The sequence below is a fragment of the Glossina fuscipes genome, unplaced genomic scaffold (genome assembly GCF_014805625.2).
Source record: "Glossina fuscipes isolate IAEA_lab_2018 unplaced genomic scaffold, Yale_Gfus_2 110, whole genome shotgun sequence".
NCBI classification, from domain to species: domain Eukaryota; kingdom Metazoa; phylum Arthropoda; class Insecta; order Diptera; family Glossinidae; genus Glossina; species Glossina fuscipes.
This window is the reverse complement of record NW_023998453.1, coordinates 1,002,885-1,074,973: the sequence shown is the minus strand read 5'-3', so window position 1 is coordinate 1,074,973 and position 72,089 is coordinate 1,002,885. Positions and strand designations below refer to the sequence as shown.

At 33.8% G+C, this 72,089-nt stretch overlaps 3 protein-coding genes across 3 annotated transcripts; 1 reads left to right on the top strand and 2 right to left on the bottom strand.

Annotated features, from left to right (window-relative positions):
- Positions 1-10,719: 10,719 nt before the first annotated feature.
- On the top strand, positions 10,720-13,038 carry LOC119638884 (glycine-rich cell wall structural protein 1-like). Its single transcript, XM_038035967.1, has 3 exons — positions 10,720-10,864; positions 10,961-12,699; positions 12,763-13,038. Exons 1-3 carry the CDS (start codon positions 10,850-10,852, stop codon positions 12,776-12,778), a joined length of 1,770 nt encoding a protein of 589 aa, XP_037891895.1. The 5' UTR covers positions 10,720-10,849; the 3' UTR covers positions 12,779-13,038.
- Positions 13,039-26,271: 13,233 nt separating this feature from the next.
- Positions 26,272-27,026, bottom strand: LOC119638885. The gene has a single exon (XM_038035968.1). It carries the CDS (start codon positions 26,972-26,974, stop codon positions 26,423-26,425), a length of 552 nt encoding a protein of 183 aa, XP_037891896.1. The 5' UTR covers positions 26,975-27,026; the 3' UTR covers positions 26,272-26,422.
- Positions 27,027-29,956: 2,930 nt separating this feature from the next.
- LOC119638819 (histidine-rich protein PFHRP-II) lies at positions 29,957-52,572 on the bottom strand. The gene is made up of 3 exons (XM_038035844.1): positions 52,554-52,572; positions 44,774-44,895; positions 29,957-31,664 (listed from the first exon to the last, which is right to left on the bottom strand). Exons 1-3 carry the CDS (start codon positions 52,570-52,572, stop codon positions 30,507-30,509), a joined length of 1,299 nt encoding a protein of 432 aa, XP_037891772.1. The 3' UTR covers positions 29,957-30,506.
- Between the last annotated feature and the right edge of the window lie 19,517 nt (positions 52,573-72,089).

Genomic DNA, 72,089 nt, shown 5'->3' with positions numbered 1-72,089 from the left:
TTTTGATGAAATTTAGTATAACAACGTGTTTTGGGCCAATGATCTACATATTGAAAATTGTTTGTATCGGACCAAAGTTTTCAGCCGTTTTCTATATAACGCCTTATTTTGAACAATCGTTATATGAATGACCATGTAAAGCGTAGTAGTGTAAGGCATTTAACGATGGTCGTAGCGCACTATAACGTTTTTCTTTCTTAGAATTAAATTTTTAACCTTCTACGGCATGTTCATAAAAACGAAATGTTTTATTAACGCTTACATATATGTATACACAATTGACATCACAACGTGTTGTACCAATCTACAGGTACAAGGGTTCCTTCAAACTCATATTAACCGTAGCAGTGACAATAAATTGCAAGAATCACAAAAACCACTTTATCTAAACGACAAAAAAGAAAAGCTTGCGGTTATTTATAAAAGTTGAACGATCCCAAAAAAAGAAGAAGCAAAAAGTTTAAAAGTGCGACTGCATGAATGGCAGAAAAAGTAACATTGAAAGATAACGACGGAGAATAATGCTTATAAAGGCACCGAAACCAAAAATCAACAGTTTATAATATGTTAAGCGTCAGTGTTTGGCAAAAGTGAATAAAAATTTATTCAATTGCCTCAAGCTTCACATTCAAAATCTCTCTAACTAAAGATATTATGAATAACATTCTACTTTAGCATAGTTAAAGAGCTATCTACGATAAAGTAAGTAAAAACGGTAAAGCATTTATATATCTCTGCCAATGAAAAAGCAAAGCCACAAAAACAACGTTCCAGATTACATTAAGTATCGTTATTGTTTAGTTAGCTAGAGAAATAGACTCTAAGACTAAAGCCTTAAAGCACTAGCATCTAAGGCTATCGCACTTGAGATTCGAACCCACGACCATTGAGTTGCTGTTCGAGATTTATTACCTTTGGCCACTCAGGTGAATACCACTTTAAGTAAAATTTATGTCACAGGCGGATCTGTACTACTATCACGTGTCACATGTAGGTTAAAACTAGTATTTTATGTTAATTTCGTTATTGATAAAAATATTAAAAAAAAGTTCTATAATTTTTCGCAGATAAATTTATGCATAATTCTTTGAATGTAATTATAGAAATTAAAGAATTAATCATATCAAATTAACTATGCTTAGTTTAATTATAAAAAGCTTTATTTATCCCCAACACGTAACGTTAATATTATCTTCGACATAAGCGAAAGAGTGGGATTGATATCAATGCTTACTTTCAATGGTTACAGATATTCTATCGTGATTAGTTACTATCTAAATCTATGCCACGTACCTAATGGTAGTGGAGTATAATAAGCTTAGTCGGACTTATCCAAAGGCCCAAACAACTTGAGATTCATCCACTTATTGTAATACCTGTTCAGATCCATTTTCTTCTAATCGACTTAAATCTATCATCTGTAAGTCTAACCGCAGAATATTCTTTTTGCTTCTGGTTCTACAAACCGCAAATTTTGATTAGTTGGAATATACTGATATATTTTAGCCTAAAAACGAACCCTATTTCGAACCGCATGTTCTACACCACTTTAGTTAGTGCAGTTATTCATATACTTTTAAGACATTTAAAGACAAGGCTTTATGTGACGAATGATTAATATGGGGGTCCGATCCCAGCCATTTTCAAAATAGTATCCATTCTTGGGCCAAAACACGACGGTGTACCAAATTTCATCAAAATATTCCAAAAAAACAAGACGGACGAACGGACAGCCGGACAGACAAGCTTAAATCGATGCAAAAAGTTATTCTGAACCGATGAATATAATAAAAGGTGGGTCTATCTCAAGGCCCTCTAAATGTTACATATATCCGCAGAAGCTTAATTTACTCTCGCTCATCAAATGGTGTAGAATATAATGATTTGGGTCGTAGTATTACGTTTACTAAGACGATATGATCTCAAACTTTGAAAAAATCTTTTGCGAAATGGTTCAGGGCATTTAATTAAAGACTTCGTCAAACTGTAACACTGCGATTTTTTTTTAATTTTACTTTACATAGACAATCGAAATGGGAATTGTACCCATGACCAAAGATGAGGGGTATATTCAGTTTGTCAAAACTTTTGCAACGCCCAGAAGGAAATTTCAGAGACCTGACAAGGTACATATATTCTTAATCAGCGTTACATTCCGTATCGATTTAAATGTGTCCGTCTGGTTGTCCGCCCGTCTATGCAATGTCACTTGTAAGCATTCCCCTGTCCGCAAAAATGAAACTATGAATTTTAAGTTTGGCAGAAACATTGGAAGTTCTCGTATACAGTTTGGCGTTGAAAATGGACCAAATCGGTCGAAGGGCACGCTCACAGTATCCCGTAAACTGAGAACACCTCTTATTTTCAAAAGGAATAAAAAACTGCATTTTTCCTCATTACTTATAAACTAAAACAGATGTACAACAATTTGAACGCATATTCAATGGGCGGCGCTGCGGTAGCTGTCCGGAAATGGAAAAATTGACTACGCCTACCCAACATGCAGAAACACGCTTTAAAAATCTCATAAATTGTATAAATTCTTGGCCAGTTTCAAAATTGAAGTACACCTAAACACGTCCGTCTGTACGTCTATCCATATACCCGTTTGCCCAAGGTTGTAGTAGTTACAACAAACATTCTCACATTAGCGAAAATGAAGACATCGCTTAAAAATTTGCAAAAGAATTTGACCTAAGAATTGACCTAAACTTTTCAAAGGACACGCCTATGTGACAAGCACTTTTATTTATATATAAAAAAAAGAAAAATTCGGCCGCGCTATCTCCATTTTATAGAGTAGGATAACAACGATGGGTATAAAAGGTTCGATCACGACCGAATATAATTTTCTTACTCGTTTTTATTTAACTTTATTTGAAATTCATAGTCCAAGTAGAGAGAGACTCATGCACTATTTAGTAATAATTTAATAGAGTTTTAAGAAAATTGAGTTGATAGCGCTTTATTCAAAGTAATATCCGTTGCTAATTATTGCTTATTAAATAAACTTTGCGATATTTCATTAGTATTTGTTTTTTTTTTTTTATTAACCCATTAAAATGTGAAGTATTTTAAATGGCAGTAAGCGCTAAGTAAATAAACAAATAAATTAATTAATTACATTTTTATGCACTCTAGCGGATGATGGGAACTACTTAGACAGAGAACTGCACTTTTTTTTTTTTCGTTTGATGGATGACACACAATCGATTGGGAAATTCTGACTGCTCTGAAAGCTTAATACCTCAATAAGAAGGCGAGAGTATTATTATTTGCATTCTGCAAACAATCGATCTAAGAATTATTTGTGTCTTCTTAATTGGCTGATTAGACAGTATTTGGATATCTTTAATGATAAAAGCATTTTTGATATTAAAAGTTTTAGAAAGAAAACATGAAGAGATTATTACAAGCTTATAGAGTGTACATCATCTGAAAAGTTCCGCAAGAAGTCCTATATCTATATTTAGAGTAGTGCAAGCACAACAGTCCCCCTTACTGACATTGTTACGTATAATGCTGTTGGAGAGCACTTATTAATTATTATACCCTAGACAGCAATAATCGAGTTTAGCTAATTAAACTTTTTCAGTTAAGTGATTAGTATGCAAAATGCGACTAGAAATGGATGTAACCCACACATAATTCATGTTTTTTTCAAATAATTAAATAATTAAATCAATTCTATACTCTATATGTATAAATTTTAAAAATGTATATGTAATTGTGATATATCTGTTAAAAAAAATCACAATGGCATATATATTCTTAAGAAATCGTACAATTCGGTATAATGGGATAGTAAGAGACATGCTCGAGCGACGCGATATACGAGTATTATTATTACAGTATAAAGCGTAAAACTGCTTTTTAGAATAAATCAAAGGTAAAATTCTTTTATCATAAGTCATTGGTACGAAAGTTTGCACACCATTGGATATGAAAGCAAAAATGTCCTCTAATTGACCTTGAGAAGTAGAAAGTCGTTCAAAAAATGCTAATGGTATATTTTCTCGAAAGGAATGAAAGGGTTTTCATTTACTTTACATATGCATACAAAGACCGTAAAAGCCGCTTTGAAGTTTCATTTTAATCTTCTATCTGAACAAAAAATCGTGGCAAACAAGAAATTAGTTTTCTTTAAAGAGAAATGTCAGCCATCGCAAACATGCATAAGCTTGGCAACCGATAATAGTTAATAACAATTAATTTTCGACTCATAATCACTTTTTAAAGTTAAAATTTAGTTCAAGTACGACATAGGTAAATCGCGCGTATTAAGCAATGTTGCTTTAATGGACTTGAAAGAGTCCGTTAATGAGAATAAGTGATAGACGTCGTTTAGGTTCTTGCAAACAACTCTGAGCGGGTTAAACAGTTCATAATTATATTTGCATTGACTACGCCTTATCAAGATAAAGTGCCTAGAGAAGCGGTTAGGGACATTAAAGCCTATCTCACGAAGTAATGTGGGCGAGTCAATTGTACCATTTATTAATTTGATTAAGAAGGAAACCTCAAGAACAAATCTACGTTTCTCCAGTGACGGTAAGGATAACAGAAGCAACCTATTTTCATAGGGTGGAAGAGTGGCAATCGGGACCCAACCCAAATTCCTTTGCAAACGTCTTCCAAACCTATCGCTGTCTGCTGCTGCATTCACAGAAAATGGAACTGAATTTCCACGCCCGTGCACTTTATAGTTCGTACTACGCATAATTAATAATTCAAGGATGCATCGAAAAGTTGACAGAATATCCTTAATAAATTCCGAGAATCTCTTCTTGCAAATATCAAAACTGAAGTCGTGGAGCAATCACTGGTTTTCACAATATTTATATTTCCTGTGTTTCGTCATTTATCACATCTTAAACATAGAAATTGCAATAGGTCTACATGTGTATCGTTAGTAATTTATTGAGTTTAACAAAAAATGCAAAGTAATTCTTTCAATTCTAAACTTGTTTTATCGTTTATGTTCTGGGAACTTTTCATTTACCCTCAAAGCAAGTCTGTGAATGAAAAAAGCATATCTTTCGCTCTCTCTCTCTCTCTCCTATATTTATATATATATACATGTATCACTAACTTACATATATAATTGACGCAAATACAAAGTAATGGTTCGTTTTTTTTATACTAATCACCGAAGGATAAGTGGTATACTCATTTTGTCAAAACGTTGGCAACGCTCAGAATGAAACTTCAGAGCCCCCGCAAAATATATATATATCCTTGATCAGCATCAAATTCTGAATCAGTTTAAGCATGTCCGTCCGTCCATCTTGCCGCCTGTGTAAGGTCTATTGTAAATATTCTCCTAGCCGCGAAAATAAAGCTCTCAGCTTTAAACTTGGCACCAAAAATGGAAGTTTTTGCACGCAGGTTGGTATTGAAGATGGGCCAAGTCGATCGAAGGATACACTTACGGTATAATACGGCTCTCGCACCTCCGTTTTTCAAAAGAAGTAAAAAAATGAGTTTTTGTTCATTACTCACAGACTACAACAAAAAAAAGTATCAACATTTGAAAACACATCCTACGAACAATGCTGTTATATCGGTACAAAAATGGGAAAAGTTTACTAGTTGGCTGAAATGGTCCAAGCAAATCAAAGAACATGCGTATAACGCCCTCAAGCAAAACTGAGAACAGCTTTGCTTAATGTTTCTTGTGTTCATTGCTCATAGACTATTCTATAAGAATATCAAAAATCAGCCACGCCCCCCACACACACACACAATATTCGAAAATATACAAGTTTATATTATTGCTTTTTTGAATATTCTATAGGATGACCAATGGTGGGTATAAAAGGTTCGGTTGCAATCGAATATCAATTTCTTACTTGTTTTCTTTGGTTTTCTATGCTAATAAATTAATTTTTTTTATATACTTTTTTTATGCACTTAATTAGATAAGAAACACTTCTGTTGTACAATTTAGATAAATAAGTTATAATTTCTAAGCAGGTTAAAGTTTGGATATAAAAACAAAAGAAAAAGACAGCGTGCGGTTAAAGTCATTAAATATGATTTTACCGATAGACAAACACATATCGATTGACAGGGGAATGTATTCATAATAACAAGTGGCAAGAAACAAGTGCAATTGCGGTTGCTTTCATAAGCACATTGAAACCACACGCGTACAATTACGTTTATATATCTGTGCATTTACCTACAAATCAAATGTATATAGATAGGACCACATAATTAGAGAAAAAATTATTTCATATAAATCAAACAATTTGTTTTAAATGAATTTTTCCCCACTCATTTCAATTATATTCTAAAAATACGTAAAACATTCGAACACGAATGAAGCCAACCATTGCTCGTTAAATACCCTATGCTGTTATATTCGTCATAAGATATTACACTTTTTACATTTTTTTTTTTTTTGTTATATAATAATTTGAATTTCAGGAGAACAATTTTATGATAAGAGATCGAAAAACTAGTTTAGTTTAGCACGACATGATTGCAATGACAATTCGCTTTAGTATAGGATTTTGAAGTTTTCCTGTCATGTTAACATAACTTTCAAATTTCCATAAAACATTCTTCACCATTAAAGCTGGTTGAAATAATTGAAATTCCTATCGAACTTCGCATTTGCATAAATAAACATGCAAATGGATAAACGTGTTTGCGAATGTAAGCATACATTAATGCTGTTACCGCCCATAAATAATATTCAAAGAGTTCGTAATTTAAACCAGAGTAAATAACTTTCCGATAAACTGTAATTCATTTTGCCTGAATATGATTTTACGCAATTATGATATGCATCTAAATTTTTGCGCATATTTATTTATATATTTACACATGCACGTTTTGGGAGAAATTGTCAAAGAGAAAATATTGAAATAATTATATTGAAATAAATTTGTTACACTTACACTTACTCTGCACAAGGCTGCACATAAAGGCTTTTTTTTTTAAATTTTCCAAGAGTGTAACTATCTATACGTATAGGTGTTGAAGATACGAAAAACATCTATAGTACACAGGGTCTTACCGATGGGTGCTTGCATGTATTTTGATCAGCAACATTTATTGGTGAAAATAATATGGTAATGCAAAGTATCAATGTACGGAACGATTAAATTCGATGAATTCCATCTTTCCCTACAAAATAAAAAAACAGCATCCCATTCAGTAATGTCGAGTTATTCAACATATACAGACGCTATTCATGGAAACGTCAAAATCGCATTGTTGACATTCAATAATTTTGTTGCTTCATTTAAAGAAATTTACTGCCATCACATCCCCATGATCGGTTTTGGTTTGAACGGTTTAAAAGTAATGATTTTGATGTCAATAACAAAGAACGACCTGCAGGACCAAAAAGGTTGAAAACAAGGAATTGCAAGACATATCAGACGAAAATCCAGCTGAAACTCTCAAAAACCTTATGAATAGCTTAGCAGTTGATCAATCAACTTTAGCCAAAAATTACTCTACAATCATAACAACTACATACTGAATAGCTTTTAGTTCTTACAATTGCCTGACTGTATGCGCCATTGCCTATCTGTATGCTGCTTTTGTTGCAAACGTGAAATGTTTATATAAATTTCTTAGCTTTACCTTGTAAAAAGATTTCCCAATAAATCGAGGTCATCGTCGACAGTAAATTGGCATTCAAGTGCACTCGGTGATTAATAATTTAGGTGGACTAAGGATCTTTATGATCCTTAAATCCCACAAGAAGTTTTATATAAATTTCGAGTTAGCCCTATTATCGGGTATATCTTAGTTGTTTGATAACCAACTTATAATGGTTATGTACAGTTTTTGAAATCTGTTCAGATTCAACTTTTCTTAATCATCGTTTGTGAGCTTGGATTAGGAGCACACAGAATACTTCCTCCTTATGAGAACAGTCTGGTGGCTAAGCTTATTAAATGCATAGTAGACTCATTAGTCGTACTGCAGGAATTTGGCTTTATTGTCGCGTGTAGAATTTCTAGGCACTACATTTCCTTGGCTCTACCACGATATAAGACTGACTATGAACTGGATTCTCCTACATAAGTCCTCTATAAAACTTTTAATGAAAATTGTCACTTATTCCGTCTTGCGAGCAAAGGTGAATATGTGAAGTGTAACCGACAGTTTACTGATAGTTGCTAAGCGTGATTGTCGCTGGGTTTATGCATTTCGTCGTTATAAGCCTAGCTTCAAGCATTTTAAGGCGTAGATAACATTACTCCCAACCTTGTCATGTTACATATTTTTGTTATGGATCATAATGGTATTTATCTCCTAGACAAATAAAGAAGAATAACTATTTATTTGGTGTATTGTATCCCCATATCAATTTAGGCAAATGGTAGCGAAAAAGGTTTGGTGAAAGGCAATGCTCCTCTTCTGCTTATTATTATGTTCATACAATTCGGGACTCCTTGGAGTATATAGATGCCTAATTCTCGCGCCTGGTCATCGTTAGCCCCCTGCGTTAATTTACTTTTCAGAAAAAGATAGAACGTAGCACAATTTTGTTCGCAAATTCACTTACGATGAATAAAAACTTAAGAGAACTCCATGCCTGTAGTTGGTTCAGCAATATTCAGATTTCGAAGCACAGAAGACGATCGTTTTATTATTTTGCCATTTGAAATAGCATAAGATATCTAAAAAAAAAAAAAAAAAAAAAAAATGACAGAACAGACTTTCAGACAAAAATAATAACGACTGGTATACGCACATTGTCAAATAAGAGCCAAATTGTTTTCAAATGAACGCAAAAATCCTAAACACACGATGCTTAGCAATGTATATTTAATTTTTCATAGAATACGGATTTTATGGAATATCCATCCCTATCCCTATAAGCATTTTTTTTTTTTGAAAATTTTCCAAACATGCATCTGTGAAGCAAATTGCCTTAATACATCATCCAAACCGGAGAATAAAGAATGATTGGAGAATTATTCAAGAATAATGATTAAAATATTTCCATTCGCTTGGAAATATTATTCAATAATAATTGTTTGATAAATATCCATATCACGTATGAATAACGCGCGATAATTGAAATTTTAATACAAGGTGGACAACGATGCCATCTTGTTAACCTTGGGCAACTGATGTTGTAGTTAATATCGATCTTAATAGGAAGATAAGTTTGCTTGCGACAGAACGCGAAAGATTCTAAACTTAAAAAAGTTGAAAACTTTCAAACTTTTGTTATTCATATACATCTTACTTGAAGCTTAGCTAAAAGAAAGAAAGTTACAATAACGACTGAATTACTTAGATTATCAAATTGCTGCGTAAGCTGCGCATATATATTTCTGGATAATAAAAGTTTACCATTAATTTTACTTTATAGCAAGAAATTGTATTTGTTATTAAAAATAACAATAATAATAATGATAATTATAATGGCAATAATGGATTTCTTGATGGACACAACATAGTCGCCACGCAATTCCCTCGTAATTTTGAAATAAATTTAATAATAAACATTTCTATACGATATAAATAAGAAACCAGAAAAATAATCTAATTACGTCATTATTCCATAAAATATTTATTTTACAGCGCGAATGCAGAACAATACAAATTAACCTAAAAAAGATTAATAAGACAAATGATTCAAGTGAACTTGTTAAACCTGTATTACACATATCAGTGTTAACCATTGATCAGCTGTAAAAAAGTAAATAGAGAGAACAAGAAATATTATATACACTCATTACAAATACTTATGCATACGGTAAATGAATTTCTAATTAATTAAATTATTTTTAAAACACCTAAACCTAAACACCTAAGTAAAAGAAAGAAAAAAAATTAATTATGAAACGAACGGTAATTATTTTCTTCTTTCTCGATTGACAAATCGAGACAGTTTTTCTTATGTTAATTAAGAAAAAGTCTTCATGTAGTTTTCAATCTTCACCCACTTCGACTAGATCTGCCAAGGAATATATAAGGAAATAGAAGAAAAAAAAAGCGGTTTACTAATCTTAAACTGGTTAAGAGCTTATTTCAAGTTCATGTTTAGCTGCAATGCATAGAATTTTACAAATATTGGAATTTATTAACTTATCTGAAACGTTACAATATATATAATAAATATTGTTTCTGTTAATATAAATCGTAGTACGAGTGTTCGCATATAAAATTAGAACACAGTAAGTGGTTTTAAGAGAAAAATACCAACAAATGTATGTAAAAAGAATTTTTTTAATAATTGTCAATAAATGTTAAGAAATATTACACGCTACTCTGAACGCATACATATAAATACATATATTTGTAGATAAATATTCGATAAGTGTTTTCATAGTGATAGCTCGTATCATTCATAAATTCATTTCAATGCACGCAGTGATGACTCCGGTCAATTTGCGAATGAATCAAAGTAGAAATGAGATTCGGAGCGTCCTGAATCTTACCAATCTTTTTTAAGATCTGCTCTGACGCGCTAGTACCGATCATTGTGACTTCGTGATTTACTTACACCAAGTAAAGCCTTACGATGGCTGCATTGAGTTTAAAGAACCTTAAAGTAAACACTTTACAACCCACTACCAATCGACCCCATACACTATTTAACTCAATAACACATATATCAATGCATTTATCTGTATTAATATTGTATTGCATTGTAGACTAATTTGTAAACATTCTACATAAAGTGATCCGACGTCAACCTTGGTTCCTATAAATTGCTTAACACTGTATTGCAAAAATCATAGTTAAATCGATCTCCGAGTGCACGACAGAACATTGAAGTGAAGCGGAGAAAATCGAAAAGTTTTGTGTGTTATACACTAAAAGAAAATATATTTAAAAAAAAAATTAGTTCAATGTGTTAAAAAAAATGAGGACATTGTCGGTATGTTGTGATAAGTTGCTGCTGGATTTTGTAAAATTTTTATATTATACTATTAATTTTTTTTTTTTTGGTGTGTGTTTTCAATTTTATTTCAAGGTTTTATTATTAACCGTTGTAATCGCTCTGCACGGTTCCGTTACCAAGGCAAGTTTTCTACCTTTGGTAAGTTTGCCGGGAGGCCATCATGATCCCCATCATCATTACGTGGTCGTGCAACATCCAGGCGTACTAGTGTCCGTTGCTGGTCATGGTGCTAGTGCTGGTGCTGCCTCTGGCGGTTCTGGCGGTGGTACGAATGGTGACGATGGGTCATATAATCCACCAGTAGGTGCCGATGATGGCTCTTATAAACCAAAAATTGGATTAGAAGGAGAATATGTAGAAAAATTAGATGATGTCCTGGCAGCAGCCGGGGTTTCTGTTGGGAGTGACGCAGGCGATGCCGGCGCTTATGGTGGTAGTGTGGTTGTAGATGCTGCGGGCGGCCTAGGTTCATACGGGGCTGGCGGCGGTGGCACTGGGAATGGCGAAAGTTCTGGTATTGCTTATGATTTTGGGGGTTGGACTGGAAACGACGGACTTGGTGGGGGAGTTAATGCTGCTGCGGCTGACGCCGGTGCTTCTGGTGGCTTAGGAGGGGCTACTGGAGGCGCTGCTAATGCTGGTGCTGCCAACGGAGCTGACGACAATAGTGGCAATGGAGCTGGTAAAGGTGCTAACGAGAATGCTGACAGCGGTGCTGGCAACGGTGCTGGCAGCGGTGCTAGCAGCGGAGCTGGCAACGGTGCTGACAGCGGTGCTAGCAGCGGAGCTGGTAATGGTGCTGCTGATGATGCCGCCGATGGTGCTGGCAGCGGTGCTGACAGTGGTGCTGGCAAAAGTGCTGGCAACGGTGCTGGCAACGGTGCTAGCAGCGGAACTGGTAGTGGTGCTGCCGATGGTGCTGCCGATGGTGCTACCGATGGTGCTGGCAATGGTGCTGGCAATGGTGCTAGCAGCAGTCAGGGAAGTTCAGGCGATGAGGGCGGTGTAGTTGGTAGCAGCGGTGCTGGTTTTAGCGGCGGTACTGGTAGCAGTGGCGGATACGATGGTTTTGGTGGCCTTAGTTTTTACAATAGTTTTAGTAGTGCTGACGTGGCTAGCGGACTTGGAGGAGGAGCTGGTGTTTCTGCTAGCGCTGGCGGAGGTGCAGGGCAAGCAGGTAGCGCTGGAGGTCTGGGTGGGTTAGGTGGTTCTGGGGGCCTAGGCGTAATAGCTGGAGGAGGCGGTGGTGGTGGTGGAGGCGCTGGTAGTGCTAGTGGACTTGGTGGGCTCGGGGGATTTGGAGGAGCCGGAAGTCTAGGTGGGGCTGGTGCAGGTGGTGGTGGCGGTGGTGGCGGAGCGGGTGGTGTTGGATTTAGTGGTGCTTCCGGCGGCGCTGGCGCTGATGGTGGCGCAAGTCTTGCAAGTGCTGGTGGAGCTGGTGGCGGTGCAGGAGGCGGTGGTGGTGCTGCGGGTGCGGCCGGTGGTGCAGCTGTTTTTGCAGTTGCTAGTGCTAATTATGCATCTGGTCCTTGTGGGCCAGATGGAGCCGACGGTCTTGATGGACCTGATGGTGCCGATGGTTCCACAGGCGGTAAAGGAGGAAAAGGTGGTAAAGGTGGCTGTGTAGGGGCAGGAGGAAGTGGAGGAGCCGGCGGAGCAGGAGGCGCCGCTCCTCATCCTAGTACAGGCGGCGCGGCGTCAGCCAATGCCTTCGCCCAAGCTCACGATTACGCTCATGCCCATGCTCACGCTTCGTCATGGTCCCAACCGCCTTATCCTGTTGTAGTTAATGATCTTTTAAATTACGTTGTGTAAGTGTATATTACAAAAAAAAGAGAGTTTATGTCTGTTTTAAAATAAATTGAATATTTTAGAAAATCACGCTGGTAAATAGAAACAACTTAATCGGTGAAGCCGAAACTGACTGATGAGTATCACTGACTCGGCAGTGTAATCCTTGATGAACTACATAATAAACGAAAAAAGTGCTTAAAAAAGTATTTTACAAAATTGGAACTTTCAAACGAAGATGCATACATATATAAGCCTTTAATTTATAACCTCTAGTTTAAGTCTAGTCATAACATAACAAAAGACGATGTATTGTAATAAACAACCATTTTGCATGCGAATATATAAATATTCAGAAGGAAAAATGTGTAAACTCTTGAATCAATGGAAACTTTTAAGCCATCATACTACAACAAACTCATAACATAGCTTTCAGTGCACGTACCAAGAAGAAGCGACCCATTATGGATGTGCTAAACTTAGGAACATCGTTTGAATTAGAGTTTTTTTTTTAGCTTCTAATTGTTACAGACAGGTAGGTAATTAAAGTAGCAAGAAACCGAATTTCATGCACACTGTAAACTTGAGATAGCCGGCTAACTAAAAAACTCATTTACATAACAGCTATACAAAGCAAAAAAAACATTATATTTTTCTGAATATTATATGATATCTTAAACTAACAAAGAAAAATTTTATATTCACATTGATTTTTGGTACAGATGTCCTCGAATCAATGGATAGCACTTCTAATGCATTTTGTTAATCACAGGCTTGATAATTGATTGATGAGAACATTTTTTTGAAACTGACCCAGACCCAGACAAATATTGCCAACTTTTAAATATTTTTTAGAAAACTTAAGCTACTATTTTATCGTACAGAGCAAAATGTCACAAACGGAAGTATATATCTAATGTTTAGAATATATATGACTAAATTTCGAACAGTAAATTTTTAGAACTTGGTAAATCCAAAAGCTAAAAAAGGTTTGGATTTCAGACGTTTTGCTTCACTCGACGGCTGTTCAAGTTTCCGAAGCTATCAGTCTTTTGTAGCGAAAGTTTGCAATTTTAAGACGTCATCGTTTATCGTTTTTACCAAATACGAACGACTTGGGTAAGTTTATCTTCATTCCCAGTCAGAACCAAAGGAACGGGTCAACTGCTTTCAAAGTAGCACTATAAGTTTAGATGTCAGACAACATTTTATTTTTCCAGTGGCTTTCTGGAGAAAAGTCCACCTCATTGCAACTTTTAATTTATGTATTAATTTTGATGATTCAATCCATAACAATCCATGCGCCCTGCAAGATATGTTTTTTATACAACCTTTACTTTAGCAACGTAATGTAAGCTCTGCAACAGGTATAACTAAATTTTATTTTAACAGTTGAGGCATGATGCACGATGCAAATGCAATCGATGTGCCCTGCGCTATAGTTATCGAATAACTGTGAACGCTATCTCGTACAAGCAAACAAAACAAACTTTGCAATTATGTATGCACCTCCTGTCGAAAAGCTAGAAAATTAGAAAAAAAAAGAAAACCAACCAAGTTTCAAAGCTAATTGATGTAAGCAATGAGGCGTAAAATGTTGGCCATACCCGCAATGATTGCTTGAAATTTTATTTTTAATACAAATGAAAGCATTCTTTCAATTTCTTGAAATCGAATTCTCTAAGCAGACTCGCTTTATTCACATTCGATGCTCATATATTACTATTCCTTGAGAAACACCACTTGAGGATATCTTCAATCTTACAATTATCTGATATGTTTGAGGCAAAGAAAAACTACTTAATCAAACGAGAAAAAGGCTTTGGAATTTTTTCTAGGAACTCTTTACAAAATATTTTCCCTACAGCGTGTCTACTGAAATTGCTGTTAGAGTATTTATGCTTCAGGGCATACAAATAAGGACTGACGAGATCTTACATATATTTGGTGTACAATTAAATTCTGCAAATTGAAATTAGTTGCTTCCTAAAATAATGCTTGGCGTACTCATATTTTCCGAAGTTTTGGGCGTAAAGAAGTGAGGGATTGATACTTGTACTGTGTAGGTTGTTTACAAGTTATCGTTCAATAAATGTAAAGAACTGGATCTCATTTACGATGCTACATTATTTTTTCTTTTAAACTGGCGTAGGTAGCACCTATCGCAAACGCTTGTCTCAAGTTCCTGCAAATAAAAAAAATTTCCGATGACACTGCGATTCTCAGGTCTGGCGTTTTTCCCGCCCACGTTATTGCCAAACTACAAGCAGCGATTTCTTTCTTCAAACTTGCTTATGACAAAATTTTAAGGTTAAGAATTAATTTTAGGACAAAATGTCGAAACTCACAGTACTCTCATATCAAAGAGCTATAAAAGAGTTGCTATAAATATTGCTTTTTCCGTTTATTTGGTTTTCTTTGCTTTTTTTTAGTTCACAAGGATTTTTTTTTTTAATACTTTTTCCCTAATCTCGCTATTACTTTAGAGGAGAATATTTGCTCCTAAACTCTTCATTTTTTATATCATGTTGAACACATTTCCTAAAATATAAAATAAACGAAACGATTTAAAATTACATTAATTTGAATTAAACTGGAAAAAAAAGCAGCTGAGGTTACGGAAATGGTTAAGTTGGCTTGTCGTAAAGATGCAGTTAGCTAGAAAACAATTGGAAATTAATTGCGAGCGTTGATGACAAATATGTTAGTGTTTAAAAAGGCGAAAATTCGCATATGTCTGTCTGTTTTCAGCCACAGCTTCTCAGAAAATCAACTCCAACTTCGCAGCAGTCGTATTTAATAAATTAGTGGCTCACAAAATGTGAACAGTTTCAAGAAAGTCATGAATTTAAGAAAATTTTTCTTTGAAACATGGCAAAAAACTTGTCGGCTAATGAACTTCCTTAATACATTGTAACTGTTAAGTGTACACCCGTGCTCCAATGAAAAGAAAATTTCGTCTGGGGAAAAAAAAATTAAATTCTTTATGCACATAATGTACAAACAACAAAAGGGTCCTTGTTATTGCAAATATCTTTGTGTCTGTGCAAACGTGTTTCACGTTTCCCATACATGTGTTAAAGTGAAAATTGAATTTTACACTGACAATTTAAGATAGCTAGTTCAGTACTTATAGACACGTTTCGAAAGTATTTAGGGTAGTGGAAAACTTGGTTCAGGGTTTCGTCAACATCGTTAAGTTAACATTTTGAAAAATCCTTCTAAATATCATTCCATTGAAAACAACGAAAATATAAAATGTCGTAGAAACCTGGATTTGGTCTCTAATTACGACACAACAAAACCATTTGCCTCCTTCCCTAACACACTTCGCTGCAGGTACTAAAAAAAGACCAAAAAAATTCTTTTATACTAATTTTGTTCATCAAATTATTAACTTAATCATAAGTAAAAGTACCACATTTCGCCTATCTAATCTTACGGAAAGTTCGAGCTTTTCTTGCTGCATACTATTCTGTTCGAAGTCTTTGCTCAATGATTCAAGTCATCAATTTAATTTACTTTTAAAAACACATGTGCTGTAAAACATTAATAGAATTTATTAGATCCTTGCAGATTAGTGCAATGAGATAGTTTCCTAAAACCACATTCCATTCGGAGCTCGAGCTTATGCTTAAGACGATTATTTATGTCTTTTTCACATTTCTATACGAAGCTTTCAAGCTTATCGATTAATGCAATGCTCTAAAATAGATAAACAATAATTTAGTTTACATATAATTTGCTTTCAAAGCAAATTCTACGCGAGCCTGAAACTAAACTTTGAATTTTTAATAGATTGCCGTTAACTTTGTGATAAGCTTTCAAATTTTCAAAATAAACGAACAACCACACTGAATAATGAACAAGTAAGAAAGTTATATTCGGCGGTGGCCGAATTTCGCATACCCACCGCTACGCTTTTCGCATTCTACTCTCCAAGTTCTCTTTATTTCATACTCATATCGCTGGTTTTGCTAAGAGATAATTAATCCACCAGGTCGTGGTGTCTACCAAATTCATTTAAGAATTCACTCGTTTTTGGGCAGGGGAAGGTATAATTTAGGAGAGTAATTTCAATCATTCTGCCTTGTTCGCCTTCTGCAAGCGTAGCCATCAAACCTCAAAAAATTGAAAAAATGAAATTTAATTACTTGTAACTTTGTGTGGGCATGGCCGATTGGTTCCAATTTCGGACCTAAAGAGTAGACTGTTTTGTAAAATGAAAATTTTACCATTCTAACTTTTATAATTTCCGAGTAACGAGCAAGAATTCAAGCATTTTTGTTAGAAAAAACCTGAGTTGCGTTCAGTTTATGCCCCATTGTGCGCTTTTGCGCCGATCAATTTTGCTTTTTTTCAATGTCAACCTGACTGCAGAAACTTCCAATGTTTTTACCAAATTTTAAGTCGATATCTTCATTTTTGCGACCAGGAGAGTGCTAACAATACACACCACACAGGCATACAGACGGACGGAGATGGCGAAATCAATTCAGAATTTCACTCTGATTAAAAATACGGAATCTTTCGAGTATCCTTTTGAGTGTTGCCTATATTCCAAGAAAAAACAAAATGAGTATATCCCCATCTTACAGTGATGGGTATAAAAATGATACAAGCTATATATAAAACTAATATGATGGTTTTATACTTTTCCAACTAGGAGAACCATTTTTGTGCTTATCCTGGAGGAGGACTTGCTAAAGATTTGTACCTAATTTTAAGTCGATATTAATTAGCTATAGGTTACAATTTATGGCAACAAAAAATTTTGAAAATTTTTTTAGTTCTTTCTATTTCTCTTCAATTATTTTGCACGGACTACTTACAATTCCGGACGGAACCTAAACAAGACGAGGTTAAACCATGCTCCCGCGAAGTTTTATTTACATTGCCTTTCAGAAATTTTTATTTTGAGAATAAAACAAATCGGCTGCGCCTACTCCATATTATTCAGCATGAAAATTATGTTCTTTTACTGCTTTTGTCCTTTTTAGGATAACGGTGACGGGTATAAGAGATTCGGTCCTAACCGAATTTAATTTTCTTACTTGTTTTTTTTTTTGTTTCCTTTTATGTGTTAATAATAGCTTTTAATAACACCTCCGGTCAATTATTAATTGTACCAGTTGTTCACTATATAAATAATATGCCGACGTTGTTTCACATTTGACATTTTCATTGAAAAATGGGTTTTGTATATTCTATGTTTTAAACGTGGGAGAATTTTACAAAGCTTTGTGAATATTATGAGAATCAGATTCTCATGATTTCACATTGATTTCCAAAGAAAACTACAGATCGAAAGTAAGTAAAACGAGTAACAATCTTTTATATCCATCATCGTTATCCTAAAAAAAACAAAGGACAAATTTTTGCTTGTTCTACAATATGGAACGGGCGCAGTTGGTTCTTTCCATGTTCGAAATAAAAGCTTTTGTCATAAAGGCATATGGGCGTTGTAGACGTGTCCTTCGACATTTCTAAGCGATATCTTCATTTTTGTTAACGGGAGAAAGTTTAAATACTACAAAGTAGACAGATGGACAGACGAACTGGCGGACATGTTTGTCCAAATTTGAAACTGGCCCAGGCTTTGTAGACTTTATGGAGTTTTTGAAGTTCGTTTCTGCGCGTTGTATAAAAGTATTGGAGGAAAATTGAAATTATAAGTCACTATAATACTGGGTAGGAGTGGTCAATTTTTTCCAATCGCAAACAGAGTATACGTTTCAGTTTTTGTAGATTTATCTGTTGCAGCATTTGGGCAAAAAGCAATTATTTATTCCTTTTGAAAAGCACAGGTGTTCTCAGTTTACGTTGTACTGTAGGCGTGTTCTTCGAACTTATAATATTCCAGCCAAATTTGAAATCGACAACTTAATTTTTGCAGCTAAGAGAATGTTTACTACATATACATTACACAGACGGACAGACGGACAGACGGACATGCTTAAATCGAATTTGATGATAACCAAGGATATATATACACTATATGGAGTCTCTGAAGCTTCCTTTTGAACGTTGCAAGAGTTTTGACAAAATGAATATACCCCACATCCTTCGGTGACGGGTATAAAACGAATGTCGAAAGTTTGATTAAAAATTAAATCTATACTGTCAAAGGTATTGCAGCTTGTAGATCCTTGCGACACCCCTTTTTAATATCCATTAATTTCATATTAAAAGTAAATATTAGTTATTTTTTAGTATCGAATAGTATTGAACGCTATACCAGAAACGATCCACAATGCTTTACCAAAAAAAAAAAAAAAAAAAAAATCCCAACTTGTTGAAATAAATAAATATGAATCAAATACATGGAAAGGCATTTAATACCTAATGCTGTAAAATGTTAACTCTGGAAAAATAAAAGAATTATATAAAAACCTTTTTAAATAAAAAAAAAACGAAACATTTAATTGCCAGTCAAACGCTTCATATAAATCGCTTTCCTTTTCTCTCTTAAAAGTTTAATGAAAGCTTAATGTGTTCTTTTTAATGCATATCAATTACGCTAACAGTTCAATAATTGCACACAAGCAGGTGGTTTTGTTTAAATTTCCAACTAACTGACATAAATCGTTCATAGTTTGTCCTAATAGTTTAATATACGTGTAAATGAAAGTATTGAACATATTTTAGCTTAAACATCGCGAGTTGTACCGTTATTGCATTTAAGTAGTTATGTAAAAAATTAATTTCACAAAAAAAAAGCATTTACTTTGAGCTGAATCTTGGCTATGCAACGTAAAAATTAGCTGCATTATGTGATCTACAAAAAGTGTTTGATAAAACTAATAGAAGTGGGCGTAACTAGAACAATTTCATTACATAGGTTTTCAACTGTTTTTTTTTTTTTCAATTTACACAACCCGTCTTCATTTAATATTGTTTAAAATCATAATATGGGGTTTTGTAGTCTTTTTTATTTTTTATTTTTTTTTTTTGTTGTTGTATTTATATACTTTATTTATATATACGTATCTATTACATATTTCATATATCCATAATATATATACATATATATTTATTTGTTATATTTATATTAATTATTTTAAACGCGTCACCGAACAAATTTGTCAAAACGTTTGCAACGCCCAGAAGAAAGCGTCTTTATCCTTGATCGGCATCAAATTCTAAATCGGTTTAATCATGTCCGTTTGGCCACTGGCCGTCTGTGTAAGATCTATTGTAAACATTCTTCCGGCCGTAGAGATGAAGCTATCGACTTCAAGTTCAGCAAAAGTTCTTGCAAGCCTACAGTACATGTAAACTGGGAACACTTCTCTTTTCCGAAAGTAATAAAAAAATTAATGTTTTGTATGTTATTCATAAACTCTAGAGCAGATAAATCTACACACATTTGAACATACATTCTTTGGGCGATGCTGTAGAAACTGTATAAAAAGGGGAATAATTCGCTATGCCTACCAAATATATATATATATATATATATATAGTATATCAAAACTTGATTCGTTTTCAATATGTTTACAACGCTCAGCAACAAGCTTCATAAAGTTTCAAATCTTCTCTTTCTGTCGTTTTATGTAGTATCCTTTGATAAACATTTTCTTCTTCACAAAAAGGAAATTTCGACTACAAGTCTGCAAAAGAGTTTGAAAATAATCCAAACTGAAAATCGGAACAGAAAAACTCAGCCGCGCCTTACCAATACTACAGAAAATGAAAATTTAGTTCTTTTCTTTTTTTCAGTCTTTTTAGGATGACCGTGATAGGTATAAGAGAGTTGGTCGCGGCTGAATACAACTTTCTTACCCGTTTACTCTTCAATTTTAAAATAAGTAAATTGCTTTTCTTTTCAAACCGTACTAATTTAAATCGCCATATAGAGCCGATAGCCTGTGTTGCTAGTGCTCAATGTCTCTTTTTTTAGTCTAAGAATTCAATTCATTAGTCTAAAATTAAAATAATAATAATAATAATAATAAATCGCCATATAAAAAAACATAATAAGGTCTTTTGAAAGTATACAGTTTTATAGGGGTCTGAAGATAAGTTCGAATTTAACTACGAAAGACACATGTTATATCCATTAAGAGAGACCTGTAAACGTCCTAACCGAGCTCTTTTAAACATTTAGAATTAAGTTGCAGTTCAACTCAGCAGCCTATTATCTCCACATTAGGAAATATAAAAGATTTCTGTCAACATCACAGGAATCTATATGAAAATACCTTTCAAACAAGCTAAACAAATTCAAATTCTGTTTATAGGAACTATTTGATATATGTTTAACGAAAAATGGTTATAGAAAAACACCCATATTTGAGATTCCAGTGCGGCCAAAGTAGAAAATGTTGTGTATGTCACGTGAATCTATATGAAGATAAATACACAACCTTAAAACGTTATCGCCAAATTAACATAACCTATACCTTAAAAACTTCTCAATGACTACCAAAAAAAAATTACCATAAACTCAACACATAACCTCCAAACATTGTCCCAAAGTTGACTTAACCTCTATCTTAAAAATTATAAAAATTTTCGGGAAAATTAGCATAACCTCAATCTGTCGTAATCTACAAATATTATTACATATACCCATTAGTTATATGTGAAAAATAGCAGATATCAATCTGAAAGTTCCTTTCAAAATCTATTAAAATTTCTTAAAAATTTTGCAATGATATAACCCGGCCAGAACTGATAAGAAAGCCTTTGACTTGAGCTAGTAGCGCAAGACGTTAATAAGCTTTTTGCTTGGCACTTTATTATATTCATTTAATAATGAGATTCATTTATGCCGCACGAGCAATTTTTATAAACATATGACGACAGTTTCCGAACTCTACCCATATATTTTTTTTTTGCTCGCATTTAAAAAAGTATGTTAACAATTCAAGCGATAATAGAAGGAAATGGAGAACAACTTTTTATATGTGTTATTTACATATGTCTCTTTTTTAATGTTAAACAGGTGTTGCGAACACATAAATTTCACATTCTACATAATAATTTAAGTAATAAAAATATCAATTCAAATAAATATCCAATTCAATGAAATCAATTTTCAATAAATTTAAAATGTAATAAAAAAAAAAAAAAACACATTAACATATCAAGTGTAACAATTAATCAAATGTGAAAATGATCGAAGCGAAATTCGATTGACATCAAATAGTTAACACTTTTGTGCATAAGTAATTACACGCACACATTGTCGTTTAAATAATAATACATTCTCTTACGTCTGGGTATTATAAACAAAATAAACTACATTTCATGAATGGCATATATAAGCGCCACTATCCATTGTATAGTAAAATACTGTTCAACCCAGATATATGCATATATATAGTCAATGGACAATACCAATAATAACAATAGAAATAATAATAAAAATCTCAATAATATATTGCTGAAAACAATTATGATCTCTGTAGTGACCAATAACTTTAATATTTTCAAAGGGTAAAGAGTGCGGATAAAACAAACTTACAAGCAAGCAATCAAAAACCACATGTTATAATCTGTGCAGTCCAGCAACTCAGATCAACAAGTAAAAAAAAAAAAACAAGTAAGGAAATTATATTCGACTAAGGCCGAATCTTTTACACCCATAAACTTTATATTAAAAGAGAATATGTAACGTTTTTTCGGAGCAGTTTACTAATACAGAGCATTTCTTTGCTTTCTTACTTGATGTTGGCCTGTGGTCATTCCCCTTGACCGATTGGGCTTGAACTTGAAATATTTCTGCCAAATTTGGAGCGATTACCTTCATTTTTGCGATCAGAAGAATGTTTGACCCAGACAGACGAACAGACGAACTTGATGCTTACTTAGAATATACAGAGTTTATGAAGCCTCTACAGCGTCTTTCGGGTGTTCTAAACGTTATGGCAAAACGAATCCATCTCCATCCTTCAGTGGTATTATTTATAGCTGATTAACTAATTTATGAATTTAAAGTAAATATTTATATAACTCTTATTAGCTATATATTATAGCTTATGGTTTTCTCATCCTTGCATTAAATTTGACCAACATTCGCTTTAGAAATCAATAATTTTTCGCAGTTTGTTATTTGCTGGGAACGCGTTTCCGATTTTATCGTATCCAACTCTGGCCATAAACATGTATATAGCACATTTTATTTTAAGAATTTTTACGCATTAAATGGCTTTTGCTAAGCCAGGAGCAAATGATGCCACCAAAGGTAGAAATGCTCCACGAAAAACAAAACCACATTGATTGTTAGCGTTATGAGAAAAATGTACCATATTTTAACGTTCGCTCTCAATTCCAACAACAGTTGGCGGAGACGCACCATATTGGCGGACAGACAAACACGAATTTATTTACCGATCTTTGACCAATAATATATGTAATTTAAAAAACTTCGAATGTTTAATTGTAATGCGATAATATTGTATTATATGTATATCTTCCTTAATTTAGTACTGCGTTTACTATTCATCGGAAATAGGAAAATTTTTAACTTCATGGCAGCACCTGCGAAATATTACCGAACTAATTTTTTTTTTTTTTTTTTTTTTTACTTTTAAAGTCAGAGTGGTTACCATAATTATGTGTACAATAGACTTTTTTATCAAATGTTTCCTAATTAACTATAGTTAAGAAGTTATTATTAACGAATGAAAGTAAAGTAAGCCTTGATATGTTGACATAGATTCGTGCTTCTCAAGTACTAGGTTGTACAATAGCGTCAAAACTTATTTTAATATTTGGAATGAAAAAAAGAGTTCCGACTAACCACATTTAATACAAAATCTAAAATTTGCATACGTATTTTATCTCTGATCCGTGAACATATGAGCAGACGTTTGAACAAATATTCATAACTGATGGATCCACCAACTTCTTTCTTCAGATTTGACTCCAGCGATTGTTATCTATATATATATATATATATATTCCGTGTGTTCTTATGGTAGAGAGTTGTTGTGCTAATTGTGTCATTCCTGCAGGACACTATATTGATTTAAAAAAAAAAAAAATGGTTTTCTCTTATTTGCTCAAAGGTTCGATGTTTCACTATTTGTTTTTTTTTTTTTACAATTAATGTTTTTTTAACTTGTTTGAAACGATACATAGAAATGACAAATTATTAACAATTCGTAGGTAGGTCGACCGACAAGAAAGACTCAAAATAATGTGTAAATATTCGCTCTTACCTGATTGCGTATTTCCTTCCTCTGGAGAATTCCCAAAGAAGAATTACTTTTCATTTCAAAAAGTTTTCTTTAAAACATACATTCAGCTCTAAAGTGTTTTCTAGAAGAGTGCGCGAGTTAATTTTCAAACGTCTATAACAGCAACAAAAAGAAATAATTAATAATCACAAACTTGGTAAAGTCCCCGTATATAGTTTTTGAAACTTGTTTCAATTTCTTTACAATTTATTACTAAAAAAAACGTTTATTAATTTTTATTATTAATTCACTTAGCAAATTCTCGTTTGCAAACTGAAGCACAGACATGATAAAACAAGTACTTATCAAAGCAGTGATATCAACATATCGGTACTGATTAATCAAATTTAACGCGTTACTCTTTATGACACAATGATTTACTCCTTTTTTGCGCAGACCTTGCATTGTAGCTTCAGTGCAAATTCACACGCGTTGTGAACGTTATAAATGGTGAAAAAGCTGCATTCGTTTTAAAAGGTATCACGGCGAAGGTAGAAATTTATTACTTTGAATAAGTTTTAACAGAAATATATTTGAATTATCTAATTCGGACAAAAGAATTGATGCTAAATGAAGACAAAATTTGTTATTAAGAAATTTCTTTAGAGACTCGAGCATAACATATGCAAACGATTAGAAAATGCCGTTTCAGGTCAGGCATTACCTAATCAGTTGAAAACATGTAATAAAAACGGTTTTTTTTTTTTTGTTGCAAGAAAAAAGAAGACAAAAAGGATTTGGACATTATATTATAAACGCCAAGATAGCCCGCCATCGCTAATAAGAGGACTAAGATTTGTTTGTTTTGCAGAACTAAACATATTTAGGAGCCAGACGAAATTCTAAGCCATCTTAAGTAACTCCCCATATTTGTCTTTTAAATGAATCAGTTAACTTCACAAGCAATGAATTAGAAAAACTAAAATATTTCTTTTAAAATTCATTTACATAAATTGCATTACAATGAAAGACGCAACTATGAATAGTAAATTAATCCGACAACCGTCTGCTGTAGCTCCGCTCTTATCATAAAGAATAGTACCGTGTACATAATGCATTGCGGTAAAAACTGCCCTTGCTTTTGCTTTACCCTTATCACAGCGTGCCATTAAATCATCAGTTATATGAATATGAAATGGAATACAATGCATTATCGCTGATTCCAAATAAATATGATGGCCATTGCAATCAAAGTCACGTGGTGAAGTTAGCGTTATCTCGTCACATTTAGTTAAATCACTGTAACCATGCGAGATCATGTAATAACCTTCATGACCATCCAGTGCAAAAATTGTATAGCTGAGACCTTCTTCAACGTATTTATCATCATATATCTGTTTAATTCGCTGCGAATAACTGTCCGTGCAGATGATCTTCAATTTTAAGTTATTTAGAACTTGGCAGCGTGAACTTAAATTCCCTGAGTAATCGCAACCACCGAAATTGCAGAGAATACAAAGCAATAAAAAAATTTTAATATTTACGGCGGATAGAGTCATTTTAATTTTTTTTTTTTGTTTTTCATCTATATTGGTTTCTCTGAAAATGGAAAAAATTTTTTGGCTTTTCTTTCCACTTTTTCCCCTTTGTTCTTAATAATTCATGATAGTTCGAATTTCGAAAACAAAAATACGAATTTGATTTTGAAAAACCAAAAAGAAAGAGACATAAGGCTTAAGAACAAAGGTATTTTGTTTATCAATTTTGTACAAGTAATGTTTATACCATAAAGCATTTTTATCTTAATCATTGGGAAATTCAATATTTAAACATGTGCGTTTCAAGGTGCTTAGGTAATGGGCTTTTTAAAAAAATTAATCAAGCTCATATAAAGCCAGCAAGTGAAGATTCCATTTATAAGAAGGACTATCTATTTCCCAAATTTATTTAATCTAAGTAGCAATGAAAATGTATGATAATAATTTAATTAATTAAAATAATTGAAATAATTTTTGTAGCATACGTTCTTTTTTTTTTTTGGTGTTTTTTTCTTAAGCGAGTCAGGTATATGTTTTGAATGCATTAACATTTGACTTTGGAAAATTTACGTCTTCCATGGGCGACAATGGAATAACATGAATAACATCTTATATAACATCTCGTATCATCGAATCAAACAAATGAGGATTATTCTTATTTCGCTGCAGATGTATGGGCAACACTTTATTGTAACCGCAAATGGAATTAGCAGCATTAAGATCCTCAAAAGCGCTCTGAGGATGTTTGAAAATTTTTCTTAACAAAAAGGTGCTTAAAAAAGCCTGTTAAGAGTCAACGTTGAGACGTGTGCTTGGCGAACGACTTTTCTTAGATGCGACGCATATCTTACTTATTATATACATACAAGGAATCAAAGAGAATGGCTATGTTCTGATTGATCGTTCAGTTCGGGATTACGAACTGCATTGAGTAAGATAAATAACAATTTTGTTTACTTTACTAGAACTTTTAACTTTTTTTTTTAATAATCCGCAGCTTAATGTATTTGTGGATCTCTCTTTTAATATTTTTAGCTAAGTACAAGTGGCATGATAATAACGTACAAATTTTTCTTTTACATTAATTGCATTAAACTAAAAGGTAGAAATATGAATAAACCAATGTGCATTAGCCGGGAGCCGCCTGCTACAGTGTCGCTCTCCTCATAGAGAGTGCTACCTTCTACATAAAGCATTGCGGTAAATTCTGCCTTTGGCTGTTTTACACCTTTCAAACAATGCGAAATCAAATCATCGGTTAGATGAACAGGGAATAAAAGACAATGAAGTCTCGCTGATCTTAAACGAATATCTTGGCCATTGCATTGAAAATCACGTGCTGAAGTTAGCGTTATCTCGTCACATTTAGTTAAATCACTATAACCGTGCGAAATCAAGTAATAACCTTCACGGTCATCCAATGTGAAAACCGTATAACTAAGACCAGTTTTTACGTGCTTATCTGCATACCTTTGCCTAACTTCACGCGGATAAGAGCCGGTGCATATATTTTTCAATTTAATACCATCTAAAACTTGACAGCGCGCACTTAAATCCGTTGAGCCACCAGAGAAACTGCCAAGAATATAAAATAGCAAAGCGCAAACGTTGACCGCGGACGGAGTCATATTAGTTCTTTTTTCCTGTTTATGTTGGTTTCTTTTAGAATTACAAGAAAATTTTGTTCCTTTTTATTTTTTCAAACAATTTTAATGTAAATATAAAAAATTAAAATGAAAACAATTTATTACAGGCCGAATTTCGAAGACAAAATCAAAAAATATTTTAAAATTTTATTCCTCTTTTAAGTACCAAAAAAAAAAAAAAAAAGAAGAAAATATTGTACATTTTTTTGTTCTAATACTGAAAAAGCCGAAGAGAAGAGATGTAAGCCATTTTTACAAAAATTATATTTATACAGTTCGCATCCCTAACAAAGAAATGAATTTTCAATCATTTTGCAAAAGGAACTTTTTATCAATGCGAAATTCTTAGTCCATTTAAGCATATCCATGTACAATTTGTCTATTAAATAAATAAAAGGCAAGTAAACCGGCATGAGTACTTTTTATTTCACCAATTCATAGAAAGAGCATAAATGTTTCATACCGAAGTAGTGCAATGAAAATTTTTTGTCGACCTTGATAGCAATCAGTAAAAGTTAAGGAGTAAATTATGTGATACTTACAGTCTTACGGCTTTTGTGGAGGTAATCTTTACAAATGTTCCATTCTGAATTCCAGACATATGTAGATAGCATTAATGATGATAATGACCGCATAAACATCGACAAAAAATCGAATGAGGAAGATTACCAGGCGATTAATATCGGGCATTTAATACTGGTCGAAAAATACATATATACGTAGAATGAATCGTTATGGCAAATGGGACTGTAATTACGTTTTTTGCGTGCTTCACCAACGAATCGTGAATCGAACTCACATAAGATGCCACATAACTTCTCCTCACCAAATAGTTCCTTCCCCCACCGCAAACGATAATCGACATACTGCGACTACCACAATCGCCTAGAGGTACGTAACCACCTCAGCATTTAAGCCGCATAGTCTAGATGATTTCGTTGATGATTATATGTAGTTACCTGCATTACTTTACTGTACGTGCATTTTGAGCAATTTGCATTAATTATTGTGTACAAGAATTAGAAAAAGTTGTTCTTTTTGATGCATCGCATAAAACCTTTAATGCCATGTGATGCAATGGTATACTTAACTGGTGCGAATAGATAGAACATTTAGAAAAACTTGTCACAGACCCAACTATCGTTATATTGATCGCTTCTGAATGATATTTTGGATCTATCTAAGCTTATCTATGCTCTTGCATTCAACTTCCGGGCTACAATTTTAGAGATTAATTTGATGAAACTTTGTACGCTAAAATGTTTTCGCCCTACATTTTCGCCCACTTCCCGCATAACGTTTTACTTTGAAAAGATGCATGGACAACTGGAGAATGATGGAAGGTATTTAAAAGGCGGGCCGTGCCGTACTATGGTATTTTTTTGGTTTATGGTTTTTTTTTTTTTTTTTTAAATTTTCCAATCGTCATGAATATGAAGCAGTAATTATTTCCGTTATATACAGAACTTCCTGTAAAATACAATATGCAAATAAGAAGGAATGTTAATAAAATTAAATAATTAACTAATTAATTAATTAATTAATTTAATCAGTCCGGTTATTTTTTTTTTTCTTCCTAAATGAATCGAACGTCTCCGAAGGGTGTGTTTTTAATGCACTTGTTTTAACCAATCGTATTTTCTTATGCGATTTATCAAATGCTCTCCTTCATCTAGCTTAATGTGTCTATGAGTCCATCCTTTATTCTTTTTAGCTAAATACGTCGCATGATAGGAAAATACAAATTTTTCTTTTACATTAATTGCATTAAACTAAAAGGTACAAATATAAAGAAACCAATTTGCATTATACAGGAGCCGCCTGCTACACCGTCGTCCTCCTCATAGAGAGGGCTACCTTCTACATAAAGCATTGCGGTAAAAGCTACCCTTGACTTTTCTTCACCTTCAGAACAATACGAAATCAAATCATCAGCTAGTTGAGTATGAAATGGAAGACAATGCAGTATCGCTGATTCGATATAAATTTTATAGTACTTATCGCAGCCAAAACGATGTGGTGAAGTTACCGTTATCTCGTTACAGTCAGTTAAATCGCTATAGCCATGCGATATCATGTAATAACCTTCACGTCCGTCCACTGAAAAAACTGTATAACTTTCACCAATTTCAACATGTTTATCTAAATATTTGAGTTTAACTTCTTCCGGATAATCGGCGGTACATAGATTTTTCAATTTAAAATCTGCCAAAATACGACAGCGTTTGGAGAAATCCTTTAAACCGTCACAAATACGGAATCGGCAAAGAATACAATACACTAGGAAATTTTGAACGTTGACAGCGGACAGATTCATATTAATTTTGTTTTCGTTTACGCTGTTGATTTCTCGGAGGTTTATTAACAAAAAAAAAAAAAAAAAAAGAAAAAAAAAAGAAAAGATTTTCCTATCTTTTCTGATCCAAGCTGTTTTAATATAACAATTGAAAAATAAAAATAATAAAAGCTTATTACAGTTCGAATTTCGAAAACGAAAAGAACAAAGGAAAATGTTTTTTCTGATAACATAGGTTTTTTTCTCAGTTTATTTGTCTTTGCTGGAGTAGCTTGCTGTTTTTTTACATTTTTTTTTTTTTTTTTTTTTTTTGTTTTTGTTTTGTTTTAATAATTATACATTCACATGCACATAAGAACATATATATATTTATATGTATGCATTTATAAAGATAGTTTATATATTATTTATATCGTTTTTCGTATCTTTTTTTTTCGTATTTTTTCAATGAAATTTGCATAATGTTATTATTCTTAGTTAAAGAGATTAAAAGAATAAAATAGAGAGAAATACTTAAACTTTAAACCGTCATTAGGATATGTGTAGAAATCAAAGTCAAGGCATTGGCAATCGTTGGCTATATCATAGAAATATCAAGATGAGTGGCAGAGAGAGAGAGAGAGGGAGAGAGAGAGGAGAAGAGCACAAGGATTCAAGAAAAATGTATAGAGAGAGAGAGAGAGAAAAGGAGAGAGATCGACACGAAGAGAGATAGTGAAATTAAACGATCGAATAAAAAGAAAGAACATCTCATGATAAAGAAATGCTCGCGGAGAGAGAAAGAAGAGAGCAGTGAAGAAATATCGATTAGATGGCAGGCAGTATATTGAAATGTTCAACTTAGCAATGGCAGTGTGTTGAGTGTCAAACGAATTTTTAGGAGGTAGAGATGAAGATAGTTAAAAAAAAAGAAAGCGAAGAGCATAAATGAAATCACAGGCAAGAACGTGAAAGAGAGAGATCATCTCCTGTGAGAAATTGCAGAACAGAGTAGGTATAGAAGAGAGAAACTTGTAAGAGAGAGCGTGTGTTTACTTGCGAGAAAGTAATAGAAAGAAATTTAAAAATAGTTGAAGACAAGCGAAGAAAAATTAAGAAATTGAATGCAGAAATAAATCTTCAATGCTGTATTAACTTAAATTTAAAAGAATAAAAACTCCGAATCATCTATTACATAAATCCATTCCTTTTTAGTGATTGAATCGTTTAGAGGCATCTTTACCATTTACCATAATGACCGCCGTAATAACCGCCGTGGGCAGCAGCTTTGTGACTTTCAGCAGCTAAAGCACTCAAATGAGATGCACGAGCGTGCTGTACTTCAGCTGGCTCAACAGGCACACCATTATGTAGCACGGGATAATGCAGAGGTCCTTTATAGCCACCGTAACCACCATGATGAGCTGCGGTGGAATAATGGCTAGGACCAACAACGGCATGACCGCCGGCACCATAGGGGCCAGCACCGTAAACGCCGCCATCATGACCTCCATGATAACTACCATCGTCGTGACTGGAGGGTCCGGCCTCAGCGGCAGCCTTTGCCACAGCAGCAAAGTGAGCAGCCTTGGCATGTTGAACTTCGGGGGTGTCTACTGGCACACCAAGATGATTTATAACAGGCACATGATAACCGTGGGCACCGGCATAACCACCTCCGTGACCGCCAGCATAAGCGCCAACATGACCAGCGCCAGCATGAAGTGCAGCACCCAAAGCCTTGGCATGAGCGGCAGCATGCTCTGCTTTAGCCGCTTGGACATCGGGAGTATCGACAGGCACGCCAGCCGGGGTTAAAGCAACTGGAGCAGCATATCCGTGACCATGACCCCACAAAGATCGTTTATATAAGTGATGATGACCACCGTGGGCAGCGGCAGCGGCGGCAGAAGCATAAGCAGCAGCATGAGCAGCTTTAGCGTGTTGCACTTCTGGGGTATCCACAGGTACTCCTTTATGATCAAGCACAATATGAGCCTGAGGATAGGCGTGACCGGCGGCATAATGAGCTACTGGTGCTACTGGTACATAAGCTGCTGCTGGACTGGGCGCTTTAGGTAAATTAGTACCGACAGCTTGAAAGCCATGATGAGGATCAGCAACGTATGAAACTGATTGCAAATGACCGTAACCATCCACATAAGAATAGGAGCCACGAGTTACACCATCATGCGAACGTGTCTCATGCTTTTGTGAATTTGGATCCGCATAACCATACGAATATGAATGACTATAGGGATCTAGACTGGCATATTGAGTTGAGACAGCGCCATGATAAGTAGCGGAGCAGGTGGACGCGAGTAAAGCACACAAAATAAACTGCGAATAAAGTAAAAAAGCAAAAAAAAAAAAAAACAAAACAATGATAAATAGCCGCTAATGAAGTTATCAAAATTAAAGAGCAATCAAATTTTAATTTGTTGCTAATGCTTAAAAAATTAAGGCCAAATATGTAATAACTTCATATAATTATAAGTAGATCCCCTTAACTTCTCAATGGGTTAATGGGTTAAAAAGTATTTCAAATTTTTCAAATTCGCTAATTATCCTAACACTAAAGGCTTGAAAAAGTAAGAAAAAAAAAAAAAAAACATACATAGGGAATATTATAAAAAGCGTTGCCCATGCGCTATGCTTCGCAGTTGTGTTTTTTTGTTTTTTGTTTTTCGTTTTTGTTTTTTGAAATTTTACCCACAGTTTATTAAAGAAACCAAACGTATAATTCCATATTACAATTGCAACAATAACAACATGTTGCAATTAACTTGTTGCTTCTTATATTAGCCGAGTGGAAAAAACTAAAATTATAACATTTCACAAATAAACGAATATGAGGTTTTGTTTTGTTGTTGTTTTTTTTTTTTTTAAATTTATTGTTATTTTCTTCTCTTTTACAAATCACTCGTTGACCATAGCACAGCAGCAAAGCAGCAGTAAAGACTATAAAAAAACACTACAACAATTGTGCGGTTTAGTAACCCACTGGCCGAGAGATAAACTGATTTGGTTTTTTTTTTTTTCTTTCTGTTGAATCATTTTACAACAACAAGCCACTGCGCATACATGGGGCGAATGCATTATTATTTTAAACGGTTGAGTTTTCAGTTAATATTTGACAAAAAAAAAAAAAAAAAAAAAAAAAGAAACCGTAACTTTTTTCGTAAGCATTTCCACATTCAACCACTCAACCCAAGAAATCACACAATTTTGCGTTTATTTTTATATATTTTGTAATATATTCTAATTTTAACATGAAAAACTTTTCAAAAAAAACCTCCACCTAAGTGCTTGCACTTAGAGTATTTCTCTTTTTCAACTATTGTGTGTTATAAAACAGTATGTGCCTTGACTTCATCCGAAATGTGTCAAACTTTTCGAACTTGCTAAGGCCTCAAATCAATATAATATGAAGATAAGCATGCCTCGTAATGTCAACAAGACATTGGCCTATGTCATCCTACTAAGAATTCGTATTTTTGCTATACAAGGTAATAAGGTTTGATCGGCCGCCAATATCTTGAACCTATATTTTGTGACTTGACTTTTTTTCCCACTATTCTATAGCTACAAGTCACACCGTATGCATTTCAAAACGGATATACAGACATTGACAATACCGCCGACTACATTTCTCAGCATTTATGTGAAGAAGTTTCTGAAAATTTCAATTATGGGATAAAGATATTTAATTAAAACCCTTTGCTTACGATACTTTTATTACTACTGTAATTAAGAAATTTATTAACCGATTTCCAACAATTATCAATAAAAAGGAAACGGAATTGAAACCGCTATCTCATTCCGGGCTACCATTTAGATTAGGTATATTAAAACTTCAACTCAAGTCATATAATCGGCTAAGACCGGTTATTAAATATCATCCACGTGTAGTTACAGCATAACATATCAGAACTTATAACGTCTTTTCAGGCAAAGTTCAACGCATCATAAGAACTTTTTTAAGGTGTGAGATTCAAATCTTTAATCGACCTGGTCCAAGTTTAATAAATTTAATTCTTTTTTTTTTTTGCCAAATCCCTTATTATGCTCCATCTGCTTTCAGTTTAAAGGATCAAATTTCTGGCACTTATAATAGAGAAGGTTCGAAACTGCGACTAATACGATCCAACCTTAGATCGAAATAGAGAACAATATGGCCTAAATTTAAACCGATGTATAGACCAATACGGTCCAAATTTAGAGCGCAACATTTAGATAGCAAAATTGTCCAAAGTTATACTGAAACAGAGACCGATATGGTGCACAGTTAGAAGCCTAAAGCAACTTTCTTTATAAAATACTACAAGTTAGACCTTAGTACCATACAAAGGTGTGTTTTTTGTCAGAATATTTCTCTGTTGAGGTGTTTTTTTTGTTGCTTACATTCATTTACTACAACAAATTTCTAGTTTTCATTATCTTTTGCCAAAAAAGAGATATTTTTTCACATAAGGATGTACGTGTTTCTATACATACTTTATATATTCTTTTCAATATTTTTTATACTTTATGGGTTTAAATAACACGTCACTCGAAAAGTAGGAAGATATACAGATGAAGGGTGAATCCATACGATTTTTAGGTAGTGTCAATCTTCAGACGAAACGTATCGAAATTTCATGAGCTTCCGACAAGTTACAGTTATTGTAGTGGCGCTATACACGAAATTTTGATTTTTTGATTATTTTATAAAAATCATCCTAAGAACTAATTGCGTGATGTAGTCCTAATCATTTTAGTATCGAATAAATTCCGATCGAATTCAATAGTATTCGATTCCATTCCATAACGAATCTCACAGAGTGTATGCTTCTGTTCAGAATACATGAAAGGGACAGTCTTACATCAATGAAAACAATGATTATGAATCAATTAGTGTAACAAAAGCCGCACTGAGTATTGCAAATATCAACACATACCGAATATGCTTTAAAGCAAAAGCATTGTAGGGCTAAATATTAAATCTTAACATAATAGAAAATCATACGTTTTAGTTCATCACATGTTTTATTCATACTCTTAGAAATAAAAGTTGGCCTTAAACAACCCTATCTGTACTGCTAAACCAAATCTTTCCTTTTCCTTTTCTTTCCCTAATTTTATAATTTTTTGACTTTTTTCGCAATGCCACAAATACTGTCAAGTTGATATACAAATTTGATTTTCTTATATAATTCAGTTGTTCTCTTTATTTCATTAACTATTTAACTAGCAATTTACTATTAGTTCGTGAAGAGATCATCACTTATATCAAGTTTTTTGCTTAAGTCTTTTGCTTGCAAGAGTATATATCTTCGGAAAAGGTGTCACCTAAACAATAGGACTTTAAAAGAATTTTTTTATACTCCACACCACTTGTGGTACAAGGTACAATGGTATATTAAATTTGTGACGGTGTATGCGACATCCAAGATGATTTATTATACTGATGTGAAAAAGATTCTGAATCGACTTAAGCTTGTGTGTCCGTCTGTCCACCTATCCGTCGTGTTTTTTGCGTTCACCTAAAAGGCTGCAATTACTGAGATATTCTGATGAAATTTGGTTTTAGCCCAAGATCGAACGTCATTGAAAATGATTCGGATCGGATCACTTCTTCGGCCATTTTCCATAAAACACCTTGATTGGAATTGGTCGTGATAGGAATAACTCTTTTATGATAAGGCGTCTAGGGTATTTAATGGTGGACCATGGTCACCTATAGTGTTTTACTTATTTCTTGTTTGCCTAAAAAAATGTTTATAAATAATAATCTAAATTTATAGAACTGATTAAATGTTGGGATAATAACCAATATCGGAAAACCCAATTGCGATTTTACTTATATGAAAATATTCGCGATATGCAATAACGAAGTGATGCAACCTGACATGGCTCTCTGGGCGGTCAACTGTATTTGCAGTTTTCAGGCAGTCGCAAGAATTGAAATGCAAAGCAAGTAAGAATGTTGGAGTTAGCTATGGCCGGTCACCAAATACAACAAAATCCAATTTAAACAGAAGAAGAATATGTTCCATTGTAATATGTATTTTAGCTATAAAGAGCTTTTTATATTGCGCAATGGTAATAAGTAAAAAAAACTTAAAAATACCCTAACAATGACTTTTCCAAGTACATGATTGCATGGACAGTTGATTGCAAAAATGTCTTCAGCAGAATAACAATGTGCTGTCAATGCCGCTAGACACACTTGAGCTCGGGTAGAATAACTTTTGCGAAAAGTTAGTCAAGCATAAAATGCGTAAGTGTGTTGATGTAAGAGCTTCTTCCGAAGAGCTTCTGGCCGAAGTGCCGCTCTAACTTACTAACAACAGTAAGCTTTTCTAGCTCAAAATAACGTAGATGTCAAAGGACAACTGCTTTTGCGGACGTATTAACAAGAATAAAGAATTATTTAAGATATTTGTTATTTAATAAAAAATTAAACGATACCGTTAAGTTTGACTTGTGAAATAATGAAATTATTATCAGTTATAGTTAAAACACAAATTATTATTTCCCATAAAACCCATAAAGGTAAACTTAACAGATTTATTCAACTTCGATTACTTCACTTAATTGGGCAAACAAGTGCTGCTCATGCATAAATCCATAAAAACATTGAGGAAAGAAAAAATGAAAATATTTTTAAAAGAATTTTTAAAATTTTGCTTTTTCATCTTTTTCAAGAATTTTTTAAAATGAATTTTTCTAAAGAATTTATGCAATAGTTGTACTGCAGTATAGGGGCAGCAGATTGTTGAGGAAATAAAGTTTACGTAACATTCAGTAACAATCAAGATAAAGGAAGATGAAAACAATTTCTGGTAAAACCAAAAGTTCTTCTCCATTAAGCCAACATATTTGCTTTGGAGTAAACCATTGACACTGTAATCTTTGAAAATCGCATTATTTTTCGTTTATCTTGTTTATTAAAGGCATATATCAGAAAACCAATCCAACTGTTTTCATAAAATATCATCGATCGATTTATTTTATCGGAAATTTGTTAATAAAAATTCTGCATATTTTTGCTTTTGGGTCTTTTAAGGTAATGGAAGCGCCTTTTCTAAACGGATCATATCCATTTTTTGCAAATTGTTTTTTTATTTCAACAAAATACTTTTCAGAAGCACAGCTGAGCCACTGAATCTTAAACTTAAGAACTTAGTAAACTCGAACGAATAGATGGAAAAGATCACATATTGATCAAGAATTTATTTATTTATGTTCTTCTTAAACGGATAAGCAATGCAAGTAGTGTACCCTCATAGCCTGAAGGTGGGAAAGTTGATAAAACGCCTTATAAAGATTTAGGTGCACTAATTTTGTTCATCATTGGGTGTTGAAAAAAATCTATAACTTTTTTTTTTTTAATTTTCGTAACATTTCTCTCGATATATTGTAATCCTTATATAAAGTCTTGTAAAGCCAATTAATTCAAAAAATTTCTTTTTATTTTCCAATTCCTTTCAAGTGTTTTGTTTTAAGATAATTTTTATATTTTTATGACTATTCCGAAGATCGGAATAGTACTTTTTACAAAAAATTTAATTTACAATTTTTATTATTTTGTTTATTTTTATATTTGTTTTTGTCTTATTTTAAAAAGAAAGAAATCACACTTGAATATACGAAATCACAAAATTGAGTATCGCCTCCAATTAATATGTAGAGACAAAGCACACTGATATCCTTTTTAAAGGAGTTTATAACTAGAATTTTTTTTTTTTTATTATTTTTCGTAAGGAAACTTAAAGAGAAATTAAAAAAAAACAAACACACGCTCAGTGGGCTTAACCTCCTAGAATCGCGACTAGGACTGTTAACGAACTGTGCTGACAAGTGCTTTCGAGCACCAATATATACCCATAACCCCGAAAAAAAAAATAAAAAAAAAAAAAACAAAACAAAAGCAAAAGCGAGAAAACCAAACGCTAACAAACAAAATCAACAACAACAAGGAACGCTTTAAACAGCCAACGCTATGACTATCTCACTTCGGTTCGGTATATGAACAATTGAAAACAAATGGACTAACAACTAGAGCAATGCAAATGCATATGCATCCATCTCGATACATGATACAAATACATAAGCATACACCCTAACATAGTGCATTACATGCATGAATACATGAATAGTCGGGCAGGCACACACCCAAAGCAAAAACATACGCAGACTCTACTTACTCTTAGCGTTTTTATTATTATTTTTTCTTTTTTTTTTTCTCTTTAAGCAGCGATTGCACTTTACAAGTCATTCAAACTGACAATAAGCAAAAGAAAATAACAGTTTATAAGTAAGAATACACACACCGATACACACACACACAAACAAACAAACAAACATACATACATGCAAACACTTGTATTTTATTTTCATATTTCTTTGCAAAGAAATATTAAAAATAAAATGAATGTTTTCTTCTTTTTTTTTTTTTTTCTTAAAGAAAACAAAAGCAAAATATTATATATTAATACAAGAATTACAAATCATTAGAACGATCACGAATGAAAAAGCAAAACAATAACAAAACAAAATGAAAAAAACAAAAAAAAAAATAAATAAATAAAAAGAAATCAATTTAATATATAATAACGGAATAAAATAAATGATGAAATACTACAACCGCAATTTAAAAACACCGCCATACGAGAACACGCTGAGATACATATTCTTGAGCAACAATGTTTCTGAAACATAAAATTTGCACATTTTTTCACATGACAACATTCTTTCATTCTATGAATCTTGGACGAGAAAAAAACAAAAAAAAAAAACAAAACAAAAATGAATTTAATTTAAGTTTTCAATCGAAGAAAATTTCCGTTTAGTAAGAAAGAAACTTCAATAATAATTATTCAATTAAAAATTAAAAACTTTCTACAGTAAAAGTGTCTTAATATCCAGTTTAATGATGAGGTGTAAATCCCAGAGACAGTTTTCTTTTATTATACCCATTACCGAATGACGGAGATCTACTCATTTTGCCATAAGGTTTGCAATGCCCAAAAGAACTCTTCAGATGCCTTACAAGGTGCTTAGCGCGAAATTCTGAATCGATTGATCCATGTCTGTCCGTCTGCCTGTCTGTGCGGTGTATGGTGTTGACACTCTGCTGGTCGCAAAATTCGAGTTCAAATTTCGTAGAAACATTGCAAGCATTATGGTTTTCGCACACAAGTTATTATTATTGAAATTGGGCCACATTAGCCAGAGCATACGTCCGCAGTAAAACGTAAACAGAACTCAATCTCGTTTCCTTAAACAAAAATTTACGGATGTTTGTTCATTATGCAGAAACTATGAAAGATAGAAAGCTGACAATTTTCTCTGGAATGGAGAACTCGGCGGAAAAAATCAGCAATGCCCACACAAACTTATAAGTGACTAATTTTGTTTTTTTTTTCCCCCTTTTTGGAAGTTTTATGCTTATTAATTAATTATGAGGTGAGCTAGACAGAATGTTTAAAATTATTTTATACATTCCTCAAATGAAGATATATTATCTGTTTGGAAATGCGTTAATTCTAAAATAAATTTGGTAGATACACTGATGCGGACTAATTTTTTCTTAATAATACCATCGATATGGGTCAAATCAAATAAAAGGACTTGGAGATTAGAATGCCAACAGTTAATTTTACGTTAATTATGATGGACGTGCTGACGTGGTGAAGGGTTTTACGTTTAATATATAAAAAAAAAAAAACGAAAAAACCGTTATAATCCCAAACACCTTGAACTTATGAAAGTAACTACGAAAGTATGCGGGATTTGGCCAAAGTCGAATATAATTTTTTTTTGTTTCTTTTGTTCTTTCCCGGTAGATTTAAATTCCTATTCAAATTGTAGGCTCACGATTAAAGGATAAATTTCTGAAATAGTCAGCACATAAAGCGAAAGTTTACGTTTAGATGAAATTGGTTGTGATAATAATTCCTTTTCTCACATAAACGTGTTCGTATAATATAAGCGATTCCAAGTCGGCTGTGATGACAACCGAAAAACAAGAAACCAAATTTCGCTATGAATTGTAAAGAAATTAAATGCATTAAATGATTATCTGCGCTTCGATTTCAATCGGGAGGTGCATAAGAGACGAATTAAGTACGATCAAAAATATGACACATGTCAACTGTTTTGTCTTTATGTGGAAATTCTTCCTCACGCCCTATTTAAAGGCGAAGAAATTGCTCATGCTGCGCGTTCGAAAGGGAAAAAATCTCGTTGTAACATTCTTTTTGCTCGCCTTCTCGCTACTTTCTTCTTTTTCTTTGAAAATCGAACTAGCCGTACGAGGAATATCTTATGAAAATGTTACGGAAACTTAAGAGTGAGAAAAAATGGAAAAATGACAGGTTAATGGGAATATTATGCAATGGTAGCTTGAGTATGGTGGTTAAGGCGACTCTCAAAATTGACTGCAGTACAAATCCATTTAACAATAACTTGATGTCTACTACTTTGCATTTTGAATAAAAAGGTATATAATATTAGAAAATCAATCTATCATACATTTGGCTGAGTGGCCGAGTAGGCAAGGGTCTCGACTAGCAAGTCAATGGTCGTGGGTTCGAATATCTCAAGTGAGGTAGAGTTTTTTAATAAAAGCCGATAGCCTTAGATTGCCAGCTGCTTTATAAGACTTTAAAGTCTTAGAATTTATTTCTCTCCTAAAGCACTAGCAATCTAAGGTTGTCGTGCTTATTGAAAACTTTGAAACCACGGGCATTGATGAGTTATTAGTCGAGATTCTTTGCCGACTCTCGGCCACTCAGACGGATTTTTTTTTTATTTTTAAATTTATTAAAAAGGTTGGAAAACCTGCTGAGTACCCTTCGAATACAATGTAGAAGAAGAAATAGCAAGAATTTAGGAGTTATGCAATAACCTGAAGTGTAGCGAATTTCTTATCACAGCTGACACGCCCGCATGTTGTTATTAAATTTTATATATATATATTTTATTTAAAATTTAAAAAATTCGCTTTCTAGTGTTTTTAAATATATTTTAGGCGTTGCTCTTATATATATATATACTTATAAGCAGTAGTTTTTTGTTAGTAGACCTAGCGCGTAAATAGCTTAAAAATAAAAGTCCACCAGCACTATTTTGCAACAGCGATAACTATAAAATGATTTTTTTTTTTTTTTTTTTTTAATGTAAATGCCATAGTAGCAAGGGCAGCGGGTATGCCAAGTTTGCCACAGTTTTCGTGGTCTCATGTGGTGGTCGCCAGAAAAAATTGAAAAAAAAATATTACTATGCAACAATTTTAATTATTTTCCTTAGGTAGCGCATACAGCTCGTTGTAAGACTAACAAGGCATTTACATACAATATTAGACTATTTTCCAAGTTAGTTGAGAGTGTTTTTTCTTTTTAGTTTTTAATATTGTCGTTCGTTCAACAATTATAAAAATTGTGTAAGTGAATGCGAAATAAACTTGGAAAATTTCATAAATTTTTTCTCCTTAATAATTGAATACATAAAAAAATGCTATGAGTTGATAATGTTGCCTCTATTTTATTCATTCCCTCCATTTTATGGAAAAATTTACACTATTTTGATCAAAAAATAGTAAGACTTTTGTGTAGTGTAGAACAACTTAATGCAAATGAATAGTATTTTCCTTAGGTTGAGGGCACCATAACTAGCATGTCTTCGATAAGTAATAGTTCGAGTTATCTCTGTTCATTTTCATCTAAAATAGAGCCTTTTTCGATTTTTAAAATGAATGAAAAAAAAAAGATAACAATGACAAACGTATATTGGCTACATTCCGTGTGCGCGGACGAGGATTACGTGAAGGAAGTCAAAGTTCTTACAGACTTAATTGCTGTCACGGAAATACGCCATGAATTGACACAAACGATTTCGAAAATCAACTTTTGTCTTAAAGACCTCTTACAATAATGCATCTTCTCAGGATATCTTATGAATAAATACGAATATAGATTGAGAGAGATATGCTGGCGATATAAGTAAAAAAAATTTAAACAGGTATCACAGCAGAAAGTTCCGAGTCAGTTTTGATCCTCTTCAGCAATATTAGATAGATAAGGTTTTCTAAAATAATGAGTGGGCAAGCGAATCGGTTCAAAATCTTAAGTCGATCAAGAATTTTTTTTTTGCTTTTTGTTTTGCTTTTAGATTCTGTATACAGTCCAGATTGCGTGGTTGAATTCTAAGACATACTATCCGCCTACTTAGCTTTTGCAATGTTTTTAGTTAGCATGCAAGCGTCTCCCTGGTAATAAAATATCATTCAAAAAATTGTCATTTTATTTTGATGAAACTTTTTATTGCGACAGACACTTGGGCAAGTCTTCCTAGATTTGTGTGGAAGCTCTCGTACGCGTACACGAAGGGACCAGAAGGAGGAGAGTGTGTCCAACAAATTCGGCATCTTGAGCATTGCGTCCATGTAGCCTTTGGACCCCGCCTTTGAAACAATGGATTTGCATGCGTCTTTCTCTCCTTTTCTAAGGCAAACTTATATTAGCACTACTCCCTCGTTCATACAAATTTTACCTACGCTTCTGCCTAACCGTATGTATTATAAGGTAAGTTTATTGAATCATCAAATCTTTTGGAAAATTACAACACTTGCAACCCCTGTAAAGAAGACTTTACCTTCCGTCTTGGTACAGACACCACTTGTACAATGCAGTTGAGTTGTTAACTCATACAAAGACGAAAAAAACCGATCGTAAGCCGTTTTTTGATTAAGAACATTTCAACAATTTTGAGAGTCACACGCAGATGAATTCAAGTCCTAAAAATTGAACTCACGTAATTAGATTATGGGAGAAAAAATCAGTATAGTTTGAAGCTGCCTTTCTTCAATAAAGAAAGCGATACAATCCCTAGGACATTGCGTGTTTAGCAAGTGCCGATGATTTCTCTTTAGCCGAGATTTCTAAATTGAAGCGGATTGCTGCTAATTCCGCCGTCCACATTGCCAAGCTCATCCCTAATATAGGTTAAGCATTTCCTGCCACTCGCGTCGAGTTTCGCAACGATACCATTGTCTGATCTCATATGATCCTGAGAGTTTAACTTAATCTTAAAGAATTTTTAATTCGATTCTCTATTCAAACCGTATAGGTACTGCATGCCAATGCATTAATAATGGATGCAAAAGAAGGAAGTTATTGCTTTTTAAGTGTTTTGCGCTAATCGAAACTCTCCGTCTAAACCAACAGTTATATATCTTTTTATAGAAATCTCGCACATAATATTTTCAGCGAAGAAAGTCTTCGAGGAATAAGTAAAACAGTTATGCTCGCTTATCTTCCGAAAGATGTAACACTTTTCTCAGCATAAACAAGATGAAGTACATCTATCTGGCGAGATTTTTAGGTCATATTCTTGAATATTGCCCTAGCAGTGTCTCTGATCAGTAATATAAAAAACAAAAGAAAAAAAAACCGTGTTCAATAAAGGAGGAAAAATTGGGTAAGTAATATAACGCTAGAGGTCGAAGTCAAATTTCTGCAGTTTCCGTTATAAAAAGATATTAAATTTAATTTTAAAACAACACATATTTTCGCACGCCTTGAAAGTTATTGTGTTAGGTAGAGCAGGATCGACCTATGTCAACCACCAACTCGTGTGTTATTGACGGGGTAGTGTAAAACTTTGCACATAATGCATACATAATGATCTTATAACTGAAAGCAAAAAACAATAACAAAAATTGCTAATAAAAAAAAAGCAGCAAACAAAAAAATTGACTGTAAAGCGCATACATTTCAGTTATCATTAATAATAATATTAATATTGTATGTAGTTTAAGACCAAAAAATATACACATACGCAAATATGCATATATATATATACACACACACACACACACACACACGCATATTTAAATTCTTTGCACAAATATCTGGAAATTAATTTGTTCGCGATCTCAACCTCACCCGTTTATTAAAAGTATTTCGGAAAAGCAATACAAACCACAAAAATAAGAACAAAATCGACTGCGGTAACAATAAGAGTAACGGAAAAAACAAACTTCTTTGTCACCAGATCATTATTCGTTGTAATATGGTTTGTAATTTAGTATACACTGCGTCCATGTTTTCCGCTATTTAAAGTATACATAAATAAGTTTGTTGAAAAAGACTACATACACATCGGGCAAAGCTACTTATACTAAAGAAGTGACTTCTATGACTTTGTCAAATCATTTCATTTGATATCACTGGCGTTTGCATTGAATTTGCAGCATAAAGGGATGACGCTATTGTTCATTGCGTAAATAGCTCCAAAGCAGCATTTGTCAAACGTCATTTATTTTTTTTTTTAATGTCTATGTTTTAACATTTGCGCTGATTTTGTTAAGCCCTTCTCGGTTAAGTGAAATTATTCGCATTCGCGTATCGAAGTATGTGATTGCGCAGATTGAAAATGTAGATAAACCTATAAACCTGAAGCCAATTACAAGGGTTGTAATCGTCTCCACATTACGATGGACATTATGTGTCGGTTAGGTATTTGGGAACGGTTTTTTTCGGAAACTTTTTGGTGGCTACAGTCGTACTCAAATTCACGTGAGTCAAGTGTGGTCGAGTGTTTTGCTCCATACAAAGCCAACGTATTCAGATATCCGTTGTCTTGTGACTAAAGCAAAAAAAAAAAAAGTTGTTATGATGACTTCACTGCATTGTTTTATTAATGTGGAAACGACGGGCCACAGGCCTCCCTTTGAAACGATATATAACGTAATGTGCCTGTCGTGCGTCATTATACAATGCGTAATGGAGACTGCATAAGCAAGTATTCACATAAAAAAAAAACGTGTATTCAGACAGCGGTTCCGATAACCGAATAATTCCAAAGTGTCATACTTCTCTAATCAATGCAATCGAAAAGAATAAGAGGTAAAGAAATGAGCAGAAGGGAGTACCGTACTTCTTCGCAAAAGGATTTGATCTGAACTAAGTTTATTAGCTACGAAAATGAGCTTTCCCATCGAAATTGTCTGGCGCTTATTTTGGAACTGAATTGAAAACGATTGAAAACCAACAGTACTGCTTTGGCTCGGTTTACGTTTTTAATGCAAAGAGAAAAAAAGCGAAAAATTTTAAGCATGAAAATAATGATGGCCTGATATTGAGGTTAGGTTGAGTTAATGAAGTATACCATTGTGATGGTAGAGAGCCAAGAACGCAGTTTGTACTTTTCGATGCAGAAAATCCATTTGATGAGACTTTGTGCGTTTTATGAACATATTCTGTATAACAACAAATACCGTGCAAATCGAGGTTCGGCTGTATGTGCATTTTAAATCTGCATCTATTGTGGAATATATATACATATGTATTCATATATGTGTCAAAATCCGCATAGTTTTCTATGTTGTATACTTGTGCTGCATAAACGTAAATGCAAACATAGATATTAACGCCCAATTGTGTTATTTTGTGTGCCGTTAGATTAGACTCAGTTGCATTATTTTCCAAACTTTTTTATTTTTTATCTTTATCCACTTGATGCCAAAATGTTTCGTTTCTTTTGCTATTGTTGCCATTATTTGGTGGCAGTGACGATGGTGGTGGTGGTGGTGGTGGTGGTGGTGGTGGTGACGGCAGCAGTGTTAGCGTGTTGATATCTTTTGTGATTTCATTTATTTTATAATTACTTCAGTTTTTTAAATTGTCATTGTTTGGCTTTTTTGTTATACATGAACTGGCCGACCGGCTTTTCGAAGGCGTATTGCATTTGACATTAGGTGCTTTAATTATATAACCAAAAATTTCATATGCTCTACTTAAATATTCTCATTCTCTATGTTTCATTAAATTTATGAATCAATTTTTGCATTCTTCTATAAACGAATTACTTTTCCATTTAACTTAAACTTCCGGATCTAATGCAGCATAGCAAAGACACAATTATTTTGTGACTTGTAACTGAGAATAACTTAGCAACTGACAAGATATGTGTTATTCTACAAATAACATCGGTTTTGCAGAAATCTCTGTTGTGGCAATTTATCGAAAAGTTTAGGGATTATTTTAGGCTCGTAACACACGTTGGGCATTCACGATTCGTTTTTAGTCCAACGAAATTTTTTACTTTATTTCTTCTTTTTTGTTTGTACCACATTTTTTGCACAAGTAGGTGGAGTCTTAGACAGGTTTAGTGGATATTTAACCAAGCGGATGTCAAATCATTGTTTGGTCAGCGAATTTTTGTTATATTGTGCTGATATAACTTAAAGTTCAATCTCCACGAAAAAGGTTATTGAACTTCTTACGTTTTGCGTAAGAATTTAATGTAACTTTTGATTAAGAATTAGTTTTATGAAATCCATAAGCAATTAAGACTTTGTCTTAATCAAGATCATTATTAAGTTTTAAATTAGAAGTACGAGCTTCTCTATCAAAATACTATATACTTGTGTGCTTCTGGAATGTATATCGTAAAGTGATGTAAATTGTTATGCGGATTGATATTGATGACGGACCCTATTTGCGTCCATGCAACCAATGTCCAGTGTTCCAAAAACAGAGTGAGTTTATATGTCATTGAAAAAAAAAAAAAAAATTGGCTCAAAAAAGAGATGTGAGACCATCAGCTTTTCTTAGAAGAGGCATTCATTTCAAGAGCTTAGAAAAGTTTATTATGTTTTGCCTTTGGGCTTCTGTAGCGATAGAGAAGTACCGGACGTCACCTGAAGATTTCATCACCAAATAAGTCAACCATTTTCTTTCTGATAAAACTGACGATCTTAAATAAGGTTATGGGCATAGTACGGCGGTATGTACCTCTTCACGACAAAAAAAACCGATTTCTAATATCGATTCCGCATTGGAACGTTTGCTACAGAAATTGAAAAATGTATTTTACAGACAACGCACTCGTTTTGGTTCTAGCTATTAATGAAATCGATCACAGTCCGCGATCAGTTCAACACTCTGGAAAATTAAATGCGGACATGCACCTAAGATTAATAAAAAAACTTGTGGACATACTTTGAGAAGCTCGCAGAGTATGAAGGGTATACAATTTTTCCATGGGCGCCCCTTGGATTGTAAATTGAAAACAGAAATTTCTTAACATCTTACCATAGAATCCGTTTCAGGTGATCGTGTGATTCTAACTGTAAAAAAATTAGATTCTATTGCAAGATCTGGATTTTGTTTGTTAAACTTTCTATTAGTAATAGGATTATTAAGAGTTTAGAGCTAATGGATTGAAGAATCCATTCGATATGGCAAAATAGATTCATAATTTTAAGGAAAACGAAAAATTCTTTGACTGTAGGCCTAAGCTAACTATTCTGAGGAACTTTTCTACAAAAGTTTGTTCATATGTGACAGGTTTTTTCAAATCTCAATCAAAATCTCTTTCCGTAAGAATCATCCATAGTCCAAAATGTGCTCATGTCCACGATCTTATCAATATACATAGAAAATGTGCAAAAATGCACAGAGAGGTTTGACTCGACATCGATTGACATAATAAAAGCTGCACCTGCGCATAGTTTTTCGGTGCGTTCTACAAGTCCGCACAAATTTTGTACATTGTTATCATAAGTGGTCTATAGTTTAACAAACTGATCATGAATTTCCTCTCATCATTCTCTTGAAGTTCGAGCAACACCTAAACGGGGCCAAGTGTTTTGCCGCAAATTTCCTAAATAAACTATATCAAAGAGACGCATTCAAGTCTTAGAAGGGTAAGACAGGCCTTAAAATAAGGCACCTCGACACTCACGAAGAAGAGAAGATCAATTAATTTTAATCTATTTTCATACGGAAGGACGGTATGGTTACAGAAACCCATGCGGCGTAAAAAGTAGAAGCTTTCTTTGCCACCGATAGCTAGACGCTATGCAAATGTCGGCCTAACTAAAGCCACGTTTGGTCGTTTAGTTGTATATAGATCACCAACTTCCTCACGTTATCTCTTCATGAGTCCTAAAAGTGATTTGGATTTGCTCACGATTGTTTCCACATGTCGGTTATACTTGCTTTTAAAGTCAAAGATAATCCTTACATTCTTCCAAGTAGATATGTTATCAAGCATATAATCATCGATATAATAACTAGTGGATAAGGTATCACAACTTTTTACACTTTTGTAAACTTAACAGCATACAATTTGTCAAGCACCGGAAGGCCACAGCGTTCAGATCTGATTGCAATAAACTCACTTCCGTAATAAAGAGAGAAAGAGAGAGGGAGAGAGATAAAAGATTTCAGATCAATTTAATTTTTTTTTCCATGATCTGCTCAGGGTATAAGATTTAACTCAGAATTCCTTAAGTGTGCAAAATGTGTTTTTTCCCCCAATATTTCTTTCATTCATCAATTTATTTAAATTAAAAGTTTAACGCCTCATACCATTTTTCATGTTTTCGTTCGCATAGTTCCATATCCAAAGTTTGGCTGACTTTTATTTTCAACTATTTTTTCTGTTTTCTATTCATTTTTTTTATTCGTCATAATTTAAGGTCATTTAAACAAATCGCAAAATGTCTAAAATATGAAATTATTTATGTGGCTCGTTGGTGTTGCTACAAATGAATTTGCAAAACATAAATTTATATGCAATTTAACATTTGCAAGCATGACCTGTTGTTGTGTGTGCATGAAATTGTACAATTGTACAACTGTTTTGTAATGAAAATATTCGAGAGAGAGAGAGAGAGAGAGAGAGAGAAACAAAAAAGAAACAAGAAAAAGAGAAGAACAAGAAAGCTACATACAACTTTGGAGCGAATCTTGTATACCCATCGGTTCACGCGATTATCACAATTTTCGATAAATGAAATTAACAGACTAATCGATTAATGTTTCTCACGGAACCACATGTAACTCTAGTAGGAGCGCATATTTATAGCGAGTAGATTAATAGAGTGAACAGAGAAACTTGCAATCTGTTTGTGAGCCGATCACTTCGAATAAATGAATTAACAAATTTTCTACTTTTCGATGAAAATTTTTACAATAAATCAAAGACGAACATCGGAGTCTTTTGTAGAATTCCCGTCGCATATTTTGAAGTATTATATTACACATTCTACATTCTACACGACGACTTTCTGCGATCGTTTGACCTCTTGACTATGTTACTAAAATATAAAGTGTCTCACTTTGATTAGATGATGAAAAGCATTACTTTCTGTCATACAAATGGAACTTAACTCCCTTAAGTGGCTGGAAAATAAAAGGTTAAAAGAAAAAGTAAAAGAAAGAGAGAAACTAAATTGATTTAAGAACGAAGGCGAATGCAAGTAAAAACAAAAGGAGAAAGCCAAACTTGCTCTTCAACAAAACAAATGATTTACTTATAATCATATTCTATATGAAAAATTTTATTGAAAGATGAAGTGTTATGAAATTCGGTTTTACTAAGATACAGTCCGTACCACCGGATCGTGGATATTTTGGTTAAGAGAAATACACTTGAAAGTTCTTTTATTTTACTACTTTGTCTTTCACAACAGTAGGAGTACAATTATTTACAATTATATTTCTTACATATAGTATTATTTACAATTTATTTTGGCCGTACTCTCAGCTCAAATGTTCTTGCCCGACTAACTCTCCCTTCCACAAATATTCTATTTATATACATTTTTACAAGAATGTTACTATACCTAATTTTGGGCAGATAAACTATGCTTTAATGGGTAGCATAGATGTGCCGAAACTCTCACCTCCCAGTGGTGATCCCCGGGCAACGGCTTCGGCCGGGTAAGAAGAGTTTAAGGTTTTGGGCTACTAACTCGGCGACGAGTTTCTAAGAGATGATGGAGGGGTTGGCTGGAAGATGAGCTCTTCACTCAATAGCTGATTACTACCGAGGAAATATGTGAATGAATGGTTTTTAATTTGATGGTAGTAATCTAGCGAGTCGCCCCTGCCATGTCAGTGCAACACCCGAGACCTATATATCTCGAAGAAAACTAGTTCATGGTGTTGGCAACCAAGGAAGTATGGTGAATCCGAAGCAAGTACGGTTGTTTTTAACATCCGCCCAAAGTATGTCAAAGGCTTTGTAAAACAAACTGGGAGCCACGGGGATCAGGAGGTTCGCCTCACAAAGCCACGTATGCCTGCGGGTGTATGATGGACTTTGTTCATAAAGTCGTTGGAATTAAAATTTTTCTCAGGAGAGAGTTAATTATACAAAAAGGAATTGACGGATGGCCTTCCCTTTGGCCTATTAATTAATAAACTGTCTTGAGAATTAATACAAGCAAAAATTAAAAACGGGATTTGACGGAAAGGCTTTTTCCCCTTTTGCCTTATTTTTACTTTTGAACATATGTCACGGATGCCTGCAGGTAATGGTGGTAACGGCGGATTAACGGCGCCGTGGAAGCCTTATGGCGGAAGCGAGCGCAATTTTTTTACCCTTTTTGAACGTATATCGTTGATCAATTTGTGAGTCCTGACTGCTTGGGTGCGGCTCTTCGGGGAGTACTCGTGGTGGTTGTGGTTGGCAAGTTCCTAGCCAAAGTGGAACAATTTGAGTGCAGCTAGGCCTCACCACTGACCAGAGTGGGGTTTATTGTTCCATACACAATAAACCGTTCTGGACTCTGGTGTTGTTTAGGCCCCTATTCTGTGGGGATTGTCTAACTCGCCAGGGGGCGTAGTACGCTTAAAAGGGCTTGGGCCACCGTGGGGTTAAGCAGGTTTCAGGCAGGAACCCACGTTAAACGCTTGCTACGAATTCTTTACCTAATTTATGGTTTTATTTCTAATGCCAGCCTGCTTTTCCTCTAATCGTTTTCATCGGCCTGCAGCTGCATGCGGCACCTGCGAATGCTCATTTGGTTTTTCCTTCTTTAGCAAATTTATTATTAGGGAAAATTACTTAGCTGAAATTAACTGGATCTGGGATTTTCGTAACAGTAGGTATGCGTTTCGGTTTATAATACTTGGACAAAAATATATATATTCTTGAGGAATTTAATATTCCGAGACAATTTAATCGTTTCTAGCCGACCGTGTGTAAACCTGTTTCCTTGCAATCTGCTACTGAGCAGCTGACAATGGCAAAACAGTAGGCAGGAATTGAGCCGGACATATATCGGACATTGTTAAGCGCGTTTTCCGAAGTTGTTTGAAATTTCATACTTGTATTTTTGTCGCGCTCTTCACCGGAAAAGAAAAAAGAAGAGAAAAACATAGTTTCTTTTATCTTTTAGAAGACAAAAGCTATTTATTATATTGTAGTCGTTAGGACAGCTTTGTGTGAACACCCGGGATGTGGTTCAGGTGTCATTGGTAAATGTCGTCTACAAAATTGATCAGAGCTTTTACGACCAGTTGTAAAGGCTCCCTCTAAAAATACTACAACAATTGTCACACTAATAATTAACAATATGCATGTGGCTGCCTCTTAGCCGAGTACATAAGTGTGACGATTACAAAATCAGTAATCGTGGATTTAAATTCTGGTGTGAGTTGACCATACATGGTGGTAACTGTAGCGAATACTCAGTCGATAGCACTTGCGAATTTGCTATATATCCACTAAACTTCGGCCACTGGCTATCCCTTCCCCTTTTTACACCGTTTCATTCCGACCATCGTCAAATTACACGAGTAAGGGACGTGTCTTGAGGAATTACTCATGTTCTAAGAACAAAAGATGGATGAGCTCCGCCATCCCTGTCAACGAATTGAATATAATTGTTTTAGTTATTTTCAATCTTAATAATGCTGCTGAACCCCTGGGTCTGATGGGCAGCTACGCATAGCTTTATTCTTCCTGAAAGTGTGTTAAGGGAATTTTTTGTTTTTTGTTTTTTTTTTTAAGGATAAGATATCGAATTTAAATCAACTTCATTATTGGAATGGTCTGAACGGAGCAACCAGACCAGAAATACTACCAGCAGCTGCCCAATCCCAGTTCCTTGATCCTCCGGCTAAACTCCTAATCAAATCCCTAGTCTGAAGTCAGCGCACTTACAAATTTCGTAAACTCCTATCCTTTTATTTTGAATAAAAAGATTTTTCAAACCAAGTAAGTATTGAATGTTATAACTGTTGTCGTCATTCGAATTTTGTTTTTTGTTTTTTTGTTTTTCGTTTTTATGTGTGCATATTAAACTACACCCACTTTTCAAGGTGTTTAGCTAAAAATTTACAAAAAAAATTGATTGTTTGCGAGCAAAAAAGAACGACCATGTATAGAAATTCAAAAACATATAAAATTTAAATTGATCTGCAAAATAGTTTCGTGTTAATAAATGTTTAATAACAATAATAATAAGAGAAACAATAACAATAATAGTTTAAGCACTCGAATGACAACAAGTCTGATTAAAGTTTATGGCATAAATGATTTGAAAAATTTATGGCAAAATAAAAATTGTTTTCGTATTAGAAAAAATTGTTTCGGGCAATATTTGCTTAAGCAAATCTAAGCTTTAGTATGTAAAATCTTTAATATATTGAGTGCATGCACGCAATTTGAATTTTATTAATTCTTTTTTTTTTTTTTTTTTTTTGTTAATAAAATGGATACAAAGAAATAAAAATATTTTAATCAAAGCATTATTATAATAATTTTGCTATTAGTTTATCCCTTTATTCAAACAGCATCGAGTTTCTGGTTACAAGAGCAATTGTTCTTTGACGCCTATTTGGAAAGGCATCTTAGGAAGACTATAAAAATCGAAATAGATTTCTCGGCAGAACATCATCAAGTTTCAGACGGAAGATGGACGGAGCGAAAGAAACATAGGGGATGTTATGGAATATATTTGGCAATGCGTACATAAACGCGAGCGATAGTCTACTGCGACAGTTTCCCCTAAAAATCGGCGCCATTTCCTCTGTTATTGCTATTAGCCTTCTATAAGAAAGGCCGACTCCAGAAAACTTGGGATTACCGACAGAAAATTTCTCATATTCAGCCATCAGACTGTGTGATGTTTAATATCCTTCGATAATAGGTGTAGTCTGAAATCAATTGGTTAACAAAGGCACCAATTCACAAGTTGTATGATAGCTAGCGCCTGAAAATAAACATCTTCCACATCCGTTGCGCTAAATTAAGGCCAAAGGCTTTAGTTGGCATCGTTTGGTAAAATATCAATTCACTATAATGGTCGAACCATTAGCGATTTTTAGAAAGCATGACCGCAAAGTAAAACCGCACCAAACTCTCGTTTGTCATGATTGAAGTGATAGTTCCAGTACTTTACTTGGCTATGCCTTCATAAACCTCATATGCTACAAATTTTCTTGTGTAGGAGAAACTCACTCTGCATAATTTTACCTACCTAATTTTACTTACCTATCTTGATCTCGTTCATGTATCTCCAGCTCCCAATTGGTGAATGTATAGCGAATGCATCTAAAAAATTCTCTACTTTATAAATTTCAATGGCAACAATGGCTTTATAGGGCCAGTTCAAATGGAAAATGGACAAGTTAAAATGAGAACTCATCTTGAAAGATTCTGAACTTATGATATCATTTGGACCACGTAAATATGCATCAAGATGCCAACAAAAATATGCTTGCGTCTACCTTCGATTGTTGGAATGTTGACAATCGCCAAAGTTGGCATACGAACTTGAAGCATATAGTTCCTGGTTATAAATCAGGTTTACATATGTCCCTATAATGGGCAAAAATATATGATGATAACATGTTCAACTTACGGGTAATTATTGGCTAATTATCTGTTGGTGAAGTGAGAGTGTTGCTTAATATTCAAATGTTTCTATAAGGGACACGCCCCATAGATAGCCATAGTGTATATATATCGTTGGTAAATGTGAAATTGCAGGCTGACTTACAATGTCGTTGTTCTTCCAATGCTATAACCGAAATGAAATTGCTTTCCCCCTGATAAAAAAATTTCAATTGCCTTCTAAACGGCTTAACTCTATCTCTAAGTCGCGCTTTAATATGCTTCTTCTTCATTAAAAATAAAAATAATTTCAAAGATTCTGACAAAATATCTAAATCCCCTGGTATACTATTGCTTAACTCAATAACGCAATTACTGATGGCAATCCCTTTTGTCACTCATTTTAAGTCGTAAAAGAAAGTCTTGGCAAACAGTGAATACCGGGTATGTCAATGTAATCTTAGATTTGTATTATCTATGTATACTATGTACGTATACGTATTATGAAGCATTTCGCTGTTCCGTGTCTTAAGAATACCTTCCGCTACGACAAACTATAACACGAAATATGATTTGATCTTTATGAGCCGTTTGCGTGCGGCAACCTAGCAAGGCCGAGGACACAGTTTCCGGTTATTGCATTACGCTAATACACGTTCCCACAATGCATTGATTCTTCGAGACGTTTTTATCAAAAATTAAACTCGTATCGTTCGGCAATCGCAAGCAAAGCAAACAAACGAATCTCTTATTAACCCTTTCGTGACGGCGCATAAGCACCGTACTTCCACACTAAATACTCTCTGCCCTATATGAATGGAGTCGCAGCTGCTGTGATGCGACAAATGCTACCGTACATAGAAGACCTCCCGTCGCGAAAGGGGTTCATAACTACTGAAGGTATTGGCATGAAATTTAATACAGATTTCAATTCAAATGTTGTCACGAATCTTAGATTTAAATGAAAAATTTTTATTAACGTGCGGATCAACTGAAACCGTGTATCGATTTGAGAGAGATTTCCTTTTTACAATTCGTTTCACTTTGACACTAAAACTGAGTGGATATGGAAACGAAATTGGATCTCCATTGTTCCCCGTAATCGCTTTACAATCTAACAATGTTTTTAGTTACCTAAGTAAAATTTGTTTGGTTAAATAAAATTTTCTGTTGAAGTCAGCAAATAAGGCAAAAGCACTGACAACGGTAAAGCAGCAATGCCCCTCAGTTATATGTGCGCAGAATATTTATGCGTTGATATTAGCATTAGCGTGGGTGTGTAAATGTTTTCGTATGACCCATGACATTCTAGAATTTTAAGTTCAAAATTTATGTGCATAGCTTTGTTATTCGTATACACATATACATGACTGTTTTGCTCTTTATAAACAAAAATAAAAAAATTGTTTAACTTGGACAATGTTTTAGCTGAAAATGAAACAAAATCAAAAATTTCTGTCTAACGGAAATTGAGCATAGAATGTGGTTATATAATACACCTACACACAACCATAAAAGCAAGCGCAATTGCACATTGATTAACGCGGTATCAAATGCCGACATGTCAAAGGTCATAAGTTATATTCTGGTTTAAAGGCGTAAAAATTTGATGGAATGATATATGCTTTTGGTTTTACATTTCATGGACATCATGTTCTTTCGTGTATATTGGATGACAATTTCAACTCAATACATGACATGGCGTTTGGCATGGATTACAAAAATCTCTTTACTTATTAATTAAAGCTTAAGAACACGTAATTAGTTCACGTAAGAGTTGTTATGGAAATTTTCTTTGAGAAATTGCAAGCCATTAAATACCTGAACATTTATTTACGAGAAATTCCACAAACAATTCATTATTAAATGTTATTCAGTTATCTAAGTAATTGACGGTAGTCCCATTAATATCGTTCAATATATAATTTGAAAAAGCTTTTAAATGCAGAATCTTTGATGATCTTACGTCATTCTTCTTCGTTTGCTTCTTTTTATCATCTCGTCGTCGTACATGTTTTTTTCAAATTTGTACTTGATTCCCCACACACACACAATACAAAAAACTTGATTTTTCTTTACGCGAATCCATAAATTAATAACTAATAACTATATAATGGCTTGCAAATCGTTGCAAAATATCATAATTATGGCAAATAATATGAAAAAAGCTTTCGTATAATTCTAAATTTGCATATCAAGTGTAAGAAAATCTCTTGTACTCTTCATACACTTGTTCGATAAGAAATCGTATTTACGATCTGCATTAATTTAATTAAATGTGAGTTTTATTTGAACTTATTTCAAATAGAAGATAAAATTCTTTTACTTTTAAAAGCACTGCTCAGATATATTCGCTTTACTTCACACTCTAGATTCTTATAATACTATAGATTCAATGAGAATGTGGTGGCATATGTATGTAAAATAAAAGCAACTTGTCGATTAAAAGATTAAATAGTTAAAGATAAAGAAAATTAAACCTTTCTCTTGCCGCAATCACAATTAGACATTTTAAAATCGCGCAGATTTCCGATCTAAGATAATTGTGCTAATACTTGGAAATAAACGAATTCGGACGGACTGAGGTAGTAACAGGTGCAAATATATTGGCACATAGTAGATAGAAATGGCAGACAGCTTAGCTGTAAGACATAGAGCTTGCGGAATCGACAGATATAAGCACTGGGAGAGACTGGGAGGGACTGCCAGAAATACGAGCCAGGCAGACACATGGATTGACACATGGAATATAGAGGACATAGGGGCTAAAGCGCATAAAGGTTACTAAAAATAGAGATTGCGCGCCTAAGAGATTGGCAGGCTTACAAATCAAAGAGCCAAAACAGGATACATCCACTCGTTTGCTGATTGACGAGCGCGGTGGGGTAGGACACTGATAAGGTATTTAAAGGAAAAGGCGCATAACGAAACGTTAAGCCAACGGAGCATCCGAAGAAAAAGAAGAGTTTCCGGACTAATAAACTGCTAACCATACGTTTAGAGAGCTTAAAAAATGGGCAGTAAGTTCACTGAATACTTCCGCAACCGCTTGTGCTTGTGCAAATTTACAAACCTGCGAGCGAAGATCGTCTCGCATCAAGTTAGACCAAAACGAAGTTTGATATCAACTGGTTAATGGATGCCGCACAATATATACTCCGCGAGACAAAATCAAAAAGAGAAGAATCAAATTTTCACACAATTCGCCGGACAGACGGATAGACAAGCAGGTGAACACAGATAATGAAAAAAAACAGGCGTCAAAAGAATTTTGACGTCGACGAAAAAGACGCAAGCGCGATTAGTCATTGTCTAATCGCACTCTGCAGCTGTGGATGGGAAAATCCCTATGGCTCTATAACTCTTTCTCGGAATTCTAGATGCCGCCACTTTCATGGCAAACATGCGTGAGCACTTCACCGCTCCTCTAGCCACCTTACTTCTCCATTACCATCAACTGGCTAGTGACACATAACAAAACACACAAAAAAGGGAAACAATCATCGAATCTTGCGATTTGGTCAAGCACGAAAGTATTTATTGGATGATTATGGTTCCTTCCTGAATATAAAACCTAGTATGTAAAGAATCTTGTGAAAATAGCTTTATAACGCATCAACACCAAGTTTAACGAAGAAAATCAATTTAATTAAATAAAACAACTGAATAAGCGGATTGATTAAACGTAATCTATGTTTACCAAGCGAAAAATGATCTTTCGCTATGAAAAAAAATAAAAAAATAAAAAGAAAAGGTTTAGCATTTTTATGGTATTTTTACCACAACAAATAACCGCTTTATACACTCACGTAGATATGGAAATATGACTTAACTCATATAATGATTCTCTCGAAATAATTGTTTCAATTAATTATATGCCCGGCTTACACAAACGATAAATATGACTAACTCTCTATATGTATATATATATATATACATAGTAGTAGAGTGAATGGTGGGATGGGCTGGTACGCGATTACCATAAATCATGCATCAGTACATTTTGAAAGGTGAATATTTTGGCCCACACTTGTTTCCATTGTTTTTCTACCTAACTTACTGATGTAGATATTCATAAATTTTTGATACCTACTAAGTTGGTTTGGCTACTCATGCTGTTTTTAACACAAACACACTCACAAACATACACTCACACACACACATACACACACATTTATACAATGTATTGGCATTGATTAGGAATTCTCCCCTAAGCTCGAATGATAGCGACGATGGTGGTGGTGGTGGTGGTGGTGGTGGTGGTGTAGTGGTTGTGCGCTATTATCATATGGTTGTTGTAATGAATAGCTTTTATAAGAAAAGCATTTAAGTAGCCTTGAAATTCTTGAATAATATTTGACTTTGTTGTGCTTTTATTTCTTTCGTTACTTCCTTGGGCTTTGTTTGCTCAATTTTCGTGCGGCCAGCCAATGCGCTATGCTTCAATGGACAACAGTAGCATATAACAGCAAAACTTACTGCGATACAAAAACGTAACACCGTCGACTATGTGTGTGTTTGCACCTGGTTAGCATAATAACACCCTCTTACTCTAAGGCTTTATTATTATTCTTTCTAAATTTAATACTTTAATAGAATTTGCTGCCACTACTGCTTTAGCTGATATTGCAGCTGCTGCTGCTGCTGCTGCTGCTAACGCTATTGTTTTTGCTAAATAATTTTTGCTATTTTGGTCAACACTTAAATCTATTTTGTAAGCAATTAATAATTTATTCTATAAACAGCAGCGGTCGCGTTCCAGCAACGCAACCTAAACTGATACAACGAATTGGCCGATAGCAGAATGTATGTATGCTGTTGCAAGCAACCACTTGTTGTTGCAATTAAACAAATTATTAGCCTGAATTGCATATCAATTTCAAGCCGATTACTTGCTGTCTAAGCTGTTGGTGAATGAGTCAGTCAATCAGTCAGTCAGTCAGTCAATCGGTCAGCTTGTTTTGTTCTGCTTTTCTATGCATTTACATGATTTTCATTATTTTGTTTTTTTTTTCTAGCCTCTGATGGGAAAATTTTTCTTTAGCATTGCTCTGGTAGAACAACAAAACAAAAGCAACAACAATAACAGCAAGAATATCTATAATGCATTGTTGAAAGATTATAAGCATATATATGTATAAGGTGTGGTGCTCGATAATACATATTTAAATTTATTTGTCTATGAAAAGTAATTTTAAGTGTAAATGAGATTTTTATTTATATTTTTTTTTTTCTTTCTCTTTTTGCAATACCGTAATAAAATAATTTAATAAACTGTCATTTTTGTATTATGATGCATGAGTGCTCTGATCTGAAATGACAAACCAATAATTACACATTTTTTATTACAAACATAAAGAATATAATTAATGTTTAAAGATCAACTTCGAATATGCGGTACTAAGCTCCTAAGTTGGGCTATTTTCGTTTCTTGTTTTTTTTTTTTTTTTTTTATCTTTGTTTTCTAGCAACGGAAACCGTAAATACATATAATCGACCCCATAAGAAGATAATATTGCAACGATGAAAGCTGGTGCTGACCCATGGTAGGTATATCAGCTTAATTTTCCAATCCGGATTTAGTCGATTACTAAAGTAATAAAGAAGTCTGCTAGTAATCGATAAACTATAGCCAGTCCGACAGGTTACCTGACAAACTGGCGAATCGATGGGACGTGGGAACACAAAGTAATTATTTCGTTTTTTCCACTCAACACTACGATATTTTCAGAATACTCAGTGCAAGAACAAGTTTTTGGCGAGTCATTTCCGTGTTAAGATTTTTCTCCGTGAAAGTACTTACTGTCTTTAAATTCTATTCCGCTGCTTTAAAAAAAAATTCGCACGAACAGAAATCGTCCAAGAAGAACGCTCTGGAATCTACAAGAAAACGACAAATGGCCAGAGGAATCGTCAATTAAAAATGGGGAACGGGGCCGTACTTTGAATTTGAGTCCTCGTTATACAAGCTCTTTCTTGTCTTCAAAAAAAAAAAAAAAAAAAAAAAAACCCATAATGTCCTATGTTTGTATATACTTGGTACTTCTTATAAATATTAAACTAAATTGTAATCATAAATAGCGCTTGTCTTCGGCGTGTAAAGAAATATCTAAGAACACTTGATATAAGTGGCAAATTGAATTTGTAGCCTGCAGCTCCCGAAGCCATTTGTATATTAAAGTTGACATCTTGTCTCGTCTCGGAGCGCTAGCGGGCGGAGAAGATATTCAATCTTAAAAAAAAATAAAAAATAAAAATTAAACCCATCCACAAAGGCATCCGTAGAGGAGTTCGTGTAAAAGAACAGAAAACGCGCACATGAAAAAAAAACTTTGTTTTACAACTCGTGCAAGAAATATGAAATGTGTATACGCCGCCTTCGGTTTAGTCAACATAAGTTTACGCAAAAACTTTGTCTTCAGTATGAGTGGTTGACAAGTAGATTTTATCTTTTAAAATCAAAATCATGCAAATCAATTAATGGAAAAACCGAGCAAACTGTTCATTTCACACCTTCTAACATTATCTAGGATGTCGATATTATCGAAGCACACCTACCGGCTGTTTAATTAACCTAAGTATCCACTCAATTAAATTGATTAATTTCTTGACATTTATATATATATATATATATATTTACTATAATATATGTCCGGCTGTATGCAGTTACGTATGGAATTTACTTTAATATTATAAAAGAATAACATCCGTTTTAAACGAATAATTATAAGCTTAACACGTGTTAAGTGTGTAATTTATGACAAATGCAATCAATCTATGCTATTATGGCAAATTCATAACTACTTTATAGATTAGTGGTGGTAACGTATCAATTTGCTGTCACAACAAATCAATAACACAAAAATGTCATATGTCCTTATAGAAAAGTGTGAGGTGCATGTATGTTATCTGTCTAATAGCGGTTCGTCGTATAAACTCATTGCTATATTGGGTGGTCAATAAAGTCAAAACATGTTCAATTGAATTGTAGCGATAGCCATCGATAAGTATATGTAATAGCTACGAACTCGTGAAATTTCAAGTAATTTTAAATTAGCACAGGCCCCAGCAAAAGTTCGACTTTAACTACTATTCGTTCGAGTTTCTCTTTTTTTTTTCATTTCCCTCCTTACTTATTTCTTTCAGTGCATCTCAAGAATGGTCGAAGGTGGTTGAAATGTTGTAATCCTTATATTATTTTGCATTGTCTCTGTTTTCCTTTTATTCTCTCGACTATTCTTTTCCCTTTTGTGCTATTCTGCTACCCCCTATTATCTTCTCTTCTCTTCTATTATCTTTTATGATCTACTCTTCTTTTCACATATCTCCTCTTTTTCTCCTTCTCTTCACTTTTCTTCGCTTCGGCACTCGTCTTTTCTCTTTCGCTTTTCCCTTGTCTTCTTAGCTATTCTCGACTATTCCCTTTTCTTTCCATATTTTATCTTCCATCTCTTCTCTGTCCATCTCTTTCTCTTACTTCTATTTTCTTCTCTTCTCTTCTCTTCTCTTCTCTTCTCTTCTCAAACAGGTTCATCTTTTTGAAATAATTCTGTTCTCCCGCCATCTCTTTTGCTCCACCCATTTCTTTCCAAATCCTTCTCTTCATTTCTTATATCCTCTTTCCATTTTTTTTCATTTTCATGTTTGCTGTTCGATTTCAGCCATCGCCATTGAAATCCCCAGATTCCAATGGGAATACCTAATAAATTTAGAACTATAAACACTGCGTCAGGAAAGTAAGGTAATTTCATCCAAAATGGCAAAAAAGCTTGACATTTGTCATTTAAACGAATTTGCGATAACAAGCATGTATCGTGGGTCATTCTCGGAGAATCCGTCTTTAATGAACTATTTGGGAAATAACCCTTAAAGTATTAAAAATTGCGCGATAACAATAAAGTTCGGGGCTTTTGCACAAAAACTCCCGCGATAATGTCCAAATTTTTCCTGTAAGAATGGAATACAATATTCAGGAATGAGAAGTTATTATAATAACTCATCTTGGTCTCATCTCGAAATCACCAAAACGCTATAAAGTTCCTCAAACAATTATCCTAAAAAATCGATTAAAAAGCATAGAATGGATATCAATAATGAATGGATGCCAAAAGCCTGTGGAATTTTAAACAAATATGAACGAGAGCGTCATGTGTTATGAAAACTTGCGTAATGGCTTCTCTAACAAGCCAATATATCAATAATTTTTTCATAATTCGGCTGAGCATTAAACTACAATTGACAGTGACAGTGACAGTGGCAGTGACACCATATCATATCAATGTGACCACCACTAACAATAGTAGCGTGTACACGCAGCCGTAGGCACATGCATGCATGCACACACACACACACATGTGTGTCAAAAGTGCCAAAAGCAATCATAGCAGTCAGACGTCAAGTCTCACATTTCATAAAATTCATGGGCAGCAATTTGGAAAACAGAAAAAAAAAAAAAATACCAACAACAATTCGACACACCAAACACAACCAACTGACGAACAGCCGAAAAAAAAACCAATTGCTCGCATAAAAGATACAAGTGCTTTAAAGATGTGTGTGTGTGTGTGTGTGCGTGTGTAAAAAATTACAAAATAAAGCACAGCATTTTTGCTTCGCTCATATATTAGATTGGAAGCACGCAACAAGAGCAACTACAAACCGAATTGTATGCAGTATGTAGTATATATGTGTGCGCGAAATGCATGGAAGCAAATTCAAAGAAACAAAGCGACCACGATATCATAACTAAAAACTATAGACTAAAAAAAAAAAAATAACGCATTGCATGCGTTTGCATTCGTACATATCTAAATGTGGCTTACTTACATCAGTTCTTGGTGACTGCAAAATAACACAAGAGAGAGAGAGAGAGAGAGAGAAAAAAATCTCTGGCTATTAACGCTAACTCGTATTGGCAGAGTTTTTACCCGCTACTATTGCTTGTTTGTCTAGCTTTTTTTTTTCGTTTTTGCGCTTGTTATTCAAACAAAAAACAAAAAAAAAGCAGAAACACATTTAAGCCCCAAACACGGCTTTTATCTGCTGGTTTCATTACTAAGATATCACTTCATTCATATTTTTGTTTCTTCTACGCCAATCATCGCTATTCGAAGATACACTAATATCGTTATATATATACAGTTTGCACACAACTTTGAGAACAGAAATCACAAAGTTAGCATTAAGTGGACAGAATGCTATCAAGTGTCTTCCAAGGAGTAAGAATTCATTATTCATGCCATTTACTAATGAAATTCTTATTGGAGTGCTATTGGGATATGAAGCGGTTTGTATTAGAAATACTTTTAAGATTAATTAATATACTTTTGATCATCTATTGTTTGTCTCTTGTTGCAATCCCAAATAGAAATGAACAAGATATTAAATGGAACTTATATATATATATATATATATATATATATATATAGATATATGTATATCGTTTACATTTCGATTGGATTCCCTATCCATTCCCCATTCAAAAGTGACTCGGAAACGGAGTGCGCGAAAATTTTACAAAATCTTCAAAGCAATCAACGACATGTGTTTTAGTACATAGGCTGACCTGAATCTAGATATTTATTAAAAATTTGAATTGATCTATTCCAGCTGTAGTGATTATGTTGGTTCAGATGGCAGGCATGCAATGTCCATCCCGAAGGCAAGTGCAGTCTTTTATACCGTGTTGTAGACATTTTTGCTGTCAGCGATTATATTGTATGTGTACATGACGCAAAATTTAAACCTTTTTTATTTCGTGCGCAAAAAAGCCTATGATGGTGTTATAGTGGTATTTGTGCGAATAGAGTTGATTGGTTGGTTTTTCCAACTGGTTGACCTTGTAAGATTGTGCGCGAATTATAACACTATTGTACGGTAATTATTTCAATCTCAATGTCTAGGTTACTTGAAAAGTGCGTACAACTTGGCAGTGTGAGAGGCCAGTTTCTTTCCCGTTTTTTTTGGTCTATATATACATGTATATATATATACGTAGGACGTTCTCACTAATCTCAAACTTGTTGCTGGGAATGGAGTGACGAGAGGGGGAGGTAAATTATTTCCTTAAGCACTTTCTGACCGGGTATGGCTGCACACATTCGATTACGGCAACTCGTCAGTAGGCCCGGATAGCGTGGGTGCAGTAGAGGACGGCACATATGTATTGTTCAGCTCATTTGGGCTACGTAGATGGGGTTCACACGAGATATGTAGCAGAATGACCAACAACTTGGAAGCGTAGAGCGAGATTAAGAGTTTTGCGACAATGGTGCTGGAAGTAGGAGTCAATAGGATCTTCCACTAAGGCCCCACCAAACGCGGAGCACCAATTGAAATCTGCCCTCGCGAAATAATGCCTAGTGTTTGTCGCGTGGGGGTGAATGGTCGGAGAAGTGTGTGTGTGTGTGAATTTTAGTCTTTTTTTTGTTCAAGTCAGGAGTCGACACGTGAAGTGGTATGTTCTCAATTCCCACTCGCTTTATCAACGAATTTTTCTTCCCGTATTTACATCATAAAGCAACAAAAATGAGCCTTTGTTTGCGCATAAAAGCAAACTTTTTGTGCGAACCCTTATCTTAAAAGTTGTCCGAAAAATGGACCGATAGGGGTAAATTTGGCAAAGTAACTTCATGAACTTGATGTACTGATATCTCTACGCCTTTCTCCGGACAACTACAACTACTATGCCGAACATTAAACCTTGTGTTGAATTTATTGCTCCTAGTCGCAATAAAAAAGTCAGCTTAGGCGGTCGCTAGAGAATGCTGAAACACCAAACAGATTCCAGTAAAAGATTGCTTCTGACGGTTAAAAAAAAAAAAAAGATCTGGCGCTCTTCAATCAATTCGGGACAGATAGGTCTTCAAAAGGAATGATATATTGAACAATACGCTAACTGACAATGGAAATTGAATTTGCTAAGAGACTAAAACAAAGTCAACAAAATTTACCTTACGACTGAGACCTGCATCCAATGAGACTTGTATGATCAAAAATCTTCACATACTGGGTCTTTTATTTAGAAATTCATTTTTCTCCTTTGAATTCTTTTAATGAATTTTCCAAGTGTATATAGTTGCATTTATTTATTATATCTGTAATATTATGTTATTTTCTTCAGCTTTCTTTGATATTTAGATATTCAGTTTTTAAGTGAATTGTAAATTAATTGTATAATAAAAAAAAAAAAAAAATTAAATAAAAGATTTATTTGACGTCTCTTTAGCCCGAGTCAATTTTTACAATTTTGTATTACTTAAGAAGAAACAAGAAGTAGTGGGGTAACAATGCTTAATACGCCCGTTTGGTGAGTACGCCGGGTGTGGCAGAACTTCTCATTCGAACTGCAACAGTGCATCCGGGACAACTCTTGTAACAAGTGCGCCCAAAAAATGGCATTTTCAGTCAATACGTGTCTTCACTATTAAACCGTTGAAACCGAAACCGGCAACTGTGATATCACCAGCGTCACTATAAGCCTCTGATCGTGTTCAATGAGCTACGGCAGCAGATTTGTTTAAATAAACAAAACAAAAACAATGAATTTGGGAGAAGAAGAAAAATTTTGACCGATCCATAATTAGGATCGGCGCGTAGGCTGCATAAATCAATAAAATTAAATGAAAAACTTTTATTTTATGTAGAGAAAGATCCAAAGCATCGAATTCAACCGTTACGCATCGCTATTATTTTCCATATCTTTATCATTTTTACCTGTAAAAGTCGCTGATCAAAATTTTTCTTGCATTTTCAATAGATGAAGAATTGTATTAGCCAATGTGAAAGTGTAGCTTACTGAACAGGTCACATTTAACCAATTATAATAATAATTTAACTTCTTGTGTTTGTTTTCGTATCTTTCATGCATTCTACTAAAGTGTTGAACGAAATTTGCTTTCAATATTTTCTGCAGTTTATCATCTCTTTCCATAAAATTTCGTAATATGTAACGAAATGCTTTGTGAACAGTTTTGTATGCTGGAAGATGTGGGTGGGCGATTGAACGGGTGAGTTACCGCGTAAAATGGTCAAATCGTTTATTTCAGTCATTATTATATTTTCGCAACGGTTGTAATTTATATTTCATTTCATTTTTAACGCTTTCCGCTTTCCGCTTTCCGTTTTTTTTTTTTTTTTTTTTTTGAACGGTTTCTGCCGATGTTTGATTTAATATCACTCCATGATTCCATTTTGATTCTTTTCTTTTTCAACATTTAATGCGATTATATGCGATTTGAGTTGCCTTGTGCGATACTGTGCGGTGGGTCCGGTTTTTTTCTTTATATCATTTTCTATTGTACAAAGCAGTGCCACACTGCCACTCACACATATCCGATTTAAACTTTTGATTATGCTAATGGGATTGTTGCTGCTGTTATTTTTATTATTATTATTATTATTATTGTTGTTGTTGTTGTTGTTAATTGCTTAATTTTTTTATGTGCTTTATTATTGATTAAGATTTTTCATAGATCTTATTTGATTTTGCAACTGCAATTGGGTTACATTGAATTTTATGCAAAATAATGTGATCAATGAAATAAATAAAAAAAAAAAAATAAAAAAAAAATTTGTGACATAAGATTTACTATTTCGCAAAAATAGATAACAATCAATGTTTGTAATATTGGAGAACAAATATGGAATGAAATAATCGAACGTATGTATTGAAATGATTCTTGGATACTCTAGCCACTATTCTTCATAACCTGATATATTACCGATATATGGGAAAAATCGATACAACTGTGAGTTTGCCAAAGAAGAATTTTACTTTATGGGACTAAGAAGACTTTTAACTCTGTCCGTTAAATCTTCTAAAAATCAAATCCGATTTAATGGCAAGGAACATAAAACCTCGCCAAACTTTTCTGCAGTTAAACATTTGATGTTTGATTGTCTGTCTGTCAGTTGGCGTTTTAGCTGCAACCGTCAATCATTATATCATATAACAGATAAATAGATACAATCACAGTTTCTTCTTCATCTTCTTACTAATTTTGTAGATCGGCAACTTTCATCGACATGTAACATAATCTCAAAAACATTGTTTTTGTAAATTGCTATAAAAGTAATAAAGAATTTGATTTAAGCCGAATTTGTACACGACGTGGCCATCGAAAATATATCTTACATTGTACAACGAGTACATCGCACATTGTATCGTCGATATTTTTATTTTATTTAAAATAATATTGTGTTGCTAACGTATACGTTGCCAAGCTTATGCATATTTGCAACGGTTTAGGGATTCACTTGCAAGCTGGATCTATTCTTGTTGCGGATATGCTTGTGTGCTAGCTGTGTACATGCGTTTTTTTTTTTTAATTTTTTTCTTTTTTTTTCGCTCTTTTTATTTATTTATACATGATTTATTATTTCCACCTTTTTATTTTATTTTTAACTTATTTTGTTTTTATTATTCTTCTTTTTATTTTTCTTTTTATTGTATACTAGTTTTTAAAACAATTAGTATAAGATTTTCACTTACATTAAATTCGACTGTAATTTTCTTTAGTTGAGTTTCATGTATAAATGGGTAAAAAATAAATATATAAAAAAAAAATTAATGAATAAATGTCGTATATTATATGCGATTAAACACATATTTTTCCTCAGTCTGGCATGAGGACTCAAACTAAAATTTTATAATTAAAATTGTACATTTCGCCTTTCCCAGCTAACGCAAAATTGATCCCACAAGAAAGTTCATGTTTTGATTTTTCGCTTTTCGGCCTTTAACTTAAAGACAAAAATACATGAGAAAACGTCACGCAGGCGGATATATACGCAAGTATAAACCGTTTTAGAAAATACTACTGAATCGACCGCTATACTTGGCGGTGTAGCTTAAATGTGGCTGCTGTGGCTGCTACATCTACACAAACTCAATATACTCTGTGCGACAAGTAATGTCGGATATTCAAGTTACTCAACATCCTTCCTGAACACAATCTAGTCACTGTAACGGTCGAACTAGCAGCATTTCCATAAAAGTAATTAGATCGCCTGCACACAAATTGCATTCAGGTTTATATTTTATTGAAGTTGTTCGGCTATTCTTTTTGCTTTTCTAAAGCCAGAGACTAGTACATCATTGGAAAAGTTACTGATCAAAGGATTCACGGAGTATGAGCTTGATTTTTTCGCATTACTTGATTTGGCCACAGTCACCTTCCGAGCATTGCTGTGTTATGAATAATATTAATATATATTATGCTAAGTAGAGCAATTTTCAAAACATTAGAAAAAAAAAATTTCCGAAGGAAACTAAATGTAAACTGTACATCGCTGATCATGGATGCATGCAATCTAACTTTCATTCAATATTTGGTTTAGTCAAACTGTCCTTTCGACCATTAGTCCATACAGACTAGTTTTCAAAGTCAAAAAAAAAAATTTCCATGAAAACTGAAGATAAGCGGTACACCGTTGAAAAGGAAGAATTCATGTAATATTCGTTTTATTTTTTCCCAGTACCTGGTCGCAGTAGCTAAATAAACTTTTGCTTTTTCAATTTCATTTTTGACATAGTACAACAACTTTTTTGTACCACATTTTCACTAATTAACATAGAGATGAATTGTTCATAAAATTTTTTGAAAAAATTCTGAAAAATTCTTATTTTTATATATTTTGGTTTTAATCCTTCTGGGAGTTTGTTTAGTGATTTCTGTTAATGGCTGGACAGAAGCTATGTTAATGGCCCAAGAGTCCCGGAAACATTTAATTAAAACTTTTTAGATAATTTTTAGTTTGTCCCTTTGCTACTGATAGTAATGTGAAATTAGACAAAATTATTTTCTCTACTACCAGGCTTATCGTAATATTCGAAGCAGAAGTCATATAAGAATTTTTTTATTCGCCGGCGAATATATTTTAGAGACGTTTTCACGCTTTCTTGTAATTTAATTAAATATGATAACCTTCCAAGGTCTTGGATGAAAAATGAAATGAATTAAAATTAAACTTATTATAAATATTATCTTAATAAAGTATAATATGAAAAGCGTTTATTACGATTTGATAAAACTGTGTTTATTTTACAAAAAGTTCATATTCAAACAGTTACTGTATAATTAATCATGAAAAATTAAAGTTATAATTAAATTAAATATAAAGCAGTCGAGTCTACACATCCAATACATGCACATGTATACACTACTGTACGCTATACTAAACTCCATTAAAATTATAGATTAAGCCAAAATAATATATATATATATATATATATATATATGTATGTGTATATATATATACATATTTATATGTATATTTTAGATATATATATGTGTGTATCTATATATAAACAAGAAAACAATGTGTAGTGATCAGTGGTGAACACTTAATTATAGAATTATTTTAATGATAGCAATTCTCTTTTTTCTAAACGGAACAACAGCAATTAAGATAATTCACGACAGTGAACACCCATGGAGACGGAATTTGAAACAATTACAAATTGATTTTGCTTTCAATTTTCTTTTCCAAGTTTCTTTACAAGTCAATCAGCAAATGATTGATTATAAATATATAAAGACTTTTTTTATGTGTTTACTACTTTTAATCCTTATATATATATAGGGATATATATATATATATAAATATTGCATTTTAATAGATTTACGTTAAAAGCTTATGTGTAAATAATAATTAAATTTTTTTAATTAATTATTAATGCTTTTTTTTTTCTTTTTATCCCCTACACTAGTACCACCGAGTTATAGATAGTGCTAATCCTTTACATATGATATCTGTAATCTGTCGAAATGAATGTGAACGGTAGCCTGCTGTTTTTAGATGGTTACGTCAATTTAAGACGATTCCGATAGAACGACATTGACAGGATTTTAGTTGCCAAATAAGTTAAGTGGAACTAAACCGTATTGGGAGCACAAAAACAGCTAAATAAAATTTAATGCAAGAACATGTCAGACCTAAATTGCTCGGCCTAAGTGAAAGGCAACTATGGTTCTTTTTCAATCTATGTTATATCAATTAAAAAATTGTAAACTATTCTCGTATTAACGGTTCCGCTTTCAATTGCAAAGGTGAACGAACTTACACGGATCAAGCTAACCTCACTCAAATGAATCAAATCATCATGTTTTCAATCGTGCAACATTTTCTACACAATTACTTTTGCTCTTAGAAACAGTAAACGAGAATAAAAAGCAAATGCGAAGGTTGGGTGATTTTTATCCTGCAAGCGAAACGATCGGAAATGTTTAAGAAGAATCGAAGACGGGAAACCCACCGACGCTACGAACACAGAGTTAACCGAGACTGAGTTGCCTACATGAAGTTGCATACTAAGCTGAAATGAATCAACTAATCTACGTTTAAGTGGCCAAGTGAAGCGAACGAGGTTAGGAAACGTAAGCTTATTGCTTATGACTGCAGAAATATAATCAGTCCAAGCTATATGCAGTGAACTAAACTGATCTGAGCTTAAAAAAAAGAAAAAGAAAAAATAAGAAGAACTTAATTTAGGACGCAGAACTATACGAATTTGAATTGCTCAAGCTAACCAAGCTAGGCTACTTATATAGGCTAACCTCACTGTATGACATTAATGAACTTTGGAGCTCACTGTAACAAATGTGTTAAGTTACGAACTTGACTCCTCTTAACTAGCTTTATCTAGGCTAAAAAGATGAGCTTATGGTGGCAATTGATTTTTACTAGAGCTGAGATAAATCGAACTGAAGCTTCAAAGCAATAGCAAAGCAAATAGCATAATAGAGGTAACAAGATTAGCCTACTCTACGCCTTTGGGCCATAGTGGCCAAGCTGACCAGAATGAGTTCATCATATTACGTTCGAGGAATTCATTATTTATAGCAGGGACGGGACCAAGTTGGACGTATTTTTCCTAAAGTAGCTGCATAACAAGTTCCTACTTTCTACAAAAACAACAATTATAATATCTTTTAATAATAATATTTTATTAACATTTTAAAAATATCTTAACAAAAATATCTATTTTTAGAAACAATGAGTCATATAATAAATTCTTGAAAGTGCCTGAGTCGTGCGAACAGCATTTTTTTTTTTTTAACGTAGAGATTCATTTCCCCTTTTCTAATATAATGAGCTGTAATTTAATTAATAGGCTTAAGCTGATTGTGTTACACATTGCTTCACCTATGCTGGCTATTTGGAGGACTTGGTTCCAGCCTGCTGAACTATCATACACATTTTTGTAATTGTTTTTAATGTAGTTGCGGTGGCATAGCGCAATAAAAATTTAGTTAAAATATATTACACGTACCCTGGCGAAATTAAGTAAAACAACGGCTAAGGAACATGGGCATGTTTTTTACACGCCAAGCTGACATGAAATGATCATAAGCCTTAATCGATTATAGCCAGTTATAGCTATTATTCATTGATAAAGATAGTTTCATATTTTCGGGAATAGAAAATTATTAATGAGTTATATGATGACGTTCACTTATGAAGATATATTCAATGCATCTGCATATATATTCAATGAATATATATATGAGATAAAGTCGGATGAGCTGTCGGGTGGTTGCATAAATTTATAGGCTTGACTACCAATACCCCACTCACAGGGAGTGACAGTATAGACAGAATTCGATTAAATGGGAAAGAACAGCGTGTTGAAAATGAGAGCCAGGCTGGGATTGGAAGGTCATCTTGAATTGCTCCAATCTGGCTAGCGGATAATGCCGGATCATACTTATTTATAATTATTTGGCAAAAATTAGGAGAGCTCGACCGGAAAGCTTCCATACCTCCAACTTTGTGAATAGCCTAGATTTCATCCATTCCTACTACCATTCATTTTGTTTTCTGCAGAACTCCCTTAATGGTTTAATCTTAACTTCAGAAAAGGGAGTAAAAATTTTTTAAATTCTGCAGTAATAGTCTAAGTGGAAAATACCATTTTTGCCTTGAACGAATGCATTCTTTCCTGTCATACGCCAAAGGAAAAAACGCAACGGTACTGAGCTCGATATTTTATTGCTAGAAAAAGTAGTTTTGTTATCGAGACATGTGTTGGCTTTGTGACTACTTCTTATTGCCATATGTCCGAGCTGCAAAAAAAAATAAAATTCCAGATACATGTGCACTACATATGGCGCTAGAGTCATCCGCCTGGGTAGCCCAGTAGATAAGAACCAGCCAGTAGAGGCGTAACATTTATCGACTAGCCACGCACCCACAAGGCTGTAACTATCACCGCCTCCCTATTTCTGTCTCTTCACTCTCTTCTTTCAGACAGACATCGTGTTAAACGAACAGAAGACATGCCTTGAGTGATTGGTCATAATAAAAAAAAAAAAAAAAATCGGTAGACAAATTCCATTTTCATATATATTTACGCAACGTTTTTTTGCATTTGCGTATATCATTGTCGTACACCGCACATTGCATTGTTTAGGTTTAGCGATTTCGGAACGTCCAACACACATTATATGTAATGAGGAAATGTTTTGAACTTAATTAATAAGTTTTAGAAAATGGTGCTTAATGGTGCTGCAACAACAACAACAACAACAACAACAAGTAGTCTTACTTGTTAATAAATCATATTTTATTTATTAACTCAATTCGCCCGGCAATGACTATGACACAACAATAATAATAACAACAAACAAATGTTATTTTAATTTACAATGTGATAAAATTGATTTATAATTACATTAAAAAAGAACAATATCGTAAAAAAATGACAAATAAAAAGTAAATGTATAGAGACTGACGGATTTCTAAAGAAAAACAAAAAAAAAACAAAAAAAAGAGACAAAACAACATTTAATTAATTAATATCAATCAACTGAAATTACAATCTTGGTCGATGTGTGTGCGATGTGTGCGTCTACAAGAACAGGTACATTTATGTGATATTGAAAATCATTTGCAAGAAATACAATCGCACGCGATTGTATCTTATTACGTGTCTGAATAATTCATAATTTGAACTTGTATGCTGGCATTAATTTGACGACAACACCTACATGGGTGCACGAATAGGCGTTAGTTGATAAAAAATGATATATGTTGATATATCTTTAATTGTTAGATATATATATATTTGAAACCAGAAAAAATAATTACACACAAATATGTAAAGTTCAGTATCAAATATTTTACATTGCGATGTGATGAAATATCAAAAAAAGACTTTTTTACACAACAACAAAGGTAATTACATTTTGT

Bases quoted from the DNA above. Each gene is read 5' to 3' on its own strand.
- LOC119638885 (XM_038035968.1), bottom strand. From the start codon at position 26,974: ATGACTCCGTCCGCGGTCAACGTTTGCGCTTTGCTATTTTATATTCTT.
- LOC119638819 (XM_038035844.1), bottom strand. The intron at 31,665-44,773 runs GTGGATAAAGAT...TAACTTCATTAG, and splicing joins ACGAAACATTTTGGCATCAA to CGGCTATTTATCATTGTTTT.